General features: G+C 41.4%; 3 protein-coding genes across 3 annotated transcripts; 2 read left to right on the top strand and 1 right to left on the bottom strand.

Moving 5' to 3' along the window:
- Positions 1-1,378: 1,378 nt before the first annotated feature.
- Positions 1,379-3,029, bottom strand: LOC131978544 (trace amine-associated receptor 13c-like). The gene is made up of 2 exons (XM_059342217.1): positions 2,857-3,029; positions 1,379-2,537 (listed from the first exon to the last, which is right to left on the bottom strand). Exons 1-2 carry the CDS (start codon positions 3,027-3,029, stop codon positions 1,718-1,720), a joined length of 993 nt encoding a protein of 330 aa, XP_059198200.1. The 3' UTR covers positions 1,379-1,717.
- Positions 3,030-27,167: 24,138 nt separating this feature from the next.
- LOC131978553 (trace amine-associated receptor 13c-like) lies at positions 27,168-28,576 on the top strand. The gene is made up of 2 exons (XM_059342236.1): positions 27,168-27,337; positions 27,760-28,576. Exons 1-2 carry the CDS (start codon positions 27,168-27,170, stop codon positions 28,574-28,576), a joined length of 987 nt encoding a protein of 328 aa, XP_059198219.1.
- A 15,436-nt stretch (positions 28,577-44,012) lies between these two features.
- On the top strand, positions 44,013-47,157 carry LOC131979321 (trace amine-associated receptor 3-like). The gene is made up of 4 exons (XM_059343269.1): positions 44,013-44,064; positions 45,040-45,270; positions 45,493-45,770; positions 47,074-47,157. The coding sequence occupies exons 1-4, from the start codon at positions 44,013-44,015 to the stop codon at positions 47,155-47,157; spliced, it is 645 nt and encodes a 214-aa protein (XP_059199252.1).
- The last annotated feature ends 24,932 nt before the right edge of the window (positions 47,158-72,089 follow it).

The following is a 72,089-nucleotide window of genomic DNA, read 5'->3' as shown; positions in this document are numbered from 1 at the left end:
AAAGGGGCAACAGGGGGCAGGTGTAAAAGTAGAAATGAACAGCTTCATCTCCGATTGGTATAATGTACCAGAATCTACTCCCCACATCACACTGATAGTAATTGAATGATGAACATTTTGAATACAGATAAGAATGGTAAAAAGGTAATGGAAATGTTGAGACAAACATATATCAAAACTTCGTGGGAAAGTTGAGAAAAACTATGCATCACACACACCTTTCCTATCCTATCTGCTGTTCCTTTCCCTAAGGTACCTTCCCTTGACACGGGCCCTCATTGGCTATTGGAGTTTGTGCGTTGGACAAAGAAGTTCCTAATAGGTCAAATTGGGTGTCAATCGAAAAGTGAGAGTTCAGCATGTTATTTGTATGAAAGGTGCTATAAAAATAAAGTATGATTGATTGATTAAAAGTAGCAGGAAACTAATGCTGGTATTTATTATTATTATTATTTTTAAACTTATTTTATTTTTTATTTTAACTTCTTAAGAGGAACTATGGTTTATCAGCTTTTCCAAATGTTTTGAAAATAAAAATATTTTTTAAATTGACAGTGTGTTCAAATGATTGTCAGTATGTAGAAAATATGATTATCATAGAAAATATTTTTATACAGCTCATATAGTGTTGTAGTCAAGACCTAAAGCGAGACCAAAAAATACCAAGACCATGGTATATCAAGACCAAGACTCTGAGGGGTCGAGACCAAAACAAGACCAAGACCGAGGCAATGCGAGACAGAGTCAAGAACAACAGCAGTCCAAGCCGTCTTCATTAGCATCGCTTTGCAGAATGTTTGTAGTTTGTAGTTGTGCACAATAAATCTTTTTGGTTCAGGTAACCAAATTTTATTACAGATGAGTTGGCTGACATCTTCTCACGGCCTCCTCTCCTGTCACTCACATGCACTTGGGGGTTGTGTGTGAAAGGAGGCAGGAGGGGCGACAGCCATAAACGTTGACAAAAAATTCAGATTATATATGCATCATGTTATTGGTTGTACTCGAAGCAATAAGATTTACACAAAACCATACTAACGATATTAACAAGTAAATCCACTGGTCTTGAGAACAAGACCGATCTCGAGTACTACAACATTGACCATGGGTGAATATCTGTTATTACTAATTAACAGCAATGTTAATATCTGTTATTGTATCGGCCAAAAATGTATTTATCAGTGCATCTAATATAAATACATAAAATTACAAAAAACACATCATTGGGCAAAATATATGACTTAACTTTGAGGTTTTGTGTGGCCCAGACAGGCAGACCTGTGATACACTCCAAAAAACATTTGCAGACCCCACACAGGAAGAAGGCCACAGTCTGTGAAGCTTAAATCAAATAGCATTAGAAGTGGATATCTACTGACTGAGAAGCAGTTTAATTTTATACAAACAGCTATGTTCACTGTCACAAACACCCCAAAGACGTGACTCTTATCAAACAGACCTGCAGAGATACAACACATCCAGCATCTACATCTGTCTCTGAGAGGGTTCAGATCAGTTTCCTCTCACATCATGTGCATGGGAGAGAGGATAGTCCATAAGGAGTCAACAGTTCAAAAAGGTAATCTCTTGACTTCATGCCCTTATACAGATTGAGAGCTTTTCTGATAGATTTTTTAAAAATAATAAATCATAAAATGTGACATCCAAAACTTAAAAAATCCAAAGCAGAGTAAAAACACAGAAATACTAATTTTCTCTACAGTATGTTGGCCTCACAGGAGCCAGGCTGCAGTATCTGAAGAGTAACAATGAGTTTAACTGTTTTTCTGTACCAGGGGTAAAACAAGGCATAAATCACAGGGTTTAAACAAGAGTTAAAATTGTAAAGATACAGAATAAAATATGCAGTTGAATAACTTGCGAAGTCATGCCCTCCCAAACTTGCGAAGTAACTTGGTGTGAAACACATTAGAAAGACAACAATCACAACACCAAGAGTCCTGGCTGCTTTCAGCTCAGATTTCTTTGCTGTTTTAGTCACTGAAATCTGCTTTGTGACAGCTGTAATGTGAGAGCGCATGGCACGAGCTTGAGACACAGCCACAACAAATACTCTTGAATATAAAACTATGATGACAGTAACAGGAACAATGAGGTTCAAAAGAAGTGTAAGGTAAGCACCGGCATCATGAGATAAACTGTTACATTCTCCATAGCAGTAATCAGTGTTTCCTTCTTGTTGATTATGATGTAAATTAAAGAAGTAACTATTGTAGGCAACAGTACAAAACCATAAGAGACAAACACAGACTTTAACTCTATTCACAGTGATTCTGGTGGTGTAATGCAGAGGGTAACAAATAGCCACATAGCGGTCAACTGATATGAGCACCATGTTTACGACTGAGGCAGAGAGAATGATTTCGGACACAAACCAGAAGAGAGAACAAAAAAAGTCACCAAGAAACCAGCAATGTGTTCTTTTTACTGCATCTATTGGCATCAGCAGGAGGCCCACAAGAAAATCTGAGACAGCCAGAGAGAGGAGGAGGATGTTGGTGGGTGTGTGGAGCTGCCTGGAGGAAAAGAGGAAAGCATCATTCTACAAAACAGTCCTCAAAACGAAATGACAAAGAAAAAACATAGGACTAAACACAAAAACTGTTTTGTGAAATTGGAGGTTTTCTCATCAGCAACACATCTAAATGTAGACAATTTAAATTACAATATAGAGGTCACAGTGGATTTTTTGTGTTTACGTACAGTCAGGAAGACAGTAGGTAAGACTAGTGTTAGAGGAGCAACATTATTCAGTACCAGTTCAAAGACAATTCTTCTTAATCTACAGCAGTTCTTCACATGTTTAAAGTAATAAACTAAAAAGTTCATCTCTGCCTGAAGTGGGAGACTGAGATGATGATGAGCAGGTTGAGGACCACAGTGAGTACAGAGATGGTGTACAGTGCAATGTCAATGAACAATGTTTCAGGCCAAGTATAATGCATCTTCCAGCAGGAGATATTGGGGAATTCTAAAAAACAGATCTCCCAACCATCCTCAACCTCCATCTTCAGAGATCTGCAGATAGCTGCAGCTCTGGCAGCTTTCTTCACAAAACTGAGTCATGTAACTGAACTACCTCTCTCACATTCTCATAATTCCACCCCTCCTCTCACTTTGCACATCCCACCTTCAAATTCATCACTTTCCCTCAAACCCTTACTCTCTTTTCTCTCTCTCTCTCTCTCACCAGTTTGTTTGTTACCTACCTTTGATTACTATTCTCCTTCATATCATTGACCCGTATTTTACTTTTTAAGGTCACTGAAGTAGTGTTTCAATCAGGGCTGGACTGGACATCTGGCATACTGGGCAAATGCCTGGTGGGCCGGCAAGACTTTTGGGCCGAACGACTTGAGAAAACAAAACAAAACAAAAATATTTTTTCTAATTTTTAATTTATTTTTTGGTTGACTGATTGCCCAAACAGGTAGAGGGAGGGCCGAAGGCCAAGGCCCCCTCCTCCTTGGCCCCTTCTGCTGTCAATCAGCCAGTCATGTCACGGCCCGGCAGTCTCATTGGCCAATGGTCAATAAACATCAGGTAGAGGGAGGGCCGAGAGCCCTCCTCCTTGGGCCCATCGGCTGTCAATCAGTTGATCAGTCACAGCACAGCCAGAAAAAAAAAAGTAAGAGAAACGCATAGAAGTAGCGGAGAAATTAAGAGAAAAACAAACGACAAGCCCTTCAGGCAGGTGCTGCAAAATCTGCTAACCTAACTGAAATGTTTGGAGCTGACGGCAGGTGATGATGGAGGAATTAACCTTTAGGGAGTTAGGAGAGAGAGGTGGTAAGATGGCAGCACCCGGCAACATGCGGTAAGAAGCAATAAATATTTATCTGCCTGGCTCAAATATCATGGTCTGGTTAATTACTTCATTTTGAACACAGTGTAGTTTGCTTGCTACCTCATCAATGTATCGTGTATAGACGGTGTCTTGTTTACAAACAGTAACAGGTGTGCACGCAGCCAGGGGGCAAGAGCAGGAAGAGAGGGAAGTTTCTGCTGTCTCCACTATGTTTGGCACGTCTGAACTTTTAATGAAGTTTAACAGTTATGGACTTTAACTTAATGACTTAATTGGTTGAAGTTCATTGACTGGCACAGCAACATGCTAGGCTAGCTGTTGTTACCAGTTTAACATTCTAGTGCCTCGTCATAATTCAATGTTGGTCAGTTCTGTTAGTGTTTGAAGCTGATTTGCTGTTGTCTGTGCTAGCTTGATCAGTTGTTGATAGATTTGGAGTTGATAAACAGACGAGCAGATGGACATGAAAATGATGAATGATATTAGTGTGACAGTGTTAAATGTGCTAGTGGGACATTTCTGTCTCTGCAGGCTAATTTGCTCACCCAAAGGGATCTTTTTAGATATGTAAACATTTGTTTCTTGAGCATTAGTAGAACACCATTTTAAAGTGAGCATTGGATTTCCACTTTACTTTTACAGTACTGTGTGTTCTTTCATTTTTTTTCCTGCAGGCCTATTGTCTTGCTTTGTTGTGCTGCATGTTATTGCATATATATTAAAAAGTGAAGCTTATCCATTCTGACTTCCTGTGTTTTGACACTCTAGGATGAGGGCCATCTTATGTAGCCTTAATGTAGTGTAATGTGGAGTGATATAGTTCAGATATCTACATGGTTAGGAGAGCACTAAGATACTTAGTGAGTTATCAGTTGTGGTGGGCCGGTCGGGGCAAAAATGCCAGGGCTGATTTTTTTTGTCCCAGTCCAGCCCTGGTTTCAATGTATCAATGATAACTTTGTAATGACAGAGCAGTGTTGCATGCACATGAGTTTGATGGCATGTTTGCTTAGTGGAAAATACCGAAAGAGAATGTTCATGTTGTAGTTCATGACAGTGCATTACATATGAAGATGGCAATGGACAGGAATGGTATTAAAAGCCTGGGCTGCATGGCTCACACACTGCAGCTAGCAGTAAATGATGAATTGTTAAGCCAGCAAAGCATCACTGACTGTGTCATTAGTTGGACATTCATGGCACTCTCAACTTGCCACTTCTCAATTGCGAAACAAAAAGACGGTGTTGGGCATGAAAATCAAGATGCTACTAGAAGACGTAACCAGATGGAATAGCACATTCTTTTTTTTTCTTTCTTTCTCTGGCTCCCATCGGAAGCAGTTGCACTTTTCTCTCCCTCTCTCTCCCTTATCTTTCCTGCTTCACTCCTCTTGTCTTGTCTTGTCTTCTGTCTTATACTTTTTGAAGACTCTCTCTGTACCTCCCTCCAAACTAAAATAAACATGGATTTGATCAACTGGTCTCTCAGCGCAATTGACACCATTTTCTCGACAAGAAGCCTGGGTTCGGGGAGCCCACCTGCCCTGCTGGGACGTTTGCAGCTGGCTACACGATGGACGCGTGGGAGAGGTGTGTCGTGTGCCTGGCGGCTCATATTGAAGATCTCTATCCATTCGGAACCTTGATAACAGGTCTTTTGCTGAGGTATTGCTCTGGTTTATCGAGATACACAGAAAACAGTGACAGCAGTCCAAAGCCCCATAAGGCTGCCCGAGATGATTGATGCCATGGGCAGAGCTGTCGGCACTCAAACTGTGGTCACAAACCACACTTTGGATAAAATCTTGGAGAGATTGACGGCCCTGGAAAATCCAGTATGGACAATATGGTTAGCTGGAAATTGCATGCTGCCACTTTCACCTAAGCCCAAATTCCAATCTTATCTGACCTCCTCTAAACAGCCCTGGCTCAAGACTGGATAATAAATTCCCCTGGATGTGCACTGCAGCGAGACAGATTGTCTCTATTTTCCCTGCCCCCTCAACCTCCCTGCCCCCACGCCTTCGCCACTTCGTACCCCCAGCGATACAAGCGGGTGTTGCGTTTCCTGAATGAGAGTGTTGAGTCCAGGATGACTCCCAAGTATCTGAACTCGCTCACCAAAGCAAGTTCCTCCCCTCCCAGAAAGACACCAGAATGTTCAATACTTTGCGGCCTTTTAGCAAAAAACATACAGACGCTTTATTTTAACATTTAAAGAAAGACATGAGTCAGTGAGCCAGTCCTGAACATGAGCCATTGCTGGTGTGAGTATATGAGCGGCTATGTTTTTCGCAGAGGTGAAGATGACTGTAAGGGTATCAATGCAAAGTTGTACACAGATGACACAGACATCAAATAAATCGTTAATGTAGAAAGAAAACAAAATAGGTCCAAGTATGGATCCTTGAGGGACCCCTACTGGACAGTCCAGACACCACCGACCATCACACACTGCTTTCTATCTGCAAGATATGATTTGAACCAGTTGAGGGCCTGTGTAGAGAAATTCAATTTCGACAGCTCAGTTAACAGTATTTGGTGGTCAACGGTGTCAAAGGCCCTTTTAAGGTCTAAGAAAACAGCTCCCACACACCGTATTATGGTTTTGCCAAAAATGCTTTCTGTTTGAGGCCAGAAAATCTGTCCACCTCTGGCTGCTGTCACTCTTCCGGGACATTGGCAGGTGTCAGTTAAGTCTGTTGATTGCTTTGATCTGATTGCCTTTGATCTTTGATGTGATTACAGTTACAGACACACACACACACTCCTCACACATGCATAAACATGCTTCAAACACACGCGCGCGCGCACACACACACACACACACACATTTTGAGGTTAAAGGGCATAGTTATAAATCTCTGAAGAATCTCATCACAGTGTACACACACTGGCAGTAGCCCCCGCGGCCCTTTCAGAATTTCCCCTGAGGAAATTTTCTAGTTACCCAGAGGAAAACTTTTTTGCTCAGGATAGTCTTTTCTTGAACTCTTGAGAAGAGTTCTTGATCTCAATTGAATATCTTTATGAGATTTCTTCAATCTGAATTGTGTATCTTTTTGAGATCACCTCAATCTGAATTGTTGCTCCTAAACCCCCCCTTAGGAGCAACACTGAGATAATGTGAGAAAGACTTGTAGGAGAAACGATAGTCATAGAGGAGATCTCATCATTGCATCTTTTTGATCTCATTCATGTCTTGCTTATTGCTCCTAAAAAGTCGGTTGGAGCACTAAAGAGTTGAAATACAGATCTCAATTGCTTCTCTTCTTGATATCACCTCAGTCTGAATTATTGCTCCTAAATCACCCCTTGGAGAAAAATTGAGATAATAGGAGATCTCATCATTGAATCTTTCTGATTTCATTTATGTCTTGCTTATTGCTCCTAAAAAGTCGGTTGGAGCACTAGAGTTGTAAGATGGATCTCAACTGCTTCTCTTCTTGAGATCACCTCATTCTGAATTATTACTCCTAAACCCCCCCTTAGGAGAAAAACTGAGATAATAGGAGATCTCATCATTGCATCTTTATGATTTCATTTATGTCTTGCTTATTGCTCCTAAAAAGCTACAAGGAGCACTAAAGAGTTGTAAGATGGATCTCAACCGCTTCTCTTCTTGAGATCACCTCAGTCTGAATTATTGCTCCTAAACCCCCCCTTAGGAGAAAAACTGAGATAATGTGAAAATGACTTTGAGGTAAGAGAAAATTGAGATTAAAATGAAGGGAATAAGAACCAACTGTGAATGAACTGCAGCCCCATTTATTTTGCATCAATTCAACATGCATACCAGTGTGCATACCATTTTACAAGAGTGAACGAGGCCATACATTGTAACAGTTATAGCAATCACAATCATACATAGTGGGTTAGTATACATCTAGCTATCTACTGATAGACAAGTTCAGGTATTGATTAAATCACACAAACAATGTAGTGCTTCCCAAGCCTCAGGACCCACATTTTCCTTTTTATCAAACTGTGACCCAAATTTATGATATCACACTCAATTTTTTTCTTCATAAAATGCAACACTAAATACAAAGAAGACACATCAACACAAATATACACCTGAATCTGCAAACCAACAGAAAATGGCCCTGTGACCCACTTTTGGGTCCTGACCCACCAATTGAGAACCACTGGTGTAACAACTTGTCAATAAATGGTGAAAAAAATCACTACTGGTGAACAAGGGGCGGGTGTAAACATTATGCCTGTAAAGACAGTCAATTTACTGACCTCTGACGGCATTTATTTATGAGGGCCTTTTTAAGCTTGGCCTCTACCTCTACTGGTTTCCAGTTCTCCATTGTTGCGCACCGCCTCACATAGGCTGCACAAAAACAGAAAAAGAGAAAAGAGGCTTAAATTAGTTTGATTATTATATTACATTATTATGTCCATTCAACTACCTGTAAAATGGCAGTTCTATATATCAATGGTTCCATCTAAGTGTATAATCAAAGTGCTAAAGAAAAGTCCCACTCCATAATCACTGTGATACAGGCCTTTTCTGTTGTTGTCTGTAATGTAGATTTTACTCTTCATAAGGATATTTAACTCATTTGCAAGAAGGGGCATGCTATGCTGCTGCTTTAAAGTCAAAATTTTCTAGGCAGTAAATCAGAGTTGTTTTCAGGCCCACGTCTAAATGTATTCACTATGGAATTTGATAGGAACTTTTATTTGGAAATGTTTGCCCAACATATTTACTGATTAATCACCTTATACACATTTCACCACTCAAAGCGGCTACTTTAGCACATCTGCATGTAGTACTAGTAGTACATGTTTTACTAGAGAGAATGCAAAATAACTTTCCCAATTATCAAAAGTTTCTATTCAGTTCCATAGAGAATACATAAGGGTAATTTTTGACCCATGTCTGCAAACTTTATGTAATTGTTTCATATTAACATAAGAGGAAATAATTACTTGTGGCAAACAAAACATTTAATAGTAGGAATATTAAATGATGAAATAAATTGATTTTAAAAGATAGAGTCATTTTTGACCCATCTTGTGCATTAGAATGGGTTTGCAGTGCCTGTGCATCAAAGGTTAAAATGAAGGACTGTTTATATCCATCTTAGCCTCCATGTGCATCCCTCAACACACCAGGAGCTACATTCAGGGTCAGGGATATTAAAAATATATTCACTCAAAAAACAGCAATCAAGTAACTACTGTAGTGTACAACAAATCAAGCGGGCAAAAGACTAGAAAGTAGCTAGAATGTTGCAGTCATTACACCACTTTTGGAAGAAAAACTACTCACTTAGAATTGCATCAACTTTGGTTTGGTCAAGCAGCTGCTTCCCCTCTGGTATCTTGCCATGTCGTCCAAAAGGCACTGCATTGGAACACTCCTCTGCGGTGAAGAAGTGTTCAAAAAGGAGATGGAAAAGTCGAAGGCTATCACGGTCACATTGGTGCATTATGGAAGCAAGCTTGAAGGATGACAGGAACAGGCCACTACTGGGAAAGAGCTCCTGAAGACCCTTCTGTGAAGGATGGATGAAGGCTGCAGGGCTCTCCTGGTACTGAACAACATTATTAAGAAATCCTCGAACGACTCTGACGTCTCCTGGCTCTGAAAAACAAAAAGGATAAAATAAGTGTTAATGTACAGCTCTTCATGACAGTGTAAACCCTGGTTGTCACATGGTACTAACTAAAGGTCGACCGATATTTCCATTTTTTACTGGTATCGGCTGATTTACAAACAGGCGCATCCACAGGCAGCCCTGTGTTGTTGGAGACGCTGGAGAGAAAGTGCAGCGCATACATTGGCCCTCCCTCGCTGGCAGCGTGCGTCTCTAAGTTTTGGAAACCTGTCTCTCTCTCTCTGACTGAGAGCGGACAGAGCAGCCATCACAGCAGTGTGTGTGCACTGCTCCACCTCAAGAAGAGCTTTTAAAAGTATGATGGGAGAACTGTTAATAATGCACCAAACATAGGTGCAACATGTTGGTTGTTTTTAGAGCAGAAACTTCAACAATTTTTTGCTTAAAGTACATTTGTTAAATTTGTAAATAAATGTTTCTTATTTAGGTTAAATTGAGACATGTGTAACATTTTTTATCATTGTGTCATTTTTATCATGTATCTCATAATATCGGCAGCACATATCCGTCATCGGCTAAGGCTGTGTCAAAAAAATCGGAATCGGCATCGGCCATAAAAATCTGTTTCGGTCGACCTCTAGTACTAACCATAATAGGGTTAACATTATAGACTTACTTATGCTGCAGAGAATGTCCTCCATCCTCTTCTTCTCTTGTTCAAGTTTTCGGAACTCTGAATCACACCTCTGACATGGCAGCCAGGACCTTCTGTCACTCTGTGCTACAGCCTCAATGGGTTCTCCGTGTTCACTTTGAGGGCTTGTGTTAATTATCAGGGTGCTGGCACAAGAAGATGAACTGGTGTTTAGATGTTCATCTGTCTCAGAGCAAGAAGAGGAACTTGTATTCAGATGTTCTGAACTGTGTACCTGCGACTCACGTTGCACTGGCGGATCCACATCGGGCTGGAGTGGCGCAGGCTGTCTTTGAGGATACATGGTAGTGTACTGGACAGGAGGGGAGTGGACTTGGACAGGAGGTGATGTCGAAAAGTGGACGTTCACTGGTGGTGGAGAGTGGACATCAGTCAGCTTGGAGGAGGAGGGCTGGCCATAATATACATCTGCATGGATATTCTTTCTAATGTCCTTTTTGGGTTTTTTTGCAAGCCTGTATTTGGTCCAATAAAATTCACAGTGGCACCGTAGAATCTTCCATCACTCCATCTGGCTAAGACGCTTTCTCCTGGCCTCAAGACATCCAGCTGTCCAAGGGGGCGGTCATTCGAATCCAGAATGTCACATGTTTTGAAAATTTTTGCATTGTAGCCATCCTCAAAGGTGACAAATGCAAAGTGACCTAAAATAAACCAAAAAACATGTCACAGTTAATATGTCATATTTCTAAACAATACATTTTAAAAGAACACAAGATATGTCTGCCATGCAGCCATCTTGTTTCCAGTGTACATACTGTACACTGAAAATAGGCTTGACAGTGAATTAAGACACATCTTGAGTCTTGCAGCTAAATTTCTGATATTAAATATATGCTAATTGATTGTGCAATTTTTAAAGCGTAAAAAGGTGTTGATGCAATTTTAAGAATTTCTAACAAGACAATTTCATGTTTTTTGAATGTTTATTGAAAGGCCACATTAGACTCAAATTATTATTCAAGTTGTTTATACTGTATAGTTTAGCATGTAGGGGATCTTTAAAAATCAGCTATTCTACTTATACTTTCCTTTAATTACCAAGTGACAAGTTAAAAGTAAAAAATAACAATAAGTATATATAAAAATAATTAAAAAATAAATGAAAATAACTCACCAGCTGCCTCCTCAGTTCCCAGCTTTACATGATCTTTCATTTTGGTTGAAGGTAACCTTTGTCTTTTTGATTTGCATGTCATTCTGTAAATTGCAATTTCAAAAGTATGACGTTAGCAATCTAGTATTTATCATATATCACATACAAGATAAGAAATCCAAGACAAACCAAAACAAACAACCCTTCTAGGCTTCATGGCCAAATGATCGCATCTCAATATTGAAGCCAAATATCTCGATATCGATAAGATATATGATATCACTATGATTTCACACAAAGTGCAGCAACAGTGAAAATTAATCATTCTTAAACAAAACAGTAATAATACCACACTCATTTTGCACTCATCATGAGGTTAGGATATGGCCAATTAAGAAACACTCAGGGGCATATTTTTAACTGAAATGCATCGTTCTGGTGTCACTCTAAGAGCAAAATTAAGATGTTAAAAAAAGTCCTTCCAGTCCATATTGGGCTTATTAAACTTAACATATCTTCTTCTAGATCGTGTTTCTTCAAATAACTAAACTAACTGTCTTTACTTATCAATAAGAGACTCTACTTCTAGATATCTTGTGCTGTTGAACGTAAGCGCAGTGAAACAATCAGAAAATAACGTGTTATTGATTCACCGGCTTTCTTACGTCACTGCTGTTTGTGACCACGGTGAAGTTAGTTTCAGGTTGGATATTTCACATATTCGGATAATCATTGTAGAATATCGAATCTGAAACTAACTTCACCATGGTCACAGGCTTTTATACAGGAGAAATGTATTATATTTTAACAATGTGTGTCGAGAGTGCGTGACAAAAGACAGAAAAGGAGTGACTGCAGCAGAGTCTCTACTTTCATATGACACCTTGTTTGTGTGGTTAGCTTGAAGTTATTTAGCTCCCTGTCATTTTGGAATGCTACATGTTAGCTCACCTACCCAAAGGAAACCATGCTACTTGTAATGTTAGTAGCTAGCTTAATTCGAGACTGCATGGTGGTTCAAAATTCACCGCCCAAAATTAAAATAAATTGACATCCGTGTATTTTTATCAAGCATGTCAATGTATAATACTGTCAACGGTTACAAAACAAACTTATATGTAAGAAGTTCAAAACTTACCTTCACTCCACAACTTCCACTCCGCAACAGAGGCCACTCAAGAGACTGCAGCACTAATTGGTCCCGACTGGACTGGCTCCCGCTCAAAGTAATTTTCAAATCAAAGCCTCCAGTCAGCTGCTCTGGATGTCAGACCCAGCCCACACATTTACTCCAGTACTGTAGTTAAGTACAAATTTGAAATAGGCCTACATGTTTTCTACTTGAATATTTCCATTTTGTGCTTCTATATATATTTTAGAGGGAAATATTGTACTTTTACTCATTTCACAGCTATACTATTGTTCAGATCAGTAATCTTTTATATATATATATATATATATATATCACTCGATCATAAAATATATAATGTGCATTGTTGTAGATTAGACTTGAATAAGGTATTTTAATTAGTTGTGTGTTGACAACATTAAAATGCTGCTTACATGTACGTGTCAAGTTTTAATACTCAAATAATTCATATTAATTTTTTATGAGAAATAAAACACTCAAAATTAGGTCATTCTGGTCCTCTTTACAGCGTTCAGGCAGTTCTATACATCTAGCCTCTCTCACTACAGATTCTGACTGTGCCAAAGCAGTATACAAGTGTTTATGACTGCAGATATGCGACCATAATAAGCTATAGAGAGTAGGATTGTTGCTGTTTCGGACACCTGAATCTCAATTTCAATCAATTTAAGCATGTTCAAAGTGCTTGAGCTGCAGTTCAAGAATCAACAGGTTGGTTGAGGATGCTTATGATAGAGTATTTTGCATTTTTTTTTGTTATTACTTATTGCTTATTGACTATGCCAATATTTGAATGCCTTTACTGTTATGGTCAGAACTAGGGCCAAGTACAGCATCTCTAAAGATCATGTTGAAGTGGTTGGTAGTTTATGCTGGCTTTTATTATTTTATTAATAAATTGGGAAACTTGGAATTTAAAAGTGCATTATTTTCTGTCTTGTTTTCTTGTCAGTTACAGCAAGTAATATAATACAATAATTACAATACAGAATTTGAAATGTAGTGGTGTAAAACTAGTCCAGTAAAATCAAAATACTCATGCAAGTAACTAAAATTTTTATTTTCATGGAGCTCCTCTGATCCATGTTCGGGAGACTTTAATAATACTTACTTAATATCATATAGAGATCTCTTCGTTTGATCAGAGTAAGACACAGAGGAGCTATATGTGGTTGTTTATCCCGAGGTCACTATGAGAAAACTGAGACATATTTGAGAAGAATAATGAGATCTTGGGAGTCATAGCTGAGTTTTATTTGAGCTCTTTCCTTGATCTCATGGTCTCATGTTTATGAGGCTGAAATTAGACTTATTTTAGATCATATAGAGATCTCATGTTTTGCTCAAACATGAGATTATATGTGATTGTTTCTCCTGAGTTGAATTTGAGAAGCAGGAGAAAAAGCCTTTGGTCTCACCTTAGTATCAAAAATAGCTCATTTGTGTCTAGGAGAAATGAAAGAAACAACAATGAGATCTCTTCTTGGATTTTGCTTTCCTATGGGTAGGGCCTCGGGCAATCGCACCGAGCACTGGTCCCATACAGCAATAGCAATTACCTCTTTTCACTTATTAGGTTACAATAAGAGTAAACCAGCTCCAGGATCCACCAAGATGTATGGTTGACCTTCCTGGTCTTGAGCCTGTATGTTTAAATGTGTTCTCTTTGCAGAATGCAAATAACATATATCGAGCGGACTACGGGCCTTTGCGGCTTAGAAGTTTAGAGCAGTAAGTATCCCTTTGCATTCAAAGAATAAGATTTGCCAAATAATATTTTGAATATGACTTTTGATTCTACTGTATGTCACTTGGACTTTTTTTTAGCATACTAACATGAAATACAGTTTTAGTTATAATTATAGTCAAGGTTTGTTGCAATTCCGTGCAAAGGATACTAGTAATAATATTAGTGTAATACTGTATGCCGTAAAAATTTTATAAATTCTCAGACTGTTACGATACCACTGCAACCCTTCAATAACATGGTGCTTTACCAGCTTTACATATTTTTCCATTATGTATCACTGTAAACTAAATGTGAACACCAGTACCCACAACACTGTTTCTACAAAATAAATTAACTTTATTATATTAAACAAAAAAAGTAATAAATACATGATTCTTGTATTAAATACAACAGAGCAGGGGTGTCAAGCTTATAATGACAGTATGTGTACCCCTTTCTCAGTCGTTACAGATATCTTGCATACAGAAGTTTTGTGAGCTGGTGCTGGTGTTACGGCTCCACCTGCACCCTCCTCCTCTGCCCCTTCACACCCCTCTGTTCCGGCCTCATCCACTCCCAGCACCTCAGCTCGCTCCCAGCGTGCACTCCACAGACACAGCTGCAACAGGTTGGGTTGACGAGATGAATGAGCTTACAGCCGGATTACTGCACACCTGCTGCCACCCTCCAATCAGCCCCTCTGCCTACAAAACTCCAGCTCTCCTGCGTGTCATCGCCAGAGCTTCCCTGATTGTTACCTGGCAAGTACCTAGTAGAGACGCAAGCTCCCTGCGAAGTGTTTATTGCTGTTGCCTTTTTGCCTTTTTTGCCTCCTTGCCTTGCTCCAACTCATGTTCAACCTCTCTTCCCACAAATCTCCCCTCTAGCTGTGATCCGGCTTGCCTGCCCGTCAACCAGCCCAGTCACCTCACCTGCTCTTCACCTCCAGCTCACCTCCGGCTCCCCTCCAGCTCACCTCCAGCTCCCCTCCGGCTCCCCTCCAGCTCACCCAGCCTTTCCCCTTCACATCACCCTGCAAATTGTGACGACCCTGATAGCTGTACGTCTGTCTCCTTTAACCCTGTATTACTCTGTGTCCAGTTGATGCAGCCTGATCAGGAGCACCTGGGCCCGGTGCTCCACAGGAAATAAAAGGCCCAGCTTCCTGGAGCTCTCTCTCTCTCTCTCTCTGCCCTGCTGACACCAGAAGTCCTGTTGTTATTTTGTTATAGTTTTGTTTGCTGTTTATTTGTGCATCACAACACCACATCCACATTTACACACATCCACATGCACACTACTGATGTTACTGATTTTCACACCTCATACTTGTATTTAGTTTACTTTTTATATATACTTTTGGAAATAAACCAATGTATTTATTGGCATCTTGTCTCTTCCCGGTTTTTGTCATGGCCTAGAGCCAGGTTCATGACAAAGTGGGGGCTCGTTTGGCTTTTTGATCCCGTTTGTGGCGTGTAAATTTAATTAAAGCATTTTGGGGGATTGGTTCTAATAGCAACTTTTGTAAAAGGGAGTATTTGAGCTTAGCCTGTGTTTTGAACATATTTGCTTGCCTTTTAGTGTTTACTGTCGGGTTTTCCGTGAATTGGCACAGTAACCGGCTGGTGAGCCAGTGCGTAAAGTTGCGGTTACGCGCCGGTGGCGCATCCGGTTTCTTTGTTCTGTTTCGGCGGTAAACATTTGTTTGGCTCGGTCATGGATGTTGTGACTGAGGGGAAGAGTGCGATGCTTTGGACTGACTGACCAGGGTAAGTTTGCTTTGACGGTTCAAGTTTGTAAATTGAGTTTTGTGGTTTGTTATTTGGGCTGAATAGTGAGTTTAATCTTTAACGCCAGACGCTGTTTCGTGCTGGAAACAGGTGAGCAAGTGAACTAAGGTGTTTATGTGCGTACTCGTTATAAAATGGTGCGGATTTTCCCTTGTAGGCTATAGCGGCGTTTCCTTTGGATTCGTCGGGGGGTATCTGTGTAGTGCTGTGGCCAACGCGGTTGAAGCATTTGCTTGGGAGCACATCCGTGGAACCCAGATAGGCTGCTAGCTTGCTAGTCGCTTAGCTGATCCACCGGGCTGCAGTGCGTAATTACCCGCTGCAAGTAGCTGCATGAAGACTAGGTGGGAGCTTAGTTAGTGGGTTTTCTTTGTGTGGAGATAGCGGGAAAATCTAAGCCGGCTCAGGGTCCTCCCTCACTTTACGCACGGTGACGCATCACTGCTTGCCTCGCCCTGTTTCAGCGTGAGCAGTTTTGTTATGGTAAGTCGAGATGTCAGATATTGAGGCCTTTATTGTTACTCCTTCTGAGGAGGTATTGGATAGGTGTACTAAAGAGCAGTTGCTCAAGATTGCGGAGCATTATTCTGTGGCTGTTGGGGATAAACGTCTCAAGGAAACTGTTAAACTGACTCTGAAATCAGCATTGGTAGAAAAAGGGATTATGTTGGAAGAGGAGGAAGAGCTTCTCCCAGCAGTAGCTATTCAGGCACAGGGGCTGACCTTTGAGCAGCAGAAAGAACTCCTAATGTTGAAAATGGATCATGAGAAGTGGAAGCAAGAGTTGCAAGTAAAAAAACAGCTAGAACTGGAGATGATCCGCCAGCAGACAGAGAAGGCGAAGTTAGCATCACGTTTGTCCGACAGTAGAGATGAAAGTGGGTCTGGTTCAAGTGCGCGTCACTTTGATTTGAGTAATTTGCGATTATTGCCACCATTTAATGAAAGAGATCCAGAGACCTTTTTTACTTTGTTCGAGCGCGCTGCAAAAACTAGAAATTGGCCAGATGCTGATTGCGCTTTAATGTTGCAGTGTGTCCTGACGGGGAAAGCACAGGAGGCTTATTTGTCTCTAAGCCTGGAAGACAGCTCCAGCTATGAAAAGATCAAATCAGCTGTGCTTAAAGTTTATGAGCTTGTGCCAGAAGCTTACCGTCAGCGTTTTAGAACTTGGGAGAAAAGAAGTGGTCAAACATACGTTGAATTTGCACGAGACCTAACCCTTCACTTTAAACGCTGGTTAACTGCGCTGGACATCACTACTTTTGACAAACTCTGTGAGTTAGTTGTTTTGGAGCAGTTTAAAAATTCACTTCCGAGTCATGTCTCTACGTATGTTAATGAGAGAAAGGACATCACTGCTGCTGAGGCTGCGGTGTCAGCTGATGAATATGTGTTGATCCATAAGAGTAACTTTAGAGAGCGCACTGTGCGTGATGACGCGGGGGGTCGGGAGAAGAGATCTGTTGTTGCTCCATTTGAAAGCACACGGCCGTGGAAAAATACTGTGATTAAGTTTGATCAAAAAACGCCACGTAGCAAGTCTGATAGAACTGGACCCTGTAACTATTGCCACGAGTTCGGTCACTGGAAAAGCGATTGTCCTGTGTTACATTCTAAGGGTAAGGGGATGAAATATGTTAAACCTGCGGCGTTTGCTGCACCTGTTGGGTTACATGACGCTCTTTCTATTGATTCTTGTGAGCCGGATGTTTTGGCTGCATATGCTCCGTTTATCAGGGACGGTTTTGTGTCTGTGAAAGGAAGTGATGTTAAAGTACCGATAAAAATACTGAGGGATACAGGTGCTTATGACTCTTATATTGTGGACTCTGTTTTGCCGTTATCGTCTGACACAGACACTGGTGACCGTTTACTCAGTCGTGGGATGGGTTTAACAGTTTTGCCTATTCCTTTACATAAAATGGTTATTGACTGTGAGCTTGTGAAGGGTGAAGTTGCTGTGGGAGTGCGGCCGGCGTTGCCAATTGATGGAGTTGATTTCATCTTGGGAAACGGCTTGGCTGGTAGCTGGGTGTGGGCTGACGCTCCTCCCTCACCTGTGGTTAGTCTCTGTCCGGTTGATGCTGTCTCTGGTAAGGGCTCCGATGTAATTTCAGCCTGTGCGGTCACACGCGCAATGGCGAAGTCGGAGGCGTTGCCTGACAGGTGTGGTGACGTCAGTTTGGAGGTTCCCTCACTGTCTGATTTTCCGTTGTCTGTTTCTCAAACTGAGTTGCTGAAGGAACAGCAAGATGATTCCTCTCTGACAGAAATATTCAGGCATGTTGTGTCCACTTCTGAGATAAATGATGCAGCCAGCGGTTATTTTTTGCAAAACGGGGTACTTTTCAGAAAATGGGTTTCTGTCTGCAATTATGTAGTTGGAAATGCCGTGTTTCAGTTGGTGGTGCCGGAAAAATTTCGTCCTGCAGTGTTAAAAATTGCTCACGATGACTGTGGCCATTTTGGGGTCAGAAAAACTTATTTAAACATCTTGAAACATTTTTTTTGGCCGCGCTTAAAAAGAGATGTATCCTTGTACATAAAAACATGTCATGTGTGTCAGTTGACCGGTAAGCCAAATCAGGGCATTAAACCAGCGCCACTGCAACCTATTCCTGCCGTAAGTGAACCTTTTCAGCATCTGATTGTGGATTGTGTGGGACCGTTGCCGTGTTCTAAGTCGGGCTGTAAGTACCTCCTAACCATAATGTGTCAGAGTACCAGATATCCTGCTGCATATCCGTTGAGGTCCATAACTACTAAATCTGTTGTGAAGGCACTGACTCAGTTTATCTCAGTCTTTGGCATTCCTAAGGTGGTACAGAGTGATAAAGGCTCAAATTTTACATCGCACATGTTTGCACAAGTGTTAAAACTTCTGCGCATTCAACATAACCAGTCGTCAGCTTACCACGCACAGAGCCAGGGCGCGTTAGAAAGGTTCCATCAGACCCTGAAATCTCTTTTGCGTGCGTATTGTACCGAGTTAGAGGGGGACTGGGAAGAGGGGCTCCCGTGGTTAATGTTGGCTGCGAGAGAGGCTGTACAGGAGAGTACAGGTTTCAGCCCAAATGATTTGTTTTTTGGACATACTGTGCGAGGCCCTTTGTCAGTGCTCAAAGATGGCTGGGTGGATGTAGAGCCGCCAAAGAATTTGATAGACTTTGTTAATGGGTTTAGACATCGTTTATTTGTAGCTGGTGGGATGGCGAAGGAGAAATTACAGGCATCTCAGAGCAAAATGAAAAACATATATGACCGTCGCACTGAACGTCGTGTCTTTGCTCCGGGAGATCAGGTCCTTGCGCTTATGCCTTTGGTGGGGTCGCCGTTCCAAGCAAGATATACAGGCCCTTACACTGTCGCAGAAAAAATGTCGGATTTGAATTATGTAATTCAAACGCCTGGGCGCAAGAAATCAACTCAACTATGCCATGTAAATTTGCTAAAACCTTATTACCAGAGGGTAACCGGTACAGACTTAGAGCAAGATGATGACAAGTGTGTGCGACCAGTTCTGATTGTTAATTCTGTGCCTGTTGCGCATGAGAGAGACGGGGTGCCAGAGCCAGACGAAACTTTGCTGTATGGGCGGCTAAATAACTCTGAATCTCTCGGTAACTTGGAAATGCTGCTCTCTCATTTGTCGGAGTTCAAACGAACTGAACTGTCTGAACTGATCTTGAAATTTCCATGTTTATTTGGTGATATTCCTTCTCGTACCAGCTGGATAGAACATGACATCGAGGTTGGAGAGGCGCGGCCAATTAGACAGCGGTTTTATCGCATGCCATCGGAGAAGCGCAAGTATTTGGATGCAGAGATTCAATATATGCTCCAAAATAATATTGCTGTGCCGTCCTCGTCCAGTTGGGCCTCTCCGTGTATTTTGGTACCGAAACCAGATAAAACGCCAAGGTTTTGCACAGATTTGAGGAAAGTGAATTCTGTTACAAAAGCAGATTCCTTTCCATTACCACGAATGGATGATTGTATAGATCAGGTTGGGTCTGCTAAATTCGTTAGTAAATTTGATTTGCTTAAGGGTTATTGGCAGGTGCCACTGTCAGAGCGCGCACAGGAGATATCATCTTTTGTAACGCCGTCTGGTCTGTATTCTTATACAGTGATGCCATTTGGCTTAAGGAATGCGCCAGCTACGTTTCAGCGGCTCATGAACCGTGTTGTGGCCGGGTTGGAGGGTTGCTCAGTTTATTTGGACGACCTGGTGATTTTCATTGACACTTGGCATTCTCATCTGCAGCGCATCCGTGCACTTTTTGAGAGGTTGGCTGAAGCGCAGCTTACCATAAATCTGGCCAAGTGCGAGGTTGCGAGGGCAACAGTGACATACCTAGGGCGTGTGGTGGGTCAAGGTCACGTGGCCCCAGTACAGGCAAAAGTCATAGCAGTGTCTAAGTATCCTCAGCCTGCAACTAAGAAAGAATTACAGCGTTTCTTGGGTTTAGTAGGGTACTATAGGAGCTTCTGTAAGAACTTTTCAACTGTTGTGTGTCCGTTAACTGAACTGTTGAAGGACAAGGTAAAGTTTGTTTGGTCCTCTGAATGTCAGATGGCCTTTGAAAATGTTAAAACCCTGTTGTGCTCTTCTCCTGTGTTGTTAGCTCCACGCTTTGACCGAGCATTTATGCTGCAGGTAGATGCCAGTCAGGTGGGCGCAGGTGCCGTCTTGCTTCAGGTGGATGACATGCAGTTGGTGAGACCAGTCAGCTTCTTTTCTAAGAAGTTCAACCGCTATCAGTTGAACTACTCAGTCATAGAAAAGGAGGCATTAGCACTGATTTGGGCCCTGCAACATTTTGAGGTGTATGTAGGAGCAGGAGGAGAATCCTTGACTGTGTACACAGATCACAACCCACTGACATTTTTACAGTCTCTTAGATGTCCAAATCAGAGACTGGTAAGGTGGTCTTTGTTCCTGCAGGCATACAACCTAGACATCAGACACATTAAAGGAAAAGATAATATTATTGCGGACGCTTTGTCACGTGCTCCTTTGCACTAACTGTTAATTGCTCTAACCATACATTATGTGCAATAATGCTCACTTTGACTTGCTCCTGCTATTCCTGTGCCGGTGATCCCTATGGGGACCCCGACATTATGGGGGGGGGTGTGACGACCCTGATAGCTGTACGTCTGTCTCCTTTAACCCTGTATTACTCTGTCTCCAGTTGATGCAGCCTGATCAGGAGCACCTGGGCCCGGTGCTCCACAGGAAATAAAAGGCCCAGCTTCCTGGAGCTCTCTCTCTCTCTCTCTCTGCCCTGCTGACACCAGAAGTCCTGTTGTTATTTTGTTATAGTTTTGTTTGCTGTTTATTTGTGCATCACAACACCACATCCACATTTACACACATCCACATGCACACTACTGATGTTACTGATTTTCACACCTCATACTTGTATTTAGTTTACTTTTTATATATACTTTTGGAAATAAACCAATGTATTTATTGGCATCTTGTCTCTTCCCGGTTTTTGTCATGGCCTAGAGCCAGGTTCATGACAAAATAAAACCCTGAACTCCACTAAACCCTGCCTCCTGTGTTGTGCGCTCGAGCCTCTCCCCGCAAGCCCTAACAGCTGGGGATTTTTGGGCCGCAGCTTGTGTGGTGCTACGTATACGCCGTGATTTTCCCGATCCTCAAGGCGTATACGTAGGGTTCAGACCGCCTCTTGACTGAACCGCGACACATAGCTGGCAATCACTTCCTCCTTGGCTGGCCTTTCAAACTGGGCACAGAGGTCTCCGGACGGGGATCTCCAAAAGCTTTTCCTGGAAAGGAGCAGGATCCAGGAAGACCTGACTGAAGAGGAGGTCCATCAATTCATCGACGTAATCTGAAGAGCAACACAAACAAATGTCATTATCTCATCCACTAGAAAACAATGTATCACATTAGACTGTGTACAAACAGCAGCTACTACCAAAATGTTCAATTGTTTTTTATAGATTATCGTATTTCAAATATATATCCCCTTATAAATTATATATTTAAATATTCATGTAATTTATATTTGCAAAGGTTTGTGCAATAAAATAGTGTATTGATAAACATACTGAAGGTTGCATCTGTTCTGGCTCGCTTGGCTATGCACTCACCCTTCCTCGACTTCGGAAAGTGGATCTTGTAGAGTGGTTCACCGTCCGTTGTCTTTTGGGGTGGTTGGAATTCTCATAGAAATACACGGCAGACCTGTAGAGTCTGTAAAGTAAATTACTGGAAATTACAACACATTACAAAAAACACAAGAATGATTTTAGACAGTCTTATTTACCTGCAAAGCATTCCAATAAATGGGAAAACCAAATTTTTTGGTGCAAAGTATTCTTTTGTTGGTTAAGGCCTTCTCCAATTGATAGAAAGCAGGGGTCCCTGAAAGAACAGAACTATATTTGTCAATACATAATTATGCAAGTGCTAGGCCCATAATAAATAATCATCACACTATCAAAAATGAAGAAGCCAATAAAATTAAATACATTTCTAATTCATGGTCTACTTTACTGAAATTTACAAAACTAAAGTGTAGAAATAAAACATACCAGCTCTTAACCATTTGCCCTTGTCCCTTGTGAGATGTTGTGGATGTAGACACAGGGTCATCATGGGTGTGGACGTCTTGCACATGATTCAGAATTGAAGTCCACTTTGCCACTCTTTCTTGCCCAGAAGAAGAGGATGCTGCAGTCCAATAGACATGATTTTTAATACTGCCCATCCACTTCTTTAACGGCTCACATTCTTTGGTTTTGGAAGCCTTCTCAAGCTTCTTGGACAGTCCTAGTAATGTAGAAACACAAAGAATAACAGATAGTTAATATTGGATTTTGTTTATTCTAATAGAAAGAAGTATTGCTCCAAGTCTTTATAAGAGTAGAATGTGCGCTGTGCAAAATGTTAAAGAGCAATAGCATCACTATTGGACGAATAAATAGTTCAAATTCGTGTGTGTTCCATATTGTTTGCACAGAATGAAAATAAACAACCTTTCTCTATGTGCCAAACATCATAAAACTGGAGGATGTTGCTTGCCCTCAGGAATTTCTGGATCTGTGGGTGACGATCTGCCACTATACAATCCAGGATCACACAACTTTCCTCCAACATTGCAAGGCTCCTTTTCAGGCCCTCTTTCTCCATGTGGTAATTTCCACCAACTTCATTGCTCTGATTAAAAAGACAAGTAAGAGAGGGAAAGGTTACATAATCCGTAGATGTGAGTGTTAATTGTAACAAAATATGTTCATTTACAATGGCTGAACCATACTCATACATTCTAACCAACCTGCTCTAGCTGGATATCGATGACTGTCAGGTCCATCAAAGTGTAGCTGCTGTATTTGGCACAGAGTCCTGAGAACATAAATTTAGAGAACGAATTTCAAGAAAATAAATTACTTTTATTCAGGCAAAGGGTCCTTTTTATCGCCATGTCTAAAAACAATGCAAAGTTGTGATAAGTAAAGTACCTGGTGAATCAGCCCTCATATCACCACCAACAATGACACTCTGTTCTTGACTGAGGCGCTGCAACATCGCATCTTGCTCCATCCTCCACTTACGCATGATGGCTGGCTCAAGGAAAGTCCTGGCATGTCTTCTGAAGCTATCATACTTAAATAACTTCAACTGCATTGCCCCGAAGATCTGATGTCATACAAAAATATATTTATCAGTTATTCAGCTTCACACCTTACATTTCTTTAAATACTGGTGAAATTGCCTTATGGGAGTCTTTTTCTGATATACTTCTGTATTGAAACAATAGCAACATGCAATTTACATGAAAAACTGTTTTATGCTTTACACATACCCTTTCCAGTTTGACAAACGATGCCCCGCTGAAGTAAACCGCAGCAGAAAGTTTAGGTTTAGGTTTCCAGCTGGGGTGGATCCCACAAGAGGCTGACAGCTCCATTGTCTTTGAAACTCACAATGAGGACACTGCTATTTCACAGATAGGTACCAATCCTTCTTCTGGTGACATTACAGACCCTCTGGCACACAGGGCAGTTTTCAAACAGCTCCAAAATACATTGTATTTGGTGGATAGGTGCATCTCTATTTTCAGAAAAATAAGGTTAAATCATGAGATATCATAATTAATAAAGACAGGCAGGGAGATATTTGAAAAAGGGATATGGAAACGTTTTTTTAGATCGCTCTAACAAAGCTATTTTTTCATTTTTCTGAAATAAAAACATATGTAGACGTTCAGGAAGAACTCAGGACGCTCAAAGTGAAGTCGAATCAATGATAGGTATTATGGTTTTGCCAAAAATGCTTTCTGTTCGAGGCCAGAAATTCCAGTCCACCTCTGGCTGCTGTCACTCTTTCGAAACTTTAACAGGTGGTGTCAGTTAATTCAGTTGATTGCTTTGATTTGATTGCCTTTGATCTTTGATGTGATTACAGTTACAGATACACACACACACACACATGCGCGTAAGTGCACACACTCCTCACACATGCATACACCTGCTTCAAACACGCACAGACAGGTAACTTTGTGATTTTAATTACACAACTACTTGTTTTATTTTGTTTTATTCTCAACATTTACAAAACAACATGGCCTGCTGGGAAATCTGTTTGACCAATCCGGGCTTGTAGGAAGTGTAAACATTCCGTGACCTGGTCACAACGTGACACCGTGGCATCAACAAGTCACATGGTGGGATTCGTCCAATGTTAATCTATTTTGTTTTCTTACTTGGCAAATCAAGACGTAACATTGATCTACAGTAAGGAAACTGTCTGCTTTGCGCGATCAGCCTTTTAATATCTCCACTTACTAACACATCTAGCTAATGCGAGCTAGATAGAATTGACAGCTAAGCTTGAACAACCTGGGAGTGCAGTGGCTGCACGTTTTTGAAACTCGTAGTGGATTAAATGGATTTGTTTTCTTGTCGGTGGTTTGGCATGGATTTTAACCAGGGTTCGACAAAAGGTAGGCTGCTAATTACTACATTTCTGCTGCTGCTGCTGTGTGTGTGTGTGTGTGTGTCTGGCTGTGTGTGATAGCCTAAGTTGCGGCTCCAACCAACCCGCACTCAGTGAGTGGAATGTCATTGGCAGGCGAGAGCTAGCCTGAGAAGCACATTTTATTTCATTGTACATTTAGCCTTGTATTGCGAGCTGTAAAATAATATATATCCTCAGACATGCTTTAATGCACTGCTTGTTACTGGATAGGGCTACGTGGACTGCAAAATGTTTGTGTCTAGTTGGTGAAGTAGGTTAGCCTAGGCTACGAAAGTTTGCATCGCTAGCTAAAAGCTAGCTATGTGGATTTTATATTATGCTCCCAACAAGAATATCTTGTTTTATGCATCCGTGTGTCATTCTTACCTTGATCTTGGCATTTACGCTTCAAAGCCATCTCCAGCATCATTTTTCTTTGAGAAAATGCCATCTTCACACCTAGATTGTCAATTATCTTAACAAAAGTAAGCACTGCAAATACACTGTATTGGAGTTAATGTGTGTCTGAGGTGATTTAAATGCACATACATAGACGTAATAACACCGTAACTCCAGCGCGGCAATCAGTAACTTTGACGTAATGGTCAGGCAGAATAAGGCAGAGTGCCGTAACTGCACCGTAACTTATTGGAATGTTCAGGAGCAGCGTGAAAAGAAGGCATAGAGCGGTATCTGAAGTTACGGGCTTCTACCACAGTTTCCTCTTGGCTTTTTTAAGTTACGGCAAAAATATAATCTAATTTCTCCCATAAAACAACCGAACTGACACTTGATGTTTGTCTACATGATAACACTAATGTTTATTAGCCTAAAAATGACAATAACTCATTTTTGCCAAAAATCGAAGTTACGGCCTTTTGACTTAGTGCGGCAGCATAGGTCCGGACGCCTCCTTGCCAGTGGACGCTCAGTGACGTTGGCGGTGACTGGAACCTAATCCTTTCTCCTTTTAGAACTCTCTTCAGTCCCGCATAGCTACGGCGATTTGCAGCCACCTCCGCTGGGTAGTCGTGGTCGAACGTCACTCTCTTTCCCCCAATCTCGATTTTTGTCTGCCAGGCCTTTTTGAGGATGTCCTCCTGATTTGGTACTGCAGAAAATTGACAATGATTGCTCTGGGGGTCTGGTGCAGGTCTCGGTGCCAACGCTCTGTGAGCACGTTGCATTTGTAGACTGGCATCTTCCCTAGCTCCTCGCGAATCAATCACCCTATAAACTCAGGTGCCATATCCTTCTCTGCACCCTCTGGTATTCCCCAAACTCGAATATTGTTCCTTCTCGATCTTCCTTCTAAGTCAGTTACTTTCTCCTGTGGCCTCCTTTGCTGCTTGAGGAAGAGGCGAGGATCCCCTTCAGATCTGTGTTCCACTCCTCGGTCTCCATCACGCGCTCTTGTATGTCTGCGATATCTCTGCCCTGGGCTTCCATTCCCCTGTCGATGGCCTCGAACCTGTTGCCCATCTCCTCCTTAAAAGTGGCTAGTTCTTGTCTCAACATACTTCCCAGATTTTGAATACTCTCTCTGATGTCCTTCATTTCTTTTCGGTTTTCCTCGCTATTGGTCCCAATCTGCTTAGACACGTTGTCAAAGCCAGCCTTCATGCTAGCGTTAGCGGCATCCGACCTATCCTCTCCTTTTCTATCTCCCTTGCTCTCTTTGCTTCTTCTCCGTTTCTTTTTTGGTAAGTTCCCTTTTAGCACTCATCCCTTCTCTGGTTGTGCGTTTGAATTCTGGCTTTTCAATGTTTTATCACTTCATCCACCGGGAGCTCCTGATTTAACGTCTATCCACTCATTTGCTAAACCGGAAGTCTCGAATTGCAGTTGTTTCAGGATTCCTTGTGGAAAGGAGATCTTCAGAAGGCCTCACCCTGAGATGGGTGGGGGGGATTGTTGATAACTTTGAAATGATAATAAATAATGCAAATCTCTCAACAAAACTACTCTTTCCCTTTGAACCCTTTGTGTTGACATCCTGCTGTTTTTGGCGGACTCAATGAAAAAGCCTAATTTCCCTAAACATTACTTTGGTCTTTTGAGTAACTGAAAAGTATTTTGCAGACCAATAATATGAAAAGGGAGATGAAATAGTACATTTAAAAAATAGGTGATAGGAGAGCGGGTGAGAGAGGGTGAGGGTTCCAAAATACACAGAAAAGGAGGGGTGGAATTATGAGAATGTGAGAGAGGTAAATCAGTTCATGACTCTTTTGTTCAGAAAGCTGCCAGAGCTGCAGCTATCTGCAGATCTCTGAAGATGGAGGTTGGGGATAATTGGGAGCTCTGTTTCCCAGAACTCGGCAATATCTCCTGCTGGAAGCCACAGTCTGCTTGGCCTGAAACATTGCTCTCATTTGTGCTGTACTCCATCTCTGTTCTCACTGCGGTCCTCAACCTGCTCATCATCATCTCAGTCTCCCACTTCAGGCAGAGATGAACTTTTTAGTTTCTCTTCACAGGTTTTGTACTTTAAACATGTGAATAACTGCTGTAGATAGAATAATTTGAACTTTGAATTGGTAGTGAATAATGTTGCTCCTCTAACACTAGTCTTATCTTCTGTCTTACTGACTGCACAATAACACTGAAATGTCTGACTTTGACACTGCACAATATGGTCCTGTGAACTACCAGGAGTCAACATCGCTGTTTATCCACTGTTTCCTCTATATTGTAGGTAATTTTTAATTACCTAAACTGACTAAACTTAACCATGTGGAGACTATGTGGCTGATCAGAAAGCATTCAAATGCATAAGTCACTCTTCATGAAATATTGCAAGTTTTTTTTTGGGTTATTTTGTCATGAAGATTTGTTTTGTAGAATGATGCTTTTCTCTTTTCCTCCAGGCAGCTCCACACACCCACCAACATCCTCCTCCTCTCTCTGGCTGTCTCAGACTTGCTTGTGGGCCTCCTGCTGATGCCAGTGGAAGCATTTCAAATATCATCTTGCTGGTTTCTTGGTGACTTTTTGTGTTCCCTGTATTATTATGTGTCCTACATTATTCTCTCTGCCTCAGTTGGAGACATGGTGCTCATATCAATTGACCGCCATGTGGCTATTTGTGACCCTCTGCATTACACCACCAGAATCACTGTGAATAGAGTTAAAGTCTGTGTTTGTCTCGTATGGCTCTGCTCTTTTGCCTACAATAGTTTATTTTTTAATCTGGATCTTATTGAAAAAGAAATCTTTGTTTTTTGTGATGGCGTGTGTGAGGCGTTATCAGACTCATCAATTGCTGATATTGATCTTGTTTTAAACTTTATTGCTCCCATTACTGTCATCATAATTTTGTATACAAGAGTCTTTGTTGTGGCTGTGTCTCAAGCTCGTGCCATGCGCTCTCACATTACAGCTGCCACAAAGCAGATTTCAGTGACTAAAACTGCAAAGAAATCTGAGCTGAAAGCAGCCAGGACTCTTGGTGTTTTGGTAGTTGTGTTTCTAATGTGTTTTTGCCCTTTTTACTGTGTAAATCTGGCAGGATACGATTTCATTACTCATTCAACTGCAAACTTTTTGGCACATCTGTTCTTCTTTAACTCTTGTCTTAACCCTGTGATTTATGCCTTGTTTTACCCCTGGTTCAGGAAAACAGTTAAACTCATTGTTACTCTTCAGATACTGCAGCCTGGCTCCTGTGAGGCCAACATACTGTAGAGAAACTGTGGAAGGATGACTTAATGAAATTGGTGAGAGAAAAGTCATATGTCTGTGTTTTTTCTCCTCTCCTGATTTTTATATGAAAAAGAAGTAGAAGTCAAATAATAATGACAAAAGGGCAAAATGCTGTTAGAACTGAAAACTAAACAATGTGATGATATCTTCAATATGAGGTCTCTATAATTCCACAGGTGTGACAAGAGATGTTGGTGAACATACATGAATGCATCTTTAATTAATTAGATTGATTTATGATTAATTCTAAATATGTAAAATACCTGACATTTGACCCAGCTGAAACATTTAAAACATTATAATCTGCTCATCTGTCAGAAGTGCTCTTTATCTGTAGAAAGGCATTAAGTTAAGTAGAAACTGATAACATTTTTTTAAGTGCTTGTTGACTATTCTCTCTCCCATGTACTTGATTTTCCAAGTGAATTCAACTGCTTCTCAGTCAGGAGATATCCACTTCTGATACTGTTTGATTTAAACCTGACATAGTTTTTTTTGCGTGTGTCACAGGTCTCCCTTTCTGGGACACACTAAAACCTCAAAGTACACGTAGTCCACGCTTCTAATACAGCAGACTTTCATCATTCTACAATGTAATTTAGCAGATGCTTCTATACAAAGTGACATACATTTGAGAGTTGATACAACTCGAGTAAAGATGAAGTCAAGAAAGGACACACGAGTAAGTGCCATGGACTAAGTTTGAGTCCATTAGGACGTAAATGCCTTTAGGTAATGCGAGTGGTCAGTGTAAACAGTTTATTTATTTACAGTTCTCATCTGTGTAGATTAAGTGTGGAGGTGTTGAGTAAAGAACTAGGTCGTTAGTCTCTTCATAAAGATTGAGAGGGACTTAGCAGATCAGATGGAGTTTGGAAGTTTGTTCCACCACCAGGGAACTCCCGGGGAGAAGAGTCTGAGAAGATGTCTTTCACTCAAAGAGCGTAGTGGGCAGGTGGGTTTGTGGACCTGAACAAATGAGTTCAGATATGCAGGGGCTTTGCCCGTTGTTATTTTGTAGGTACAGACAAGGCTTTGAATTTGATGCGGCTGGGACCAGGAGCCAGGGCAGAGAGATGAATAGTGGAGTGACATGTGCTCTTTTCATCATCTGCAGAAGCTTGGAGGTGCATATAGGGAGTCTTGCCAGTAGAGTTGCAGTAGTCTAAGTGCAATATCACAAGGGCCTGTACATGAAGTTGTGTCGATTGCTCAGTCAGGTAGGGTCTGATTTTCCTGATGTTGTATTGGGCGAACCAACACGATTAGGCAATTGTGGCCCACATGAACCTTAAAGGTCAGTTGGTCATGACTAGGTGCAGAGCTTGTGAGCACAAGTTGCATGGATCAAAGCTGAACATTGATAGGCTGATATAAGACAGGACATGCTGGGATGATAAGAAGCTCCATTTTAGAGAGGTTGAGCTGAAGGTGGTGCTCTGTCATCCATGTGGCGACATCCGCAGGACAAGCACAGATATGAGCCGAGACTGTGAGGTCATTCGGTGGAAAGGACAGAACCAGCTGGGTATCATCAATGTAACAATGGAATCACAAGCCATGATTGCAGAGTTTGGACACTTCTTCCTTACTTCTCCCTACCCAAGGTACTAGTGAACAACAACAGTGAGTCATCCTATGGGAGTAAAAAGGGAAAAAATGTTGAAAGATATGTAGTCTTCAGCAAGTTTAATGACAAAAAGAAATGTACCTGTGGTGGACATAATATCCAGAGCTAAAAGTAAAGTGTAGAAAATCCACACCTCTATGATAAAATCACACAGGGAACTATAAAACTGTTGAGACAGTGGGCAAAAAAAAAAATCTATTTTAAATTGAGTCTATACAAATACGGAATGCACTATATCCAGCCCTGAGATGACATTCTCATACCTCTGGACCCAACCTTTCAAAGAAGAGCTACCTCTTGCAGCATTTTTCAGCTCTTTCTATATGTCTTTTAGCTTTCTTTCTCTCCTTGACATTCTGTAATAATAGGGTAGCCCAATGCTAACCCCACTCTTAAGGTATATTTCCTGTGTTCACACTCTAAATTTAGAGGGGTGGGGGTCCTTTTAAGTGCCTTTTTCTCTTCATTGATTTCCTTTCGGATAAATGTAACTGAGGTTGATTTTAGAGATGTGTCAAAGCAACTGAGAAAAACTGTAACATTGGAAAATAAACAATGAGGACATATATACAGCAGCGCCGTGGTCTACACCCTGTCCATTTATACAGTTTTATCTCTTGAACATGTCCTTCACCAGTCTGTGGAGATATTGAATTTAAACAGTGGTATATTAAGAGTTTATCTTGCCAAATACGTCTGTGAAATGACACTTATACATTTAAAGATACTATACGATAAGTTAAAAAAATAATGCTTCTGCGACTAAACCACAGAAAAACATAGGAAACTAGAAAATTTCCTCTGGGGAAATTCTGAAAGGGCCACGGGGGCTACTGCCGGTGTGTGTACACTATGATGAGTTTCTTCAGAGATTTCAAACTATGCCCTTTAACCTCAAAATGTGTGTGTGTGTGTATGTGTGTGTGTGTTTGTGTAGCGAAAATCGCATAAAGTTACCTGTGTGTGTGTGTGTGTATGTGTGTGTAATTAAAATCACATAAAGTTACCTGTGTGTGTGTTTGTGCGTGCATGCGTGTGTGTTTGAAGCATGTGTATGCATATGTGAGGAGTGTGCGCGCTTATGCGCATGTGTGTGTCTGTATCTGTAACTGTAATCACATCAAAGATCAAAGGCAATCAGATCAAAGCAATCAACAGAATTAACTGACACCTGTTCCGGCACAGTGACAGCAGAGGTGGACAGACTGGAATTTCTGGTCTCGAACAGAAAGCATTTTTGGCAAAACCATACCTATCATTGATCCGACTTCACTTTGAGCGTCCTCAGTTCTTCCTGAACGTCTACATATGGTTTTTTTATTCAGAAAAATGAAAAAAATAGCTTTGTTAGAGCGATCAAAAAAAACTGTTCCATCTCCCTTTTTCAGAAATCTTCCTGCGTTTTTAATATGGGAGCCAATGAGGCTGTTGGTGCGTGTTGGTGGCGCATCTGTGCGTCTTTCGCCCAAACTATAACTCTGACAGCTTTACCAGAGGATTGTGAGGGAGAAGACAAATTTTCCTACGTTTCTATGTATAAATTATTTCTGTAGAGTGGAATTTGCGGCCTGGAGTGCAGTTTTCAAACAATTTTTTCTCTCCCTCTACACTCTGGCGATGATGTCACACACTGTGACATGAACATTCCGTGCAATACACACCCGTTATAATCTCAGAATTTCTCCAAAAATGATCATGGTCATTGAACAGGGATTGATAAAAAACGATATGACCTATCGAAACGTGGATTAATACACCAATACACAAGACTTGTGTCTACTGTTTAAAGTTTAAATGGAGTCTCTAGGTGAAATTATGCCGGAGAAGTAGACGTTAAATAATCTCCAATTATTGTTCTTTTTCACTCATTTTTTTTCCGGCCGTCCCATTCATTTCACTGCAAAATGTTGGGCAGTTTTTCAAAAAAAAAAAATTTGTATTCTGTAGAGAAAAGTAATAGCACACCGATCCCGATCAAACCGCACGTTTTGATATATAATTTGTCCTGCAACTCTTCAAGTTGTAGGACTAGTAGCGGGACGAAATTGCGTCCGGAAGAGGAAGAAGAAGAAATCCACAGTATAACAGTAGTGCTCGGTGCGATTGCCCCGTGGCCCTAATTATGATGTGAGACCACTGATGGGGTTAGGTTTAGGGTTAACGAAACACAGTAACCCAAGGTACTAGTGAACAACCACAGTGAAACATCATATGGCAGAAAAAGAAAAGAAGTGATGAAAACTATGTTGTCTTCAGCAAGTTTAATGAGACAAAGTAATGTAACTTCTGTGGTGGACATAATGAGCAGAGCTAAAAGTAAAGTGTAGAAACTCATCTCCCAATAGATCAGTGTTTGTCGGGATGAATGACCATTTACTTAATTCACCTTTGTATTGTTGCCATTGGCAGACCCATAACAAACAAGCACATTTGCACACACACACACACACACACACACACACACACACACACACCTTAAGGTCCCATGGGATTTAATTTGCCTGTCTGTGAACAATGTGTTCATTAGTTGTTCCTGATGTACTGAACCCCTCTAGACAAAAACTTTGTTCACGCCTGCATGGATTAGTCACATGAAAACATTTCAACCTCTGAGGTATCACTGCCATCAGAGGTGTTAAGAAAAACAAGCTTCAGCATAAACACATGATGCAGCCACCACACTTCAACACCTGATGCAATTATTACGATACAGTCATGTTTATTTCTATTTGATATTGTGTCTGTCATTACTTTTAGTGAGTGTTTGTTCAGAATTCAATATTTAATCAAGAAATAGTGCTTTAAATAACAATGAATTCAATTACCATATGTAATGTGAGAGGGGTCGCTGCAAGCCACAAATCACCAGAGAATTATCAACCTATTCTGCAGCTTCACTCAGGAAGTTTTCAACTCACTGTTTTGGCTTTTGGGCCCACAACTTTGTTGGGGACATAGGATGTCCCAAAACGTGTATGGATACCTCTACATGAGGCACCAATTATGTTGGAAATATAGGTTACAAACAAAGGATGCCTCTCAACGGGGCAACATTTATGTTGGAAATGGTGTTACCATAAATCCTATCCCTATTGTGAATTCAAATATGTAAGGGTTTATATGCCTCGAACCTGAGCAACACGTGTGTTGGTCTCATGGTTCAAAAGGACCACATGTTTATTCCAAAAGTGTATTTACTCTAAATAAAAAAGTAAAGCAAACAAAACACACAAGCAAATAAAACACACAATCTATTACTGCACGGGGAAGCTACATGAATTCAGAGAAAAAGTTGTAAAACCATAAAGATAGTGTTGGTGGAAGAATGGCCTCTTACTGTACTGGAGAACAGAGAAGGTGTTTAGGCCTGAGATTCTCTATTTAAAGTCAGAGTTAATCTGCTGGCTTTAAATAAAAACAATGATGTCATCTGCATGAGGTGATCAAACAATGTTTTTATTAAAACCAGGTAAATAAAAGGTCAGTGATGTTGGAAAGTATTCTGTTGATGAGGGGTTCCAAGGAGAGCGCATAGAGCATGCCCGACCGAGCACAGCCCTGCCGGACGCCTCTACATGCTCTAAAGGAGCACACAGACTACCGTTTACCTTCAAAACACTCTCAACCTTACTGTACAGCACCTTGATCTTGGCTCTGAAACCAGCGCTGAACCCAAACTTCTCCATGACTCCAGAGGAAGTTGTGTTCAACGCAATTCAATTCAATTCAATTCAACTTTATTTATAGAGCGCATTTCATGCACAAGGCAGACTCAATGTGCTTCACAATACACATAATTACAGTTTAAAACAACAACAACAACAAAAAACACAGAAAAATCAAACAAATCGATTACAAATTAATTGAAGAGTGCAGGTAGACAAGCCATGCCATATTCACCACATATACACTTACTTACTCACACATGTGCACCCACTCCCACAACCACACATGCACACAATTCAACCAACGCAGTTAAAAGCCTTTTCCTGGTCTAGGGAAATTAGACCAGTGTTAATACCCAATGAGCAGGAGACTTCCAAATGTCTGGAATGAGGTGGACGGTGTCCACCATTCTGCCCTACTGGGCAAAAGACCTTAACTCGCCAGAGTGTGAAACTGAGAAAAATGACTTTAAAGTTAATTTAATGTCCTGGGTATTGAGCTATAGGTATAATATTGTAATTGACCTTTTTTCGGAATTTACTGTATTCTGCCTTAGCATTGCTTACAAAATGACAATCAGTCATACTAAGGCAAAAGACCTTAACTTATATTTTGTAGCACAATGTTATGATTATGATAAGTTTCACTTAAAATTCTTTTATAGATTGGCTACTTAGAAGCGAAGGCAGATGATGATAAAAACAAAGTTCTCCCACACAATTTAGGTCAAATTGGGATGTGATTAGTCCTTATTCGGTCATTTTATACTTTATATGATTTAAAATAAAGAGTCTGACAACAAAGTTTAATTTTTGCAATTTAATATATTCATTGAACTGGTTAATGGAAAGGAAAAAATGGTTAGAAATTAATGGAAATGAGGTGTGTGTGTATGTGTGTGCATGCATACCTTATCTCTATCATATTTACAACAGGCAGGATTCAAATATTTCAAAACAATTAAAATGTGTCAGAGCTGAGTGAGTCTGCAGAAGGGAATGAGGCCTGATTGTGCCGCTCACTCCCTATTCTTCATCTTCACAGTTATTGTGCACAGTTAATGACCTCCAGAAGACGCTCCTGGTTGCTGGCATCAGGGGAACAAGATTTTTTAAAATCTCCTTCTTCTTGACCTCCTCAACACCCAGGTCCCGAGATCTCAAGGTGGAGGGTATGCAGGTGTTAAACTTCTTTTGCAGGAAGTCCACCTCCACATACTCTTCTGCCCTATGGGATGTCTTCGCCCACATGGAACTTGAACCACGTCGCAGTTGGATCACTTTCAGGTCCGCCAGTCTGGACATTTTTTTCATCTTTGCAGTGGAGTGGCCATTCACCCAGTCCCTGATGTCCTTGTTTTTGAGTTCCATGACCTCCACCTTCTTATTGTTGGAATTTTGGAGAACTGACAAGAAATCCTCAAAATCATACACCACTCATCCTGGTCTGCGTCTCATCTCTTGTTCCACGCCATGATGCACGCTGTCAGCACTCATGAAAGTGTGACCAGGCTCAAAGAATTTTATGGTGACATCTTCAGCTGACACACAAATTGAGTTGAGTAAGGACTCAAGAGAGGAAAGAAGGCACCAGTTCTTGTTTTGGGAACTGCAGTTGTCAACCCAGTCGACTATATGTTTGCAGTCCCTCTCTTTTTCTAGTGCCACCACATATGCAGATGTTACCTCTTTTGCACTTCGCCCTCCAACTCCCTCATGCCAGACAACAGAAATATTCTTCTTTTTGTTGCTTTTTCCTCCCACCGATGCAAACCTATATTGTATAGACAGATGCGCCTGGTAAAAAGCGCAGATTAAACGCCAGGCATTCTTGGCAGCAAGATGACTTTTTGCAAGTCTACACTTCTGACTGATGTATCATCAGGCCAGTCTCGATCTGTATCATCACGGTAGTGTAGCCTGGTTTCAACAGCTTCGGCCTTATGCTCCCTCCACTTCTCAAACTGCGGACAGTTTTCCAGGGCTTATTTCTGGTGTTGTTCCTCTGTGTGCTGGTCCTGCAACAAACAGATTTCACGCTCCTCCTCTCCAAGTTTGGCAAAACTGATATTTTTAGCCTTTACTGCCTTTCGATTCGTGTCATAACCACACTTGTTGCCTTTCTCTATGTAGTCAGCAAACATGAGCTTGATGCTGATGTCACTGGGGAGATACCGGCGGCAGGGTGCATGCTCCCTCCTGTAGTGGCTGACGGTTGGATTGAAAGACTCAATATGAGCATACAAAGGTTTGAGGTCAAGCTTGTTTGCTGCCTAATGTCTCCCTCTCTGGTCAGCTGGTGGGGCTAGAGCAGATGTTGGCTCTTTACTCATCACTGACAGGACTATGCTATCATTTGTTGGATGATAGCCCAGTGTGGAAAGGAAGAACAGTTTGCATACTTGCTGTGGGTTTTCGCCTGCATCTTTCAGCCTATAAATGAAAGTCCTGCTTCTCCTACTTGGGTTTTCACAGACTTTTGCCCTTTTGACCTGGCTGACACAGTAAAAAATACAAAGGCTCGCTTTTCTTTGTATGTAAGGTCCCAGAAATCCCGCCATATCTTCCTACGATTGTCCTCTGAAAATTTGGCAGAGCATTGCCGACGACACTTCATTCCACATGGGGCCCTCAGTGGTGGTGGACTGATGGGCTCTGGAAGAGCAGGAGTTGATGTGGTTCTGGGCTCATGGCTTGGGACAAGCTCCTGGACAGACAAAGATTGAGGGGTTGTCATCCCTGGGGCTGAGGCTGGTGCAGCTAGTGGGAGTTGTGGCTCTGGTGCGGTGACATGGATAACTTCAGGCAGTGACATGGAGGGCTCAACAGTCACTGAAATGAGGGCAGACAGGTCATCAATGGAAGGACCTGGTGCCGTCAGTGACATTGGAATGGAGTCCTCAAAGACTGCTTGGGTGGCATCTGGTGTGCTGGTGATGAACATGTCCTCCTCTCCAAAGAACAGATCAGCACTTACATCAAGACAGCTATTCAAAATGGTCCACTCCTTTATAACAGGGGACTTGCATGGACGATCCACTCCAGGTTTGCAGGGAACTTGCTGCTGAATGTGTCCAGTAGCAGTAGGCGCAATAGAAACTGAAATGAATAAAACAGCATCAATTAGAAACATGTTGCTGATTGATTGTACATACAAGAGAATAATCTACATCTATAATACTGTTTTAATTCTCTAGTGCAGTGGTGCCAAAACTTTTCTAGTCGCGGGCCACATAAAGAAAAATATACCCCGCCAAGGGCCATACAGAATTAATAGCGGCATTTTTCAACCAGTTAAAGGTGGTAGAACAGTAATGTTTTAGACCAGAAAACTCCTGTTCGAAGACTTTCAATGATGATATAGTAATTAAATCATGCAATTATGTTCAGTTGTTGATATATGTATGAGTTAGTTGTTACTGTTTGGGTAAAATTAACATGGCGTAATATTAGAATATGTCAATTTTTTTTTTAAATCGGGCCACTTAAAAGAGTACATGTGACCAAATCTGATCCCTAGGATGTTATGTAAATGTTAGGATGCCTTAAATCTATGGTAATAACCTTATCTTGCTACTTGAAGCTAAGTGGTATTTATAGCACTTCATTCTCTTAAACATTACAACCATGGTGGTGTTCATTTCCAGCCAAATAATATTATCCTTCATTTCTTTAATGTATGTATATTTGTATCAGTAATGGTCATTTGGCCGTCAATAAAACACAACTACTTCTTTTATTTTTTTTTATTCTCAACATTTACAAAACAAGACGGCCTGCTGGGAAATCTGTTTGACCAATCCGGGCTTGTAGGAAGTGTAAACATTCCGTGCCACGGTCTTCACAACGTGACACCGTGGCATCAACAAGTCACATGGTGGTCAACTTACTAACACATATAGCTAATGCGAGCTAGACAGAATTGACAGCTAAGCTTGAACAACCTGGGAGTGCAGTGGCTACACGTTTTTGAAACTTGTGGTGGATTAAATGGATTTGTTTTCTTGTCGGTGGTTTGGCATGGATTTTAACCAGGGTTCGACAAAAGGTAGGCTGCCAATTACTACATTTTTGCTGCTACTGGTATGTGTGTGTGTTTGTGTGTGTGTGTGATAGCCTAAGTTGCGGCTCCAACCAACCAGCATCGCACTCAGTGGGCCTCATTCATGAAACGTGAGCAGAACGAATTTGTGTGTAAACCGTTCGCAGACGGAAATTTACGTGCATCTCCGCATTCATCAATATTTTAGTAGCTCCGATCTTTTCGTAGCTACTAACAAAATCTACACATGCTGCTGACCACACGTAGTGCTTGTGTAAATTTAAGAACGCATATAAATAATGCTCGTCACTGTTGGAAATTACAATTTTAATTCATAATGCGTTCTGTTATGTACACAATACGCAGATGCCTTTGAAACATGTGATATAAACATGGCAAACGATTAAAAATATAACATATTTAGTTAAATTAGTTGGCAATTGGCGGAATTAAGATTCAGATTAAACTCATAATTGTGAATTATCTATGTAAATTGACGCATCCTGCCTGCAGTTCTCAGAGGTATCATTAAATTAATGCCAGAGTATATCCAATTTCCATACGACGCACAACGGCAGACAGAAGTAATGCAGAGGTTCAGCGCAGTTGCAAACATGCCAGGTGTTATCGGTGCCATAGACTGCACACACGTACGCATCAAGGCTCCATCCGGTGATGCATTTGCTTACATTAACCGGAAAAACTTTCATTCCGTGAATGTGCAACTGATCTGTGACGCAAAGTGTGTGTTGTTAAACGTTGTGGCACGGTGGCCCGGTGGGACGCATGACGCATTCATCCTGCGTAATTGCGCAGTTGGCACGCGTTTGGAGGATGGAGCTGTGAGAGACGGCTGGCTCATTGGTAAGAATATAGCCTGCATAATCACATGTGTGTGTTATATATGGAATTACCTTTCTATATCCATAGGGGATAGGGGTTACCCACTGACGCCGTGGCTTATGACCCCACTGGCCAGCCCGCAGACACCACAGGAGCATACAATGAGGCGCACGCGGCTACTCGGGCCGTTGTAGAGCGCACCAACGGGGTATTTGGACTCTGAGCGTCCTCCTCCTGTGGCAGATGTACTTTTTTTGTGTGCGCTAATGCGTTTCTTTGCGTCAAGTTTAATGTCAAACCATTTACGTTTAACCTCGGACGTAGTTCTTTGCACTACAGAAACCACATTTACTGCGTCCGTCACCTCCCTCCACGCTTTCGCTTTGCCTGTCCCTGTCACACCACTACTAACAGATGAAAATAAAAAAAAATTTTTGGATTCCTTCTCCCAAAATAACTTCAATCTCCGCTTCGGAAAAATTATTTTTTCTTTCTCGTTCTTTTTTTCTTTGTGCCATGACTGACAGGTTGACAGGATGCCTCTACACACCTCCTTATATGGTGGTCATTAGCAATTCATGGGCGGGGTTCATGCTAATTGCTGATTATCGGGAGCGCGCTGCCACCTTACGATGGATTGGCATTCATGATCATACACACGTGTTTACGATGAGATCTGAGTTTCCCGCGGCGTTCATGAATCCGGAGTAGGTTTTTAGTAGCGTAGGCTTTTATGTGCAAATCTACGCACAAATCTACTAACGTTTCATGAATGAGGCCCAGTGAGTGGAATGTCATTGGCAGGCGAGAGCTAGCCTGAGAAGCACATTTTATTTCATTGTACATTTAGCCTTGTATTGCGGGCTGTAAAATAATATATATCATCAGACATGCTTTAATGCACTGCTTGTTACTGGATAGGGCTACGTGGACTGCAAAATGTTTGTGTCTAGTTGGTGAAGTAGGTTAGCCTAGGCTACGAAAGTTTGCATCGCTAGCTAAAAAGCTAGCTATGTGGATTTTATATTATGCGCCCAACAAGAATCCGTGTATCATTCTTACCTTGATCTTGAGCATTTACGCTTCAAAGCCATCTCCAGCATAATTTTTCCTCCAGAAAATGCCATCTTCACACCTAGATTGTCAATAACCTTAACAAAAGTAAGCACTGCAAATACACTTTATTGGAGTTAATGTGTGTCTGAGGTGATTTAAATACACATACATAGACGTAATAACACCGTAACTCCAGTGCGGCAATCAGTAACTTTGATTTAATGGTCAGGCAGAATAAGGCAGAGTGCCGTAACTGCACTGTAACTTATTGGAATGTTCAGGAGCAGCGTGAAAAGAAGGCATAGAGCGGTATTTGAAGTTACGGGCTTCTACCACAGTTTCCTCTTGGCTTTTTTAAGTTACGGCAAAAATATAATCTAATTTCTCCCATAAAACAACCGAATTGACACTTGATGTTTGTCTACATGATAAAACAAATGTTTATTAGCCTAAAAATGACAATAACTCATTTTTGCCAAAAATCGAAGTTACGGCCTTTTGACTTAGTGCGGCAGCATTGACCTGCTGGGGACACAGTAGGTCTGATCCTGGTGGATGACCTGCTCCATAGCTTTTCCCAGCCTGGAAGCCAATACTTTGGACAGGATCTTGTAGTCCACACAGAGTAGCGACACAGGACGCCAGGTTCATGTCCTGCAGGTTTCTTTTTTTTGGGAGCAGTGCGATCACCGCTCTCCTGCAGGACGTTGGCATAGCACCAGAGGCCAGACTTTCGTTGAATACCTCCAGGATATCGCGGCCCAGGAGGTCCCAGTAGGTCTTGTAAAACTCCACAGTCAGGCCGTCAATGCCTGGAGCCCTGCTCTGCATGCTCAGCAGCGCTGTCTGCAGTTCCTCCAGCAGGAGGGGGGGTGTCGAGCTGTGAGTGGGACTCCTCAGCGACCTGTGGCAGTCCGGAGGTGAAGCTGCTGAGTTCAGTGTACGATAAAAACTCACAGTTCGTTCCCTGATCTGGCATGGTTCTGTCAGCTCCTGCCCTGTGTCTGACAGCAGTGTGTGGACTACTCTCCTCTGTCCGTTTTTTCCAGACTGAAGAAATAGCTAGAGGGAGCATCCATCTCTTTGATGTTCTTCACTCAGGATCTGACCATTGCGCCCTGGGTTTTAGAGTCCAGCAGGTCGGCTAAAGCCATTTTTTGGTTTTGAGGCTCTCAATATGTCCTCGATTTCCTGTGGACTCACTAAGTCGCTCTAAGTCCACTATGTCAGTCTCCAGGTGTTTAATAGATCTGGTGATGTCACTTGTGACATTGAGAGTTTGCTGTTGACATAACAATCTTATTTGTATTTTGCCATGGTCCCACCACTGCCTAACGGTGTGTTCAGACCGGACGCGTAGCGAATTTTCGCGTTGCGTTACTCGCGCGAGTTGATCGCGCAAGTAGTTGAATTTACTCGCGTCACTCGCGCAAGTAAATAACTCGCGAATTTTCGCCCAAGAGACAGATAAATATGCCGGCCGGCGAAGGCTGCTAATGCTAATGCTAACTTTGTAGAGAAGTAGCTACAACAGATAGCTGAAATCACATTGTCACAACTTACCAGGCACACCGGTGACCTCACTCACCCTCCTCGAGGCAAGATCTTTATGGTTCCGGTTGCGGTAGGAGGGTGATGATGTGTCAAAAAGCTCGAGAAGCCCACAGACCGCAACAATAAGTTTCTCCTCCATTTTTCCGGAATAGGCGGGTTCCCGGGATGCATGACGTCACTGTCGTCCAGAATCTCAACGCTGATAGGCTGTCCTGACACAGCGTCACGCGAATATTTCGCCAAAGTTGAATTGGCGCCGCCGGCAAAAATTTGCGCCTATTCGCGTGTTTGCATTGACTTTGTATGTAATCTTGTCGCGCGAAATATTCGCTACGCGTCCGGTCTGAACACACCGTAAGACTGTTAAAATCACCCTTCCTCTGTCTAAAAACATCCCAGAAATAAAACAGGTTCTGTCTAAAACTCTTGTCAAAAGTTAAAACAGAATTAAAATGCCAGTATGCACTTCTAGGTAAACATTTCTAATAAAAACATGAGATAAAACTAGAGCATGATCAGTAAAAGCGACAGGTAAAATAGTGCACTGTTTAAATATATTACAATTATGCTTAAAACAATAAATACGGTCTAATCTAGCTGAGGAGACCCTGCTCTCTCTGATGTGGGACCACGTGTACTGACGGCAGTCTGGGTGCAGCCTCCTCCATACGTCCACCACGCCCTGAGAGCGGACCAGCTGCTTTAAGGCATGCTGAGAAGCTGGATGAGGCTCTGTGTGATTACGATCAATAATGTCGTTCTCAGTGCAGTTTAAAATCCCCACCCAAGAATAAAAAATCCTCTGTGGTGCAGTCGTTTAAAACATCATTGAGTTTATCTAAAAACTGCTTCCTCTCTGCATCAGCTGTTGGAGCATAAATGTTCATAAAAACAGCAGCAAAATGGCCGAACTGAGCTTTGACCATGAGGAGCTTCCCCGGGATAAAATGTTGGACCTCCAGTGGGTTAGGTTTAAAATCCCTGGAGAAGAGGAAGCCCACCCCCCCACTGAGGGAGGTGTTGTAGCTCAGGATGGCTTCCCCTTCCCACTCCATCCTCCACTCACATCCATTGCCTTCATCACTGTGCGTTTCTTGCATAAAAAGTACTTAGATTTTCTTTATCTTGGTGACTTCATATATTAAATGTCTTTTCTTAAAATCCCTCGCACCATTTACATTTAACACATCAATTTTAAAACCATCCATAATAAGTGTTAAAAAGAGGGATAAAGACAAAATAAATAAAAGATGCATAAGCCTTTTAATACAACTGGTTCCTTTTTCATTTATACTTTGTCGTTTAGCTTTCAGAACCAGTTTTTCAGTCTAAAAACCTCCTGATCCGTGAGGACAGAGTCCTCCCGCTGACTCATGTGGAGTCTAGCCGACAAAATAATAAACCCCAGATCATTAAAATGCTCCTCCAGCTTCACTCTGTGCTGGTTTTTTGTTTGTTGCAGGAAAGTTTTTATTTTATCGGCAGTGATGTCTGCCAGTAAAATGAGTGACGTCACTGCTGTCAGCCAGTCCTCACTGTCAGTGACGTCACTCACTGTTTTGTTATTTTCTGTGGTCTTCCTGGCTGACCTCCTGCGTTTATTGTTTTTGGGGTTGACTGTTCCATTATTTGTGAGCTCCATTTCCTCCTCCTCCTCCACCTGCTCACTCCAAGGTTTATTATTATTAGTATTATTATTGTTTATGTTGTTATCAGTGTTTTCCTCCCTTTTATCTTTCTCTGTGTTTGTTCTGTCTGTCTTATCCTCCTGTGTCTGTGTGTGTGTCTGTGTGTCCCACCACCACCTCCAAGTGCTCACTGACTTTTTTTGGATTTTTTTTTCTCCCTCCCCCTTTTCACCCGTTTGCTCTTTTCCTCTCCTCTCTACACACACACTCCTGTCATTCACACAATTATCACCCTCCACATTACTCACCCCTGGCGGCTGCTTCGGCGGCAACCGGTCTCACCACCGAGGAGCCAGTCGCTGGAACCATCTGCTATGCAGAGATACCGCGCCGCTCTCGTGGCACTGGCACCGCCCATGCAGCCGCCGGCCTTCCCTGGCCAGGCGAAGCAGGACCTGCGCCATCGGGCAGTTCTTCACCGTGTGTCCCTCCTCTCTGCAACCAAAGCACGTCATCACAGACGATGTCCCATATATCACATAGTCGTAATCATCTACTCTGACTTGGAAGCGGAAATCAAAGACTCCACTCCTGTCATTGAGTATCATAAACAACTGGCGTCTGTGAGACACCACGTGTTTCAGCAGCGGAGACTTACAGCCAGACAACATCTTCCTGATGGGGGACACCACTTTCCCGTGTCTGGACAGCTGCCTACAGAGGAACTCATCCGTGATGAAGGGAGGGACATTAGACAGGATTACTTTGGTTGCAGGTTTGGACAGGGGCAGAACCTGCAGGAACTGCCCCGACACAGTGAAACCTACCTCGATGACACGGTTCGCCTTTTCCACCTGATCCAGGAAAATTACAACGGCTCCGTTCATCCGAGCGGCCGAGAGCACGCTGCTGTGGCCGACACCCCCCCCACACAGTGAGGCTGATGTCCTCCATGCTGCAGGGGAGGGTGGCCCCGATCGTAATTCCATGTTTGCGTGAAATGTTCTTCAGGTCCATGCCGGCCATGGTGGCCCACGGCACACACCACGAGGGTAGGGGGAAATGTGGTACCAACAAATAAAACCAACAAAAACACCCAAGCACTGAAATATAATGTGAGAGCAAATTAAACTTATAATCTAAGTGAAACAAAAACTACGAGAAAAATGCAAAAGATAATAAAAAAAAGTTACATAAAACTATCACTCCTCCAGACGCTTACTCACATCACGCTTTTGCTCAGAGAGAGAGAGAGAGAGAGAGAGAGAGAAAGGGGGAGAGGATGGGTTTCCGAATGTGATGATGATGATGGTGTGATGTGCAAAATGAGAAGGGAAGGGACATCAGAGTCCCGAATACACATAGGGGAAAATGAGGGGCGGAATTATAACGATGTGAGAGAGGAAAAAGTAGTTACATGACTTTTGTTCAGAAAACTGCCAGAGCTACAGACATCTACAGATCTCTGAAGATGGAGGTTGGGGACAGTTGGACGCTCTGTTTCCCAGAACACCCCAATATCTCCTGCTGGAAGGTATCATCTTCTTGGGCTGAAACATTGTTCATGGACATTGCACAGTACTCCATCTCTGTGCTCACTGCGGTCCTCAACCTGCTCATCATCATCTCAGTCTCCCACTTCAGGTTGAGATTAACTTTTTTGCTTCTCTTTACAAGTTTTGTACTTTAAACATGTGAAGAACTGCTGTAGATCAAGAAGAATTGTCTTTGAACTGGTACTGAATAATGTTTTTCCTCTAACACTAGTCTTATCTTCTGTCTTCCTGACTGCATGTTAATGCAAAAATCCACTGTGACCTCTATATTATCATGTATTGTTTATGTTCACTATATATGTTGCTGATTAGAAATAATCCAAATTCATAAATCAGTTTTTTGTGGATTATTGCTGGATTTTCTGGTTATTTTGCTATGAGGTCTGTTTTGTAGAATGATGCTTTTTCTCTTTTCCTCCAGGCAGCTCCACACACCCACCAACATCCTCATCCTCTCTCTGGCTGTCTCAGACTTTCTTCTGGGCCTCCTGCTGATGCCAGCAAATGTGCCACAGTGCTGGTTGTTTGGTGACCTTCTGTGTTCTCTCTTTAGGTTTATGTCCTTCATCATTTACACTGCCTCAGTAGGAAGCATGGTGCTTATATCAGTTGACCGCTATGTGGCTATTTGTGACCCTCTGCATTACACCACCAGAATCACTGTGAATAGAGTTAAAGTCTGTGTTTGTCTTTTATGGTTTGGTTCTGTTGCCTACAATAGTTACTTCTTTAAATTACATCTTCATCAACAAAAAAGCACTGGTGCCTGCTATGGACAATGTGTTGGTGTAATGGATAACATTGGTGCTTACTTTCAATTTGTTGTAAATTTTATTGTTCCTGTTATTACTATCATAGTTTTGTATACAAGAGTCTTTCTTGTGGCTGTGTCTCAAGCTCTTGCGATGCGCTCTCATATTACAGCTGTTACAAAGCAGATTTCAGTGACTAAAACAGTAAAGAAATCTGAGCTGAAAGCAGCCAGGACTCTTGGTGTTTTGGTAGTTGTGTTTCTATTGTGTTTCACACCATCTTTCTTTGCAGGTCTGAGTGGGTACAAATTCATGAATAATTCAACTATATACTTTATTGTGTATCTGTACTATTTGAACTCTTGTCTAAACCCGTTGATTTATGCCTTGTTTTACCCCTGGTTCAGAAAAACAGTTAAACACATTGTTACTCTTCAGATACTGCAGCCTGGCTCCTGTGAGGCCAACATACTGTAGAGAAGCTGTGGAAGGATGACTTAATGAAATTGGTGAGAAAAAGTAGTTTTCCTGTGTTTTCTCTCTCTGCCTGAAAGGAAGTAGAAGTCAAATAATAATGAGATGGGCAAAATGTTGCTAAACAACAACAAAAACTAAACAATGTGATGATATCTCCAATACGAGGTCTCTATAATCCCACAGGTGTGACAAAAGGTTGGTGAACATAATAATCACAAAGTTATGATGTATTCTAATTTGTAAAATACCTGATATTTGATCCTGTTCAAACATTTAAAACATTTGAGTAATCTGCTCTTCTATCAGAAAAGATCTTAATCTGTAGAAGAGCATGAAGTCATGAGATGACCTTTTTGAACTGTTGACTCCTTGTTGACTATTTACAATAGATGGCATCCAGGTGGCAGCCTGTAGCCGCAGCTCCCGTCGTGTCTTGTAACTTTTGTTTATTTGTTGGTTATATTCCCTTTTTTGTTTTTTTGGATCAATCACAACCTGTTCATAAAAGTTTTGACAATAGCTGGACAAAGTTTTGCTATGATTCTCCACGTTCTTCTGTTACCTTTTCTACTCTTTGTAACAGAGAACCTTGTCGGTAGTTGTTGGGGCATTGTTTTATACGCGTGAAGAGCTAATTGTGCTGTGTGAGCCTCTGCTGCTGCCCAGAACCGACATGCGGTCCCACAGGAGTTACAGGGATCCAGTGTGGAGCCATATGGAGGGAGAGAAGGAGAAGACATAAGCCAGCAGTCCCAGCTATTATAATGGGAAACGTATGGTCTTTGGGGAATAAAATGGATGAACTTGCAGCGTGAAGACCCAGAGGGAATACCATGAGTGTAGCGTATTTTACTTCAGTGAAACTTGGCTGCACTCGCACATCCCGAATAGCAGTGTTGATGTTCCTGGTTACCTAACTTTGCAGAGTGGTCCGAACAGAATCACCTGAAGCTGAAAATGTTTTGCACAGTTGGAGGAGGTGGAAACATGTCATCAAATCTTGTCGTTATCAGAAATAATTATTAATTATAGGGCTACACGTTGATGTTATGGTTAGCACTCTTGCCTCACAGCAAGAGGGTTTGCCGGTTCAACTCTGGCCTGTGGCTCTTCTGTGTGACATATTATTATATATTATAATAGTATAATATATATATATTATATATAGTATATTGTTCTCCCCGTGTCCCACAGTCCCAAAACATGCACTTAGATTTAATTGGTGACTCTAAATTGCCTGTAGGTGTGAATGAGAACTTCTGTCTCTATGTGTCAGCCCAACGATGTGTATCCCACCTCTCACCTAATGTCAGCTGGGATCGACTCCAGAGTGTGGATAAGCCTGAAGGAGAATGGATGAATAAATTATGAATGATAATAAGTCTTGATTTACTCTAAGTCACCTCGAGGGGTACCACTCAGTAAAAGAGAGAAAAGACAACCAATTCACCTAAATCATTCTCATAAAGTTACTAAACTATCAATTTGAAACACTGATTAATAATTAACTTGATAATTAAAATCAAAATACCATATTTAGTAGTGGCTGAAGGAATTTGGAATTATTTTCATAGAAGATGTTGGCATCACTCATTGTGTACAATATTAAATTGACAGCATGTTTATTCCAAAATTGTATTTATTCTAAATAAACAAAGTAAAGCAAATATAACACACAATGTAAACATGCATACACAATGCATATAGTATATAGATATACACAGTCTAATCTAAGATTATTTACAGTGTAAGGGTGTAAGAGAGGAAGAGTGTGTGTGTGTGTGTGTGTGTGTGTGTGTGTCAAGATGGCTGAAGGTACATGGCTTCAGAGAAAGAGTTGTAAAACCATTAAGATGGAGTTTGGAAAGGAATGGCCTCGAACAGGAAGCATTTTTGGCAAAACCATTATACCTATCATTGATCCGACTTCACATTGAGCATCCTTTGAGTTCTTCCTGAACAGTTACATATGTTTTTTGTGAAACATGAAGAAATAGCTTTGTAAGAGCGATCTGAAAAACTGTTAAATATACTTTTCTACAGAAATGTTCCTGTGTTTTTTAATATGGGAGTCAATGGGGCCGTTGCTGCTTGTTGGTGGCACATCTGTGCGTCCTACACCCAAATTATAACTCTGACAGCTTTACCAGAGGATTGTGAGTGAGAAGCAAATTTGCCTATGTTTTTATGTATAAATTATTTCTGTAGAGTGTAATTTGAGGCCTGGAGCACAGTTTTCAAATGTATTTTTTGACAAATTTTTCTCTCCCTCTACACTCTGAGCGACGATGTCACACACATTCCATGCAATACACACTTATTATAATCTCAGAATTTCTCCAGAAATGATCATTGTTATTGAGCAGGGATTGATAAAAAACTATATGACCTATCGGAACATGGATTAATACACCAATACACAAGACTTGTGGCTACTGTTTAAAGTTTAAATGGAGTCTCTAGGTGAAATTATGCCGGAGAAGTAGACGTTTGAAAATCTCAATGCAAAATTTTGTGCAGTTTTTTCATGTTCCGTAGAGAAAAGTAATATCACACCGATCCTGATCAAACCGCACGTTTTGATATATAATTTGTCCTGTAACTCGAGTAGTGGGATGAAATTGTGCCCGGAAGAGGAAGAAGAAAAGATCTACAGAATAACAATAGTGCTCGGTGCGATTGCCCCGTGTCCCTAACTATTTACTAGAGAGGAGATAATACAGACAGGAGGTTCCAGGTACCAACCCCAGCACTGCCCAACCAACAAGCCTCTGGTAAGGATTTTGTGTTTCTATTGCCAGAAGCGAAGCCACAAAGAGTTTGTTTGTCCCATACGGAAGTGGCACCTGCCCATTGAAAGTAAAACAAAGCCAATCCAAAATCATAAAACTGTCACTAATAAATGGGTAGCAGGTTACTGCTCTCTTGGACACTCGTAGCTTCACGTCCCTGATTAAGCACAGCTTGGTGCCAGCAGGCTGTGTGGACTACAGCCGACAGACAGACATTTTGTGTGTGCATGGGGATAAGTATCCTCATCCCAAAGCTGATGTGACAGTTACCATTGATGAACAACCTTTCCTGTTGACTGTTGGGGTGGTTAAGAACTTGCCTGTGGATATGATTCTTGGCTGGGACTTACCTGTGTTGATGAACTTGCTGCACGATAAATAATTGCCAGTGGAAACAGACGGTGGGGAGGGCAATGTAAATGTTTCATGTCTTGTGATCACCTGAGCCCAAGTGAAAGGTGTCCAACCACTCCCAGACTTGGACAGTAGTCTGTGTGAAGGTGGCACTAAGGGCCCAAAGAAATCTCATCGCCAACGCTGCTTTGAGAAGGCCTTAAGTCTGACAGAGCATTTCCACACCCACTACAGATAATCTCTACTCCTTTCTGTATGATTGTCATGGTCATTGTAGGACCCTTGGTTAAGAGTAGTGGGGGTCACCAGTACATCCTGGTGGTGTGCAACTATGCCACACATTTCCCTGAGGCCTTTCCCCTGCAGACCATCACTGCTCCCGCTGTACTGTGAGCATTGGTACAGCTATTCTCCAGAGTGGGGATACCAGATGAGATCCTAACCCACCAAGGAACCAACCTCACATCACAGTTGATGCAGCTTTTTCAGAGGAAACTGGACATCACAGCCATTAAAACCACACCATACCATCCACAGACTGATGGCCTGGTCAAAAGGTTCAACCAGACACTGAAGAAGATGCTGCAGAAATTTGTGGATGATACGGCCAAAGACTGGGATCGCTGTTTGCCCTTTCTGCTGTTTGCCTACCGGAAGGTTCCCCAGGCCTCAACCGGTTTTTCACCATTCAAACTGTTGTATGGCTGGGAGGTACAGGGACCCTTGGACCCGCTCCGAACGAGCTGGGAAGGCCCTTCCACCAGTTCAAGCAACAGAGGGGTGGTGCAGTTTGTGCTGGAAAAGAGGGACCAGCTGGAGAGATACCAGGAAGAGGCCAAGGTCAACCTGCAGGAGGCCCAGAAAAAACAGAAAGCCTGATATGACCATCAGGCCAGCCATCGCGAGTTCCGGCCTGGCCAAAAAAATCCTGTTGCTGCTCCCTTCCTCCAACAGCAAGCTCCTAGCAAAATGGCAAGGGCTATACGACATCACCCACAATATTGGCCCCGGGACCTACGAGGTACACCACCCAGACAAGAAAAGGACTAAGCAAACCAATCATTTCAACCTGCTGAAAGAGTGTAAGGAGCATGGTGTCCAGGTTCCAGGATAGGCTCTGCTGGTGAGGGAGGTGAATCAAGACAATGAGGCTGAGATGGAACCCGGAAGGATCCGGGGGGGGTAAGACCCTTAACCCAGTTTAGTGTGAATGGGCCCGACAGGAGACACATACCTGGGTTACTTACTGGGGCGAGGACAGGTGCAGCTATTGTACTATCTGCTTGGAAGGGAGTTTGATCTGGAAACAGACCACAGACCTCTCACGTGGATCAACTCCATGAAGGAGCACAACAGCCACCTGACTAGATGGTACCTTTCGCTCCAGCTATACCAATTCACCATCTGCCACGGAGCAGGCAAGGCCAATGTGGCAGACTACCTTTCTAGGTTGCAGCACATCGCCAACATCCGGGAGGAGGGGGATAATGTGACGGAGCTGCTGCCAGCGGCACACACACACGTATGCAGCGCACACACACACAGGCACACATACTACACATCTTTCCCTGTTCCCCTCTGCTCCACACTAAACTGGCATAACAACACACACATCCCCCTTCCCCTCACTGTACAATAGTGCAGCCAAGGGTGCACATTATAGATGTCATTATATAGGAGGATGACACTTGCCATCAGGTGATGCGGGATAATATGTTTTTATTAATAATGTAAATTTGTCCAGGTAGAAGACAGTTTCTATGGAAGAGGAACAATGACCAAACTGTGATGATTTTTGTTGGTGTTTATCACATGTGAAGGAAATTGATGTTTATGAGGTTTAAAAGATGTTAATGGTATTTTTATAGTAATCCTAGTGGGAGGAGCCACCACTATAAAGGGGCTGCCAAGGCCATGATCAAGAAGAGAGTGGTTGGTTACAGAGGAGGTAACAGTGTAATGAGTCTTGTTGAGTAGTGTGAAAATTCGAGTTATTGAAGAACTTGTATTTGTTTTCTTTTTTTATGTTTTTGAATGTGTATATAGAGTATTTTTGTTTCTTTTACTTTCTTTTATTTATTTTTGGTTTGTACATATTGGCACTGTTTGCACCTGGTGAGGTGGAAAATAAAACTCACAACATAATTTTTCTGACTAAGCATGGATTTTTTTGGAACAAGCGACGAAGTTAGAAAAAAAACCCTGCTACAATTTGTCAGCAATTTATCAGCAAGCAAATGGTACATTGGTTGACTGTCTCTCTGCTGCATTATTAAATAAAGTGACAGCTTGTGTCTTACCTGTTCGAAGATGGCGTGTTGCTAAGAAAATGGACCCCGTCAGTTGATGTGGAGTATGATGTGGTTCAGCAGGTAGTTGTGACAAAATAGTTTCTTTAACAGGTGTTGAGTTTGGCTCACGGTCATGGTTTGTCTGGTCATTTGGGGTTGAAAAAACATACTATCGGGTCCTCCGATATTTTCTTTGGCCAGGGTAAAGCCTGTTATCTCCAAATACTGCCGTTACTTTGATGTCTGCCAGATGACAGGAAAACTGAATCAGGTTATTCCTCCGGCCCCCTCACATCCAAACCCAGTAAGTGGTGAGCCATTTGAAAATGTGATAATAGACTGTTTAGGGCCCTTGCCAAAAACCAAGTCCGGTTTCCAATACCTGCTCACAATAATGTGCATGGCCACTCTTTTTCCCGAGGCCATGCTATTACGTGCGTAAAGGGCAAAAGCTGTGGTTAAAGCCCTTGTTAAGTTCTTCTCCACTTTCGGGTTGCCTAAGTGAATCCAAACTGATCAATGCCCAAACTTTTTTTTTTTTTTTTAAAGATTATTTTTTGGCATTTTACTGCTTTATTAGATAGAGACAGATAGAAAGGGGGAGACAGAGGGGAAGACATGCAGCAAAGGGACCTCAGGCCGGATTCAAACCCGGGTCCGCTGCAGCAAGCACACGGCCTTCATGGTAAGCGTTCTACCAGTGTGAGCCACCGGGACGCCCCAATGCCCAAACTTTATGGCCAAGGTGTTTGCTCAGTTCATGGCCAAGTTATCCGTTAAGCACTACGTCTCCAGTGCATATCATCCAAAGAATTAGGGCACACTGGAGCGGTTTCATCAATCGCTTAAATCCATACTTTTAGTATGGATTTTTAATGGATGGATTATGTATGGATTTTTAATTTGTAAGTTTTGTGTTGAATCAAACAGGGAGTGGGATGAGGGACAACCACTGCTGCTGTTTGCTGTTAGTGAAACCACACAGGAGGTTGGTTTTAGTACAGCCGAACTGGTTTTTGGCCACACTGTGCGCGGCCCGCTTCATTATCTGCATGAGAGGTGGCTTGCAGACAGACCCAGTCCCGCGCGCAGCATTTTGGACTATGTGAGTTAATTCAGAAAGAGGTTACACACTGTTTGTGCTCGTAGTTCCCTCTTTGCTGCCCAGTCCAAAATGAAGAAATATTATGACAAGAAAACTCTCAGTCGCCACTCTCAGCCAGGTGACCGAGTGTTGGTCCTATTACCTGTGGTTGGTTGTCTTGGGGCAAAGTTATGTGGTCCTTATGAGATCGAGAGAGAGTTATCACTCCTGATAGAAAGAAAGAGTAACATGAACATGTTAAAGATGTTGCTTGTGAGAATGATGACCTATTAAACCTGTAGCATGTGTCGCTCCTGTGGTGTCCCTCTAATACAGTCTGGAGTAGTACAGGCTGCATGAAGAGCTCGCTTAGAAAATTCTAAATTTCTGGAAAATTTGGAGGGGTATTTGCCATACTTGTCTGGCTCTAAAAAGTGACATTTGCCACCTCATTCTTAGCCACATGCCGCTATTTGGTAACAAGCCCACCCATACGACTGTTCTTCAGCATGATGTGAATGTTGGTGACAGCAAGCCAAATTAAGCAGCACGCATACTGCGCCAACCCGGTGAAGCAGGCCGTGATGTGTAAGGAGGTCAAGTATCTCCTGGAAAATGGTTTTGCTGTGCCCAGCTCCAGTCTGTGGAGTTTCCCGTCTCCTGGTCCCTAAATCGGACCAAACTCCCCACTTTTGTAATGATTACTACAAGGTGAATGCCATCACCCAGCCCAACTCTTTTCCTCTTCCCCGTATGAATGACTGTATCTGACATCTCAGCTTTTCTCCCCCCTGACCACTTTCTTCAATACAAGGTTATGCCATTTGGGTGGAGAAACGTGCCAGCCACCTTTCAAAGGCTGATGAGTTCCTATCAGGTGTGGAGAACTGTGAAGTTTATCTGGATGACTTTGTCGTTTACCCCTCCACCTGGGGCCTGTTGCACAAAACTAGGATAAGGGATTAAGCCGGGATATGTTGTTTATCCTGGCTCAACTTATCCATGATCCGGTTGCACAAAAGCAGGATAGGGGGCAGTAGGATATGTTATGGTATAAGTTACCATGGAGATTTATTCTGTGGAGCAAGCCTGCCCCAGACCAGGCTATGTTCCAGGATCTATTTAATCTCATCCCTTATCTCAGTCAGTAGTCACCACAAACGGACACCAATAGTTATTCCACTGCCCTTTACACATTGTTATCACATAGAACTAGGCCCACTGTCATTATTTAAACGTTTGTGATCATTCATTTCAATCATTTTGGATAATTAATTATTTTAGATGATGTTGCAATCATTAGATCATTTACAGTTTCCCATAGACTATAAGGCTATATATAAAATGACAGATTACTAATTTAACTTGTTTTAGAGGAGGAGAGTTGTTAAAATGAGGGCCGTGGAGCTTTTTATGGAATTGTACTTCAGAATAGGTTTCACCAACAAGGAGATACTTAATCTTTTGGCACATCAGCCAGCATCACGTTGTCAGAAGTATCAGGACTTTGGGGCGTCCCGGTGGCTCACACTGGTAGAGTGCTTACCATTAAGGCTGAGTCCTTGCTGCGGCGGAGCCGGGTTCGAATCCAGCCTGTGCTCCCTTTGCTGCATGTCCTCCCCTCTGTCACCCCCTTTCTATCTATCACTTTCAATAAAGCATCAAAAATACCAAAAAAATTATCTTAAAAAAAGAAGTATCAGGACTTTAAAAAGATGCAAGACAATACATCTTTTCCGCAGAAAGAATCAGTCTCATAAAATGTATGACTTTTGTTGTCTTCCTCAGTGTGGCCCTGAAACACGGTCGTATAAAATACACATCCGATATAAATAAATACACAAAGTGTAACATTATGTTCCTTTATTGAATAAGGATAAATCAAAACAGGTAAACCATCGGCTCACAGTGAAGAGTCACAGTGACTCTTCAAGATAGAAAGCACAGAATCAAAGTATATTATACAACACAAGGATAAATAAATTCAATAGATACATTCAAAGGTCTGTATATAATACACCCTGCATGTCTGCACACTGAAATAAATGCAGGACAAATGCATACACATCGAATGAACAGACAAATGATGCAGTAGCCTCCCTGCAAGCTTGTATACACACAGTATACATACAGCACAATCATCATAAGACGCCAAATCAATAAAAAAAATAAAAAAAACACAAATTCCTCTGCCACTGCAGGACATATTTAACTTACATTTAAAGCATGCATATTAACTAAAATAATTTAACACATATTGGTCCCACACCATCCGACCACTGTCGTCATCAGGGAAGATTGCAGGATTGTCCCAGTCCATGGCTGGGGGCCCCCTCCTTCCTCAGGCAGGCCATATTGTGGCGGACAGTGAAGACACTGAAAGCGTGCCTTCAGGAGGCCAAAGGTCATCTCAACTCTGGCCCTGGTCCTGGTTGTAGGCCTGCTGTGCCTCCTGGGGGTCTGTGAATGGTGTCAGGGGAAAAGGCTGGCAGGCAGACCCCCTGTCTCCCAGCAACACACCAGAGAATTCACCTGGCAACACTAAATCTCATCATTACAACCTCAAACAGAGTGACATTCTTGACACAGCCACGATGTAAAAAGTGGTTATTAATGGTTGTGTGGCTCACCTTGTGGTAGGCGCTGACAGATTTCAGAAGTCCCAAAGACTCTGGGGTCATGGACTGAGGCCATTTTGCCTGGCTCAGTCCATGTCTGTTGATCATACAGTCAGCATTGCAGACCATCTGAAATCATAAGATGAGGACTATTAAACCAATCAATGCACATCACACCCAATGCACAGTGTTCGTCAATTGTCGTAATGAGTATCCTACTATGACTGGTAACAGTTGTCCTGTAATTTGTAGATTTTCTCACCTGCAATCCTCCTCTTTGATGTCACAGAGTCTTCTGTGGCCAGGGAAGGACACTGTAATAAATTATTCTGTTGTCATTTCATTTTACTTTATATATTTGATCAAGTGTATTAAATATAAATGTGTCCTTGATTTTGAGGCAGTTGTTTAAGTAACTTTAATATAAAAATGTTTGAGATAGAATCTGATTATTTTGATCACATTAAATATCATCTTTATGTGTATGTAATTCTAAATCAAGAGAATTTTGTATGAATTCAACACAATAGAATTAGTCTGTTTTTAATTGACAGGTGCTTCCTGTTAAGTTGTTATTAACTCAACTTGTAATGTAGTTAGATTTAATTAATAATATTGCGTGCAATCTGTTGCCTCAATTTTATTGAGTAGCTATTGTTTATCTTTTCTTACAGATGAAGACACATACACCCTAAATATAAGAAAAGAGAAAATGTATCTATTCCAAAAGGAAATCCACTGAAGTCAGTAAGTGACCGTGGGTCCTTTGAAAGGCGCTATATAAATTAAAGTTATTACTATTATTAGCTCATCTATTTATCAAAGAATAATACAGTCTGGTGGAGTTATATTTACACAATTTCAATCATATCTGCAGTCCATTTCGATTAAAAATTCAACTCATTCATAATCAGAGTACAACTGCGTTTTTGGAGATGTGAATTAACTATTTGGATTGTATTTGTGATGTTTCAGCGGAGCGGTGAGTGTGTAGTTGTGCACTACTTACACATTCAGTTGGTCAGCAATACTTTGCCACGCGTTGTCTCTTTGCTTTATCACTGTGGCGGTGTTGCCTTACTTTTTTAATTATGTGTTTTACTTCCTCGTATGCCTCCATCCGGATTTCTCCCTCCGACGGGGAAAAGTAAGCCGCTCTACTCGCCATGGTGAATCAGTGAATCTGTGATCGGTGGCGGGGTCTATCTGAGGGAGCCGCGAGCGCGCACTTATCCAGGATAGGTTTCACCTGGCTTGATGAATCCGTGTCTGCTCATCCTGGATTGGTCTTTGTGCAACCAACTGAGCCTGGACGCTCTTGTTTTGGATTGTTTGAGCCCAGCTCAGTCACTTATCCTGGATGTCTTAATCCTACTTTTGTGCAACGGGCCCCCGGTCTGAGCATGTTAACATCCTTGGGGAAGTTTTTAGACGATTAGAGGCTGCTTCATTAAGATTGAACTTAGCCATGTGTGAGTTTGGAAAGGATGTAGTCACTTAATTGGATAAGCCGGTAGGACAGGGTCAAGTACGCCCCCTGTTGGCCAAAGTCCAGGCCATCCAGGATTTTCCTGTGCCAGAAACGCGTGTCAGCTCTGCCAGTTTCTGGGTATGTGTGGTTACTATAGAGGTTTTTGTAACAATTGTAGTTGCACCCCTCACTAGCTTAGTTAGTCCTGCTGTTGAGTTTCTGTGGACTGATGAGTGCCAGGAGTCTTTTGTTTCTGCCTAGTCTCTTCTGTGCAGTGCATCAGTGCCTGTTTTTGTGTATCCTTTTAAGATTGAGGTGGATGCCAGTGCTTACGGTGCAGGTGCTGTCCTTTTGCAGGAGGATGATAAAGGTATTGATCATCCCGTGTGCTACTTCTCTAAGAAGTTTAATAAACACCAGGTGAACTACAGCACCATAGCGAAGGAAGCCCTAGCCTTTATTGTGTGCGCTACAGCATTTTGAGGTGTATGTTGGTTCCAGTCTAGTTCCTGTCGTTGTTTTTTCTGATCCCAATCCCCTTGTGTTTTTGTCCCGCATGCGCAACCACAATCAGCAGGGGTCAAACATTTATTTTGGGGGAAGAAATGTTTGATCTTAGATGAGGGGATGTATTGACCATGGGTCCTATGGTTTTTATGTATTTTTCAGTGCATAATGTAGATAATCCTCCCTGCCAGTAGGAGGTTTTTTTGTGTCTCCCTTTGTTTTCTTGTCTTTGTGGAGTGCTGATTGGACTGGAGCTGATCAAGCCAGCTTCATAAAAAGGATGGCTGCTGAAAATGGCCATTTTTCCTGACTTCCAGCCAGACCACTATATTGTGTTTTTGCTTAAAATGTGGATGTGAAGTGTTGCAATCTCTGTTCTTTGTTTTGAAACGAAAATATATTTTTAGTTTGCAGTACAGTCCTGGTAGGTAGGGATGAGTAGCATTTTTGTTTGGGAAACCTTTTTCTCCTGTTTTTGTGTTTGGAGGCAGGTGAGATCCCTGTATTTACTTTCATACTTACTATTATAAGCTAGCTGCAATTAAGATATGTTTTGTTTGTTGTTTTTGCCATGCTCACTCTGGGAGTTGGGAAAAGGTGAGAGCATTTTATGTCGTGTTCAGGTTACCACTAGGCCAAACGCAACACTAGTATATTAGAATATGTTCACTTGCTCTGCATCAATCCATTATCTGGAGTCGATCTGTCTTGACTTGGTGTGCCGGGTAACCACTTAGGTGTTAGGATCTGCCAACTGACTTTGATGTGTTAGTTTGACAGAAAAATTAAATTCATGAAGCACACAGGTCCATGAAATAATTAATTCAATAGTGAAATAATTTCATGTTTTTACATTGCATGAACTGGTATTTTAATGAATTATTGGCACATTTAATGACACAATTATGTATTTAATACCCGTTTTAATTAATGACACATTTAAGTATTTATTTAAAGATGTGTTCATATATTTAATTCTGTCTTTCATTCCCTTTGGTCCTCCATACTCCTAGGATGGACAGACGTGCAATAGATGTTGTTTGTACAGAACAGATCATTCATTCATTATCCTTAACTGCTAATCTGCACTCGGATCGTGGGGGGCTGGAGCCGATCCCAGCTGACATTGGGCGGGATACATCCTGGACAGGTCGCCAGACTATCACAGGGCTAAATGGTTGGGGGTTGGGATTGTAACAGGGCTGCCGCGGACAGAGTGAGGGAGGCCTGGGAGGGAGAGCTAGGCATTAAACTATCTGCAGCTACATGGGAGAAGTGTTTAGTTATGATACAATCTTGTTCGGTTAACAGCAGACATCAGCTGATTCAATTCAAAGTTGTTCACCATCTTCATTACTGTAAACTCAAACTGCACAAGATCACTCCTTCTGTCTCACCGCTGTGCAACAGGTGTAAAGGGTCGGAGGGCGCACTGTCTCACACCTTCTGTCTCTGTCCCTTGCTGACTGGACTGTGGGACAAAATATTTGACTGGTTCTCCAAGGCCTAAAAGAGACCCTTCCAACCGGAGGCAGAACTTGCCATCTTTGGCAGACCAATGGGTACTACAGCAGTCCTACCTGCAGCAATGCGGCAGTCTCTGATGCTAGGGATGATTGTTACCAAAAGGCTCATCCTACTGGAGTGGAAGTTTACGTCTCCCCCTTGCTTTCAGAGGTGGTTGGCTGATATGGCTTCAGTCATACAGATGGAAAGACTCAGGTTCACAAGGACTAATTCAATTGGAAAGTTCATGGCTATTTGGGGCCCCTCCCTTGCCTACCTTGATGAGACCAGGACAGATGACAGATAACTGGTAGCTTTATTGTCTATTTGTTTTTCCACATGTATCTGTGTGCTTACTAATGTCGCAGGTATTTCTTTCTAATTGTTAATTTCTTTCAACTGTTGTTGTTATTGTTGTCTGTTTTTCTTTGAATATGGAATATATTTAAAAAAATATTGAAAAAAAGAGCTAACCACTACACCACCGTGTCGCCCCATAACAGATCAACATTGTTTAGGCAGTCCGTCCGGGCAGTCTGTGGCCTAGAGGTTAGGAATCGGGCTTGTAAACTGGAGAGTCGCCGGTTCGAATACCGGTAATGACAGGTCTAGGACTGAAGTGTCCTTGAGCAAGGCACCTAACCCTCCTGCACGTGCTGCCCACTGCTCCTTGCATGGTGTGTTCACTTGTGTGTAAAAAAATAAGGATGGGTTAAATGCAGAGGTTGAATTTCCCCATTGTGGGATTAATAAAGTAATCTTCTTCTTCTTTAACTTTATTACAACAGATGCCTGTCACTAATGTCACTAACTAATGGTACATTCTTACACATTCTAAGGAATATTACCAACACCTTGGCAACAGTGCAAATGGCGAAACACCTGGGGCCTCATGTATCAACACTGTGTACGCACAAAAACATTGCTTATGCTGTTTTTCCCGCACACGCCATATGTATGAAAAGTGAATTTGCTGTGAGAATATGCGGACTGCTGCACAATCTTTCTTCCTTTCTGTCTTCATGCACTATTTAAAACGTGTTTCATATCTAAACTCAAACTACACACAACTGGCATTGTGTTTACAGTTTATAGCTCTCGGACTACAATTCTTGCTCCATTTGAAAAGCTAACGAGAGAGATAAGTACTACTGCTAATGTGATATCTTCTGTTGTGGCAATGAAATGTTGCTGAGCAAAGAATCTAAAACAGATAATGGAGCGTGCACCGCAAAGAGCACACTACTGCAGAATGATGAATAGATTAATTTAAATGACAAAGCTACAGTACTTTGTTTTATATTGCTACACTACCCTCTTGAGGTCGACCTGTACCCTGCAGAGCAGGGTTCAACAGAAAGAGGAGAATGTTGCAATCTCCTGATTCCTGCTAAATTGATTGGCATGTATTGTGTATGTGTACTAGAGAACAACAGAATGTGTATTTCATTTAAAGTTACTTTAACTGAAAATATGTCTTACACTTTAAGAGACTCTACTGCCTGTTTGCCATGAATATTGGCAAATACAATCCATAAAATGTATTGTCATAAAGCCATGCCAGGATATTTAATAAGATTTAAGGACCCTAATTTATAGATGTATAATCCAAAGTTGTTCACAGATGTGTGTTGAATTGGACTGCTGTTAATTACACACTTGTTACGAAATTGTAAAAGTAACGGAAAATTAATGTTAGTTACACTGTTAGTTACTTGTATTTTTCTTTGAGGTCTTTTAACTTTCTGAGAGGAACTATGATTTATGGACATTTCTTTTTCAAATTTACAGTGTGTACACATGATTTTCAGTATGTGCAAAATTTGATTATCAAAGGGTTTTCTTATATAGCTCATATCAACATGGCTAAATATCGGTTATTATTAATTAACATCAATGTTAATATTGGTTATCGTATTGGCAACATTTTTATATCAGTGCATCTGAATATAGAAACATGAAATGACAGAAACCATCTTTGGGGGAAAAATTTATTTAACTTGTACTTTGAGGTCTTAGTGTGACTTAGAGAGGCAAACCTGTGATACATTCAAAAAACATTTGCAGATCCAACACAGGAAGAAGTCCATAGAGAAAACCATGTAAATGGGAGAGAGAATAGTCAACAGGGAGTGAGTAGTTCAAAAAACTGTTATCAGTTATCAATTGACATCATACATTTCTACTGATAGATTAGCAGATTATACAATTTAAATGTTTGAATTTTACAATTTAGAATAAATCATAAACTGTGACATCCAAAACTTTGTGATTAATTAATTTATGTTCACCAACCTATTGTCCCACCTGTGGGATTATAGAGACCTCGTATTTGAGATATCATTACATTGTTTAGTCCACAATTTCGAACCATTTTTTCCTCATCTTATTATTTTCTGACTTCGACTTCCTTTTAATATAAAAGTCAGCAGAGAGGGAAAAACATAGACATATTATCTTGTTTTCACTACAGTATGTTGGCCTCACAGGAGCCAGGCTGCAGTATCTGAAGAGTAACAATGAGTTTAACTGCTTTTCTAAACCAGGGGTAAAACAAGGCATAAATCACAGGGTTTAGACAAGAGTTGAAATAGTACAGATACAGAAGAAAGATTAGAGTTGAATAACTCATGTAATCATTTCCTCCCATCCTTGCAAAGTAAGTTGGCATGAAACAGATAAGAAACACAACTACCAAAACACCAAGAGTCCTGGCTGCTTTCAGCTCAGATTTCTTTGCTGTTTTAGTCACTGAAGTCTGCTTTGTGGCAGCTTTAATGTGAGAGCGCATGGCACAAGCTTGAGACACAGCCACAACAAAGATTCTTGAATACAAAACTATAATGGCAGTAACAGGAACAATAAAGTTTAAAACAAGTTGAAGATCAGCAACAGTGTTATTCTGTCCAGCTGGACACTCTCCATAGCAAACAGGAATGTTTTCATCTTGTTGAATAAGATGCAGATTAAAGAAGTAACTATTGTAGGCAACAGCACAGAACCATAAAAGACAAACACAGAATTTAACTCTATTCACAGTGATTCTGGTGGTGTAATGCAGAGGGTCACAAATAGCCAAATAGCGGTCAACTGATATGAGCACCATGTTTATGACTGAGGCAGACAGAATGATGTTGCTCACAAACCTAAATAAAGAACACAAAAGGTCACCAAAAACCCAGCAATGTGTTCTTTTTACAGCGTCTGCTGGCATCAGCAGGAGGCCCACAAGAAAATCTGAGACAGCCAGAGAGAGGAGGAGGATGTTGAAGCATCATTCTACAAAACGTCCTCATAACAATGTCCAAAATTCCAACAATTATTCAAGAATATTAAGTTATGGATTTGGATGCTCTCTTTTCAGCAGCAGTGAACATATCGAAGTGTTGATGATTCAAATTACAATATCGAAGTCACAGTGGATTTGTGTGTTAACGTGCAGTCAGAAAGACAGAAGATAAGACTATTATTAGAGAGCAACATTATTAAGTACCAGTTGAAAGACAATTCTTCTTAACCTAAAGCAGTTCTTCACATGTTTAAGTACAAAACCTTGTAATGAGAGAAAAAAAAGTTAATCTCTGCCTGAAGTGGGAGACTGAGATGATGATAAACAGGTTAAGGACGGCAGTGAGCACAGAGATGGAGTATGTCAGTGTCAATGAACAATGTTTCAGCCCAAGTATAATGGAGCTTCCAGAATGAGAAATTGTAAAGTTCTGGGAAACAGAGCTCCCACCCATCCTCAACCTCAACCATCTTCAGAGATCTGCAGATAGCTACAGCTCTGGCAGCTTTCTGAACAAAACTGAGTCATGTAACTCAGATCATGATCTACCTCTCTCACATTCCAATAAGGGCTCCAGGGCGGAAAGTAATGCTGTCCAGAGATTTGACGTTCAGATCAAGTTTGGTTGCAACACATTACAAAGCCACACTTTGTTTCCAAAACAAATATATGTGCAACAACACAATACTGATGGATAACTCTGTAATACAAAAGAAATAGTATGTGTTATTTACTTGTCAATCCTTGCACCAAATCATTGTTGCTGTGATAACTTCACAGTGAGCTTTAAAATATTTTTATTATATTGATAGTTATTAATAGTATTGAATTGTTTTGGTGTCGAATAAAGCCTGATTTCTACCGGGCACGTTACAGCCGCGGAACGGCAGCGCCGCGGTCACTGTTGCAAATAGCTGCCACTCTAATCAATGTGAGCATTTCCACCGGGCGCACTGCGGAACGTTACAGCAACGTCTCAGCAGCGGCTCTCTGCGAGCATTAGGTAGGACTTCTATTTTCTCCGCGAGCTGCTGCTAAACCGCGTAATCTCAACAGAGCAGATCGCACCAGACAGGAAGTCCGACTCAGAATCAACGTAATACACTCCCGCCCCCTTTCAAAATAAAACACAATACGCAGTTCATGCAGCCTAAAACTACTTCACATCAACATTATGTTATGACCGAGGCACCAGATCAGCAATCAATCAATCAAAGGGTCTCAAAGGATCGGCGACACGGATGACAAGAGACTGATTGTTGAAGTGGAACAGCATACAATCATTTATGACATAACACATTGTTTTGATAAGGATAGATGGTCAGATCAACAGATCTTCCACGTCAGAGAAGCAAAGTAAGCTGTTGGTTGTTGTTGTTTACTTTATACACACAGTTTATCACGGGATCTCGCGGTCTCCCGTATGTTCAGCCTGGTGTGAATTGACGCCGGTCAGAAGATGGAGCAAAACCGCGGTGGAGCCGTTCCGCGGCTGTAACGCGCCCGGTGGAAATCCCCAGTAAGCCTTCCAGACCATGTTACATCATCTCACCAGTAGCTGAAGTAACGTGTCCATGCTGAGCCTGTTGCAGGATTAATATTTACTATATAGCTGTCAGCGTGCACAGACCCGCCCACACCTCTGACCGACCGTGCTGTGGATGCTGAGGTAGAAGTACCGAACACGGCCGGCTCGCTCCAATTAGGAGAGATTGAGCGGGCTGTTCTGGCAGGTGTGCGTGCTGCACTTCAAGGTGCACTTCCACACCGTTAACGGCAAGTTATGTAGTTATTAAAAATGTAACGTTTTACTGTATTCTGGGTAGGGTTGCCAACCGTCCCTTGAAAAACGGAATCGTCCCGTATTTAGAAACAAAAGCACCCGTCCCGTATTGAGGTGAAAAGGGACGCACTTTGTCCCGTATTATTGTGACAGTCAAAAAATAGTCAGTAAATGCCAATGAAAATTTAATAACAGGGCGCTTTATATGTAAACTTACGGTAAACTTGTTCCCAGGCCCCGTCCTGCTCTGTGACCAATGAACTGACAGCATATTCACACACAAGTATGACGATACAGAATACGCTCATCCCATTGGTCGAGGAGACGATAGCAGAAGACAACAAAGCAGCATGCGTAGGTTACAACTGACATAGACGCTGACACTGCTTTACGGGGCGCTACACCTTCGAGCAGCAATGTGTCTAGTACCCCTCCGAGAAAAAAACAGAAAAGGATGCAAAAATACTGAAGAATGGGTAAAAGGAAGCACCTGGGTGGAAAAAGTGCGTGATAACATCTATAAAGCCACTGCACGGTGTGCCGGCGCTCTTTTTCCGTAGCCCATGGTGGACTGACTGATCTGAAACAACATACTTCCAGTACTGCGATCACGCCATCTGCACTTTAAATTTTAGTGCGCAATTACATTGCACTTTACGGCCCGTTTGTCAGCTGCATGACTCCAAAATAGCCATTCAATTGTATTCATGCTGCTCCAATAAAATAAATACATCAATTTGTTATCAGCAAACTCCAGTGCATTCTTGAAGACCAGGTCCCCATGTGTTCATGACATGAATTTAATGCCTTTTTACTGAACCAATTTGGAATTATGGAATGCCATAATCTTCCAAAATGGCCATTCAATTGCATACATGCCGCATTTTAAAAGCCAACAAAAGGAGTGAATCAAATTGTTATCAGCAAACTCCACTACATCTTTGAAGAACAGGGCCTAATTGTTATTTTGTGTTAAAGTGAATTGCTGGATAATCATTTGTTTTCCATGTATTCATGTCACACAAAAATATGCATCTAATCCAATTCAGGTTCGAGTCAAATTGTTAAAAAATCATTTTACTTACAAAAAAGGGGCTAAAAAATTTCACCACGCCAGGATGGGTGAAGGCAATCGGGTCGGCCGGCCCTGCCAATGAAGTGTCCCTTATTTATTTTTCGGGGAGTTGGCAACCCTAATTCTGGGGGAAGCTATTGTTAGCTAACCGACCTAGCAAGCTAACATTTGCCAGTGTGACTCGGTGCTAGCTAAGGTTTTGTGATTCACTGAAAGGACTTTCAGCGACTGTTATTCGGAGTGACCCATAACTTAGTTAGTGATTACAGCTAAGAAAGCTGACCGTGCCCCATGAAGCATAAGCTGTGAGGGATGCACCGATGCATCGGCTGAACATCGGTATTGGCCGATGTTCGCCTCCTTAACTGACATCGGCCATCGGCAAATAAAGATGACAATCACCGATGGCAGTGGCCATCACGACTTCAAAACACCTCCGGGAGCGTTTCAGAGGCGTTTAGCCCACCAGGCTTTGTTTATCGCTCAGATTTGTCCATTTTCCCGGTGTATGTTCTTCTAAACATGCTTATACGCGTGTAAATATGCTACGTAGTTAATTAGTTTCGCTTTTGTCTGTTTTTACGACCGGCAGTTTGCACGGGGTATTTTATTTTGAAAATCCACAGAATTCTGCCCGCTCGAGGTGCTCTGTGTAGATTGAGGCATGCTGCTCGCATGGCCTTGTTTTGTTTTTAATATTTACATCCCTCTTGCAGAAAATACAGTAACAATACAATACATTACACTAGCACACATTCTCTCTCTCTCTCTCTCTCTCTCTCTCTCTCTCTCACACACACACACACACACACCTCCTTGCACCAATATAGGGTAAAATACAAATTAAATAACTATTATATATCTTTCATTTTTCTTTTAGGTAAAGGCATCATTATTAATATTCATGTATAGTTTCCAGAGATTGATAAAGTCTTTCTGCTTGCCTTTAGCAATGCAGATTAGTTTCTCCAGACCAATACAATGTAGAGAAAGATCTATAACAACAGCAAAAGATCACGATATTCAGTTTGCAATACAAACGGAAAACGCAGTCGAATTTCAACACATTTGATTAACATACCACAGAAAATGAGTATTTTACACGTTTTTCTAAGTATGGCTAGGCATTTTACAAAAAGGCCTGTTACTCATGTAGTTGCCAGTTGATATTTATATGTAACCCAAATGGATTTTTAACAGGTTAAAATGTTGGCTTCTGTTTCAGGTCTCCACACCCCAGGTCAACCCACAGGCACCTCCAGCTGTGTCCTCAGGCACTGCCACCTTTGCTTCCACTGCCACATCACTGACATCAGTAAGTGAAGTTGGGATATAGCATTAAAACGTTTTGTTACCTTAAGTTAACTGAGAAACATTAGTTCACAAAAGAAAACTCATCCAGTTTATCAGCTAATTTAGAAGGCATATTTTAGAGCTACAGTTATTGTTCTGCTTTAGTCCATCTTGATACATCTCCTTCCATTATATACATCATGTTGTGGGTTGGCAATTCAGGATGTCCTGGCAAGTCTGGATTTTCCTCATTTAAGAAACCATTGTAGAACATTGGTCATAGTTCCTGTAAATTGTAATGTGAAATACATTGACTTGGCTTGCATATAATGATATAATGATCACATCCTATGTATGGCAATATGATATGAGTGGCTCCACAACACTAAATGTCACACTAGAGGCCGGTGTGCAGTTGTCTACCACTTCACTGTTTCACAGGGCCACTATCTGCTCCATTAAGAAAAATATCTCGGTCTGCTTGTTTTCTATAGGCTCCTCTGCCATCCATCCCTACCATCCATCGACTTAATGGGGCTCAATCAGGATATCGAAACCGAAGGCATGTCAAAACATACACCAAGAAGATTGTATGTTTGCCTTTGTCACCAGAGGCATTGGTGTTGGCCATACCGAGGGGAGAAACTCGGAGCAGGTTAGCTCAGACTGGCTTTGTTGGAAAAATATAATTTTCCAGAGTGGACTGAAGACCAAATAAGAGTTGAAATAACAGCCATCTTCAGAGGAGTATTTGGGTTGTCGAAGCACCAGCTTTTCCCATTTAAGTTTTTGAGCACCATCAAGGGGTGTAAAAAACTGATGAATCCAAGGGTCATCTCCAATTTCCACTGGGGTGGGAAAGAAGTTGCCTCGGTCTGTTCCAGCTCTTGTCTGTACAACATGGCAGGAATGGATGTTCCAGCACAGGTGAGCACAATATTGCATAATTCAGTGTGGTATTCCAACAAGAGAGAAGAGAGTTTCTGTCCAAATGGATTGCTGCCTGTTTATTATACTAATCTTATATTTAGATGAAGATGATGATCGGGAGTGACATACTGTTTAGTGACTCAGAAGGGATACTTGCACTGCTGGCTACACTGGTTAATTGTTTAATTTAGAATAGATATTGTAGGGGTCACAGCTACTCTACAAGTTTCATTTGGGTTTAATGACTGAATGCATTGAGGATTATTTCAACAACTCTTTCATGCCATGCTTCAAGATGGAGGTCTGTTCTTTGTTCCCCTCCAAACAAAGACAAACGACCCCCACCCCCACAGGTATCTGCAGATACCTAAAGGCGTCTCATTGGCTAATACCAACAGGAAATACAACTTCCAGGTTGAGACACAAAAGTCTCCTGCTGCCATCCCTTCTTCTCTCTCTTTTCGACTCCCTGGGAGGGTCAGCACTGCTGCTGGCCTGCACTCCAGAAGACCAGGCCATCTCCTGCTCTCCCCAGCTCTAAGGGAAGGCCGGTGAGGCCCCAAACCAAGCTTGGGCCCACCACAACGCTTCTAGTTTCCTGCCTGTGATCTATACTGGATATAATCACAGAGACCCTCACCAAGCTTCTGGAGCCAACAGCAAACAACTCTGGGACCACCAAAACCCAACCAGGAACTGATTATTCTTCAATACAGTGCTGGGCAGTTAGTAAGCAAGAACAAGTTTGTTAAGCTTTAATCAATGGTGTTGATCTGTTGTGTGTTTAAGTATATTTGTTGGGATATTTTGTGTAGCTAGATCACTTTAAATTGTATGATTAATCTTGCTCTACATATCTCAAGTTGTACATGTAAATTAACTATAACTCATTTGATTTGCTCATACACTAATCCACATGAAATATACTTTAATTTGGCTTCCTACTACACATAGACCTTCAAGACCGCTAGTCTTTTGTTCTTCAAGAACAGGGCTTCCGCCATTTTGATTTATTTAAATGACCGCCTTTCGGCAGCCATTTTGTTCCACATTCTTTCTCACCCACATTTCCACTGTAAATAGTCTTTTAGATTAGTTATTGTGTGTTCTGTTTGCTTTGCTTTATTTAGAATAAATATGTTTTTGGATTAATATGCTTCTCCTTTTAATGTTGCACATGAATGAGTGATTTGTTAACCTCTGCTATGGAAAGAACTCAAAATTCCTTCAACCGTTACTAAATATCAATAAGGTAATTAGATTATAATTATATTCATAATTAATAATCAATGTTCCAAATTGATAATTTGTTAACTTTATGAGACTGATTTACTATGATTTGCTATTTTTCCTCTTTCTAAGTAAAGAGGTGGTGCCCCGAAAATAACTTTAATTCATTTAAAGTATTAAATATTAATTTAGTCAATTTCTGATAGCAAAATTGATCTAAATTAGCTTTACGTCTAAATATTTTGGTACCCCTGCTGGAGGCAATGTGTATCTGAACCAGATACCCTTACAATATTGTTTTGGTCTGTGTTACTTCAATATGCAAGCACTGAATAAAATAATTATTAAATATGTGCCATATATCCTAAATGTCTCTACATCCACCTTGAATCCATGCTGGATCCATCATTTCAGTTGGATCAGGATGGTCTGGATTTTTAACATCAAAACTATCTTGATCTTCACCCTAGAGTTTTGAAATGCCCAAAAGTATTTGATCTGGATTACCAAATCCAAATCCCAGTTTTGTGGGAACAGGATCACATTGTTTTCAAATACCCAACTCTGGCATTTAATCCTAGCCGGATGATTCTGATGTACATTAAATGTTTGAAATACTGGGCCATGATGATCCAGTGATGAGCTCACCTGAACTCAATCACTGAATTGCCTCCCACATCCTAGGCAAGCAGAAAGACTTTATCAATCTCTGGAAACTGTACATGAATATTAATAATGATGCCTTTACCTAAAAGAAAAATGAAAGATGTATAATAGTTATTTAATTTGCCTCAATCTACCCTAGATTGTTTTGCCTCAATCTACCCTAGATTGTTTTGCCTCAATCTACCCTAGATTGTTTTGCCTCAATCTACACTAGACCTGGGCATTGGGCGGCCCGCGGGCCACATCCGGCCCGTTGAGGTTACCCAGAAATTAGAAATCAATATAACCGCAGCGTTTTTATTTTGAAAAAAATAGCAAACATTAGCATTAGCACTAGAGCTAACAAGCACGTTTACTATAGTTAAGACAACAAATCTAGCCACTAATATATATGACAGAAGAAAATAAACTTTAACAAACCTTGTGTCCTGTCAGCCGCCACTATAGAAGCCTTTTTACAAACATGAAAAACAAGCTATATAATACAAAAACACAAATAGGAAGCTTACTAAAGGACATTTACAATTGTGTGAAAATAAATGTTAAAGTGATATAGTGATTGGAGTATTTACTACTTTTTACTGCTATATTTGATTTACTCCACATTAGCAGTCTTATCATAACATGTATTCCTATCAGTAGCAGCTCAAAACCAGATAATTTACTGTATTTTATAAAGCGATTAAATTAATACGTTTTGGTCCGGCCCCTGCAACCTTCGTGGTATTGGTCATGTGGCCCCTTGGGAAAATTAATTGCCCACCCCTGATCTACACAGAGCACCTCGAGCTAGCAGAAGCCGGCGGATTTTCAAAATAAAATACCCTGTGCAAACTGCCGGTCGTAAAAACAGACAAAAGCGAAACTAATTAACTACGTAGCACATTTACACGCGTATAAGCATGTTTAGAAGAACATACACCGGGAAAATGGACAAATCTGAGCAAGTAAACAAAGCCTGGCGGGCTAAACGCCTCTGAAACGCTCCCGGAGGGGTTTTGAAGTCGTGATGGCCACTGCCATCAGTGAATGTCATCTTTATTTGCCGATGGCCGATGTCAGTTAAGGAGGCGAACATCGGCCAATACCGATGTTCAGCCGATGCATCGGTGCATCCCTCACAGCTTATGCTTCATGGGGCACGGTCAGCTTTCTTACCTGTAATCACTAACTAAGTTATGGGTCACTCCGAATAACAGTCGCTGAAAGTCCTTTCAGTGAATCACAAAACCTTAGCTAGCACCGAGTCACACTGGCAAATGTTAGCTTGCTAGGTCGGTTAGCTAACAATAGCTTCCCCCAGAATACAGTAAAAAGTTAAATTTTTAATAACTACATAACTTACCGTTAACGGTGTGGACGGTGCCGGTGGAAGTGCACCTTGAAGTGCAGCACCCACACCTGCCAGAACAGCCCGCTCAATCTCTCCTAATTGGAGCGAGCCGGCCATGTTCGGTACTTCTACCTCAGCATCCACAGCACGGTCGGTCAGAGGTGTGGGTGGGTCTGTGCACGCTGATAGGCGTGGGCTATTTGCATATTTTCGAAAACATTTAGATTTAGATTTAACATTTAGATTTAGCGTTTAGATTTAGATTTAACATTTAGCATTTAGATTTAGATTTAACATTTAGATTTAGATTTAACATTTAGATTTAGCATTTAGATTTAACATTTAGATTTAGCGTTTAGATTTAGATTTAACATTTACATTTAGATTTAGATTTAATATTTAGATTTAGATTTAACATTTAGATTTAGCATTTAGATTTAGATTTTAGCATTTAGATTTAACATTTAGATTCACCATTTAATGAGTACCTCAAATGTGAAGAAAGTGAGCTAAATGTGAAGAAAGTGAGCTAAATGTGAAAAAAGAGAGCTAAATATTCAAAATATATCAGCAAAAAAAGTGTGACTGAATTTTTACATTCGGCATCCCATATTACTAGTCCTACATATTTTTGCAGTATGACCTAAAAAGTACAATAATAACTAAATTTGTATAGCACTAATATAAACAAGATCACAAAGTGCTTCACAAAACACATGAAAAAGAGTGAAGTAAGTAATAATACAATATAGTTACCACTATAATACCACAAAAGAAAAAAGTAACGACTCTGAAACAAGCTCATGAATGCACTGACTTGCTTGTAAACCCTGGCGTGTAGTATTACAATAATGATTAACTTCTTACTTGCAATTGTTTTGTCACACTTACTAACAGTAACAAGTGTCATTGTCAACTAAAATAATCTTTGAATCATCTGAACGTCACCAGGGGCCTCCTGTATCAAGAGTGAAAACAGGTCAGGGTTGAAAAAGGTGAGAAGGGTGCGCGAGGGGCGACATGGCCTCCAGGGGGGGCACATGTTTTCCACCATTATTGAAACATACCATCAACAAGAAATGCAATTTGCATTTGCAGACAGAGCCTGCCAGAAAAAAAAATTATGTTTGATTTATAATCAAAGTTTAATATTATAATAGTTTAATAAGTCAAGCACAGGTTCTGAAAAAATACTGTATTTAAAAGTTGAACACCGAATTAAAGGCAGAGAGAGAGTATCACTGAAGTCAGTTGGCCAAAAGTCTAACCCGCTTGTGGACATGAGTAATCAAACAACGTAGCCATGAAGTAAGTACAGGTGTTACTATGGCATCAATGAAAGACATACCATCTCTCTCAGTTTTAAAGAATTGATGAGAAGCACAGAGAGGTAGTCCAATTTAGATTGAATTCAGGTGCATTCAATTGTGTAGAGTAGCCTACAGGTCTACAGGTGTTGCCAATTCAATTTAGTTAGATTGAGTTCAATTGAGTTTCAACGATGTCTGAAAAGCTTTGGCAATGATCTGTGAGCTCTACAGGTAATGCCAATTCAATTTAGTTGGATTGAGTCCAATTACGTTTCACTGTGAGAGTTTTGGCTGATATCCACTTCAATGTATAAGTTTTTAGTTCCAAAGTTCAAAAAGTGCACACAATATTGACAATAACAATGGACTCAACATTTGCACAAGGATTTTCTACATCATGTAGTTCTAGTCAAATTATGCCCTGGAAGAATAACACGAATAATAATAAAAAGAAGAAAGTGGAGAACAATAATCAAAACACTTTTCAAGGGATATTGATAATTTTTCCTTTTTTTTTTTTGCATGGACCACCAGTGTCTCCATGGCCCGCTTTCGCTGAGTTGCCACATGTCTCAGCCTTGCCTGCTTCTATCCTTCATTAGCCTGTTTCTTGGCCTGCTAAGCACTGCCAGTTGCTTGAGAGCCATACTTGCTCTGTTGCTGCTGCTTTTCCTTCTTGATCACCTTCTGCTGGTGTTTATATGTGGCTGCTGCAGAGTTAATATTCTTGCACTTTGTGCTGTCCGCCTCCCCAAACTTC

Source organism: Centropristis striata, chromosome 10 (assembly GCF_030273125.1).
Source record: "Centropristis striata isolate RG_2023a ecotype Rhode Island chromosome 10, C.striata_1.0, whole genome shotgun sequence".
Classification (NCBI taxonomy): Eukaryota; Metazoa; Chordata; class Actinopteri; order Perciformes; family Serranidae; genus Centropristis; species Centropristis striata.
Note: the sequence above shows the minus strand (reverse complement) of the source record. Positions and strands in the feature narration are given on the sequence as shown.

Coding starts and splice junctions, on each gene's coding strand:
- LOC131978544 (XM_059342217.1), bottom strand. CDS start 3,029: ATGGAGGTTGAGGATGGTTGGGAGATCTGTTTTTTAGAATTCCCCAAT. Junction 2,538..2,856: donor ATCTCAGTCTCCCACTTCAG/GCAGAGATGAAC, acceptor CTTTTCCTCCAG/GCAGCTCCACACACCCACCA.
- LOC131978553 (XM_059342236.1), top strand. CDS start 27,168: ATGGAGGTTGGGGATAATTGGGAGCTCTGTTTCCCAGAACTCGGCAAT. Junction 27,338..27,759: donor ATCTCAGTCTCCCACTTCAG/GCAGAGATGAAC, acceptor CTTTTCCTCCAG/GCAGCTCCACACACCCACCA.
- LOC131979321 (XM_059343269.1), top strand. CDS start 44,013: ATGTTCTTCAGGTCCATGCCGGCCATGGTGGCCCACGGCACACACCAC. Junction 44,065..45,039: donor CCACGGCACACACCACGAGG/GTAGGGGGAAAT, acceptor TGGCTGTCTCAG/ACTTTCTTCTGGGCCTCCTG. Junction 45,771..47,073: donor CTCTTCAGATACTGCAGCCT/GGCTCCTGTGAG, acceptor TCTATGTGTCAG/CCCAACGATGTGTATCCCAC.